Here is a 72,089-nt window from a genome sequence, read left to right on the forward strand (position 1 = left end):
GTTGTCTTGATGTTATTCTGACATTCTATGGGCATGTTTAGACACTTAGTTAGCCTATCTTGGTCGTTCAGACGCAATCTTTGGACTCACCGGTATGATAACTTAAAATAACCGAAAGAAACACATAGATACTTACATGTAATGAGCAGGGCGAGCATGTAGAGCACTATAGATAACCATCGCAGAGAATCTTAGGAACAATCGTTGTAATGTACTTATTGAAGTGAAAAAACGTGGAGATCATTGTCGATGGCATCTTCGATCCATATTTATTGCACAGTGAAACAAGTGTTTGTTCATCGCGTCGTTAGAACGTTGCGACGTTATTGGAACAAAGGTAAATAAGTCTCCTTAAAAAACAACGCACAGTGAAACAAAACTACAGTCGCTGATAGTCAGCGACATCGACATGACAAATTTGTCGTTTATTTGTTAAAAATAGGAAATTAAACGTAGCAAGTTACTTAGCTATAAGAAGTATCTCTTAAGATATGTGGCGTTCCAACTACGTGGTACAAGGCTTCCGTCGCGTCGGATCAGTAGGTAGGCCCCGTTGCCTACTACTTTGCTAATCTGATGTGGTCCTTCCCACTTAGGTCCTAACTTACTAGCGTTGATCTCTTGTGTATTCTGGAACACCTTCCTCAGGACCCAATCAACATCGACAAATGATTTTACTTGCACGTTCTTATTGGATCTCTTGCGATGACTTGCTGTTGGGCTGCCTTATGCACTAACGCTGCATCTCGCAGTTCTTCTATAGTATCCAAATTGTTGAGAAGCTCATTGCGGTTATGTTGTTCTGTCCTTAAACCATATCTAGCAGTTGGGACACTTACCTCGGATGGTGAAATAGCTTCACATCCGTAGACTAATGAGAACGGTGTTTGTCTTGTCGCGGTGCGTGGTGTCGTGCGATTTACCCATAGGATGGATGGTAATGCTTCTGCCCATTTGCCTTTCTTTGCGGTAAGTCGCTTCTTTACGGTATCAATGATTGTCTTGTTGCTAGACTCGGCTCGGCCATTAGCTTGTGGATACCTTGGCGTTGACGTCAGCAACGTAATGTTCCACTCATCGCAGAAGTGTTTTGTCTTGTGGCTAATAAACTGCGACCCATTGTCGCATATTATTTCAGATGGGACACCAAACCTGCAAATTATGTTAGTGTGTATAAAAGAAATAACTTCTTTGTCGCATACTTGTTGAAAAGAATATGCTTCTATCCATTTAGAAAAATAATCGGTTAGTGCCAACATAAAGACCTTCTGACCTGGGGCTAGAGGTAGTTTACCAACTATGTCCATTCCCCGTTTCATGAAAGGCCATGGAGTTAAAGAAGGATGTGAAATTTCACAGGGTTTATGCGTCATACATGCGTGTCGCTGATAGCTATCGCATTTGGTGACATACCTAACAGCGTCCTTTTTCATCATTGGCCAATAGTAACCCATAAGCAACTGTTGGATAGACTGCATACCTAATAGCGTCCTTTTTCATCGTTGGCCATTAGTAATTCATGTTTATGCTAAAATTTGCCTTATGACAGAATTAAAGTTAGGGACACAACAACCAGATGTTTGGACTAACAAAGCAAGAAATTAATGCGAAGGGGGAATTCAAGGAAATGACATAAGGAAATGGTGACGCGGAAAACCACAATGAAGATGGGTAAAAACCGCGGGTGGAGATGATTCCACCAATACACTATCTGTGATCGTCGTTCCAGATGAACAACAATCGTTACAATCTAGCTTTGTGATCTAAGTACAAAAGTAGTATAAATGGATGTGAATAATAAATAGCTTTTACTTGTATGCTTTTTTCTGAAATAATGTCGTTTGTTTTTTATGGCTTTTTCCGTGCTTAAATACCACAATTCTAAGCTAAGATTTTACAATGGCTAACTCGTCGGAATCTAGGGGATTCTCCTTGCTATGTCAACTTATCATATCTGCTCCCTCACTTTGTGCAACTGCTGCTGCTGGTAGCTTACTTGGTCAAGTGCGCTCAATCTCAAGTCCTTCTTTCTCAGAATGTTAGTTGCAAGCTTTGTTGACTCGGTCTCTCCGTCTTGTCTTTGCGGATGACCTTGTGTCATAATGTTAAAGTCCTTAAGTCATTGTGTCAACGTCAACATGTAAAATCAACCATAACAATTCATTTGGAGATTATTACTTAAGTTCATGAAGTTGTATACACTATTTAGAGTAGTTGTATTGTGGATCATATATAAAAGGACCGTGATCGCGTTTTGAGCTACATTTCGCTATAGGTGAGTATCCAATTGAGATTAATTAATGATATTTGAGGTTTATTAAGGTTCAGTATGATGAGCATGTAATCTTGTGACCTTGTGCTGAGTTAGCCACCTAGCGAGAGAATATTCTTGTGATAATCTGAAATCGATTTAGGTTATTGGTGGTCAAAAATTTTGAAGAATAGAAATAAAGGAAGTTGAAGGTTGAGTATTGAGAAATTAAAACACAAGAAAATGGGGTGGATAGATTTATTGAGCTTTTAGATTATAGTATGGAAGCTGATTTGAGGAAATTATGTTTTAGGGATTATGCGGAATTTGAATCTAAGTCAGTGATCATTGAGTTTGGGACCAATCAATCTCTTTGCAATATTAGAGTTTTAGCTAAGAGTTCAATTAATTTGATATCTCTAAAATTGCTTAATTTGTTGACCTCGCTTCGCAATGAACAAAAGTTTTGTGTTTCCAAATTCAAGGACGAAATTTTTTCTAAGGGTGGTAGTATGTAATGGCACATTCCTTAAACACCTATTATGAGAGGTTGACTATTATATTATTAGCTTAAATACCTTATTAAAATTATTTTCTTAAAAGTTGTGTGTAATTGACCATAATCTAATATTTACAGATTACCACAATCTTAATTAGTATCATTAATTGGAGTGATTAACTCTGTGACGGCCGACACTTCTGAAAACTAGAATCTTCAGTCTCTCATTAATGTAGAGTTTTTCTACCTATATATTAGATTTTACGGTTTCTTCACCAGGTACCCCTGTTGTATTTCAAAATTCATGGGATACCCATATTCTTTCAAAAATGCACAAGCTTACCTCAAAGACTAACGATGTTAATTTACGTTCGTCATTAACCCTAATTAACCCTTCTAACCCTAATTAAGCCATTTAACCCTAACCCTTAACCCCTAACCCCCTAACCCTGCCCTAAACCCTAACCACCACACCCCTCCTTCTACCCTCCCCCACAAGCACCCCCACCCCGCCCCCTTCCCCCACTCTCGAAGCCCCCCTCTACCATCCCTTGTAGTCCCCTCCCCCCTGGGCAGCCCCCTTAACTAAAGAGAATAGAGGTAAGGAAAGCAGGGGAGAATGGCGTGCAAGCAACGATGAAACCACGAAGCGAACTGGGCGCAAAGCTTTAGCGGGTTTCCGGCGAGGCTAGTGGTCGGTTTTGTTCCGGTGAGCACAATGGTACGGTGAGGGAGACGCGAGAGAGGAGAAACGCGAGAGGAGAGCAACAGGGGAGGAGTCAGGAGAAGAATAGGGAAGGGATGCAGTGGTTAGGTGGTTAGGGTTTAGGGTTTAGGGTGGGGTTATGTGTTAGGAGGTTAGGGTTAGAGCGCTTAATTAGGGTTAATGACAAACAAAAACTTGAAACCGTTAGTCATTAAGGGCTTTCGTGCATTTTATTGAAATGATAAAGTTAACTGGTGCATTTTTTATATAACATGGGTACCCCATGAACTTTGAAATACCACAGAGGTAACTGGTGAAAAAACCGTAGAATTTATCTCTCTTTATTTGAGAGTTTGGGGACTTTTTTTGTTTTTAGTGTAATTCAAGATGCTGATTTGCAATCAAATTTTGTGAGGGGTTGCAACAGATGCTAGTAATTCGTTCACGATCACTTGAATTAAATTCAATTCTACTTCAAAATTACAAAAGATCAACACAACCCCCTTATAGAAGGCTCCATCAGACATCAATGTAAAACGAGGGTTTCAATAAGTGTCGATCTCCTCAATGATCGTGGTTTTGTCATATTAAAATAGTATTTATTTCATTTTGATATGTATTTGTTAGTTTTGACTTTTATTGCAGATGTCGTATGACTTTGAATCAATAAATTAGTTTTAATTTGAAAAAAGATTTGATTTAGATTGAGGCATTTGTTTTGGGGTTTAAAGAAAGGAAAGCAACAACTTTGAATCCCTTATATCTCGTTTGGTAAGTCAATTTAATCATTTCCTTTACCCTTTTCTCACCCACAAACTCCTCTACACTGATTCCCCATACCTAGGGGTGATAATGAGCCTGACAAGCTCGCGAGCAGCTCGGGCTCGGCTCGGTCAAAGCTCGGTCAAAGCTCGGCTCGTTGAAGCTCGGCTCGAGCTCGGGCTCGGCTCGAGACTTAAACGAGCCGAGCCGAGCTAGGCAAAGCTCGGCTCGTAAAGCTCGTGAGCAGCTCGTTTATTATTTTATATTAAAAAAAATATTCTTATTAAAAAAATATTTTATATTAAAAAAATTTAATACTAATTTATATTTTAATTTAGATTACAAATTATATATTTTAATTTGTGATCCAACTTCACCTCTACTCCACTAGGCACTAAAGTCCCACATTGGTTAAGAAAACAAGGATCAACCTTATTTTCTTTATAAATAGCTACTATTCCTTACTTCAACTTAAAGTTTAATTTTGTATCTCCTTGGTTGGGAAACAAAAACTATACTTTATTTTCTTCATAGAGGGGATGAAGTATAATTTTAAATAGTTGATTATTTAATCCTTAAAATATTTGATAATTTTTTCTTTAAAAAACATGGAGTCCCACATTGAAATTTTAACAATGCTAGGAGGGATTCCAAGTTATAAAAGCATATGTAAACAAAACAAGGTATAATGAGTTTGTTTTCTTAACAAAACATGGAGTCCCACATTGAAATTTTAGCAATGCTAAGAGGGATTCCAAGTTATATAAGCATAAAACATAAAGTTCCACATTGAAATGGGGATAGTGAGTTTGTTTTTCTTTAACAAACCATGAAGTCCCACATTGAAATCTTAGCAATGCTAAGAGGGAAATCAAGTTATAAAAACATATGATGGGTGAGTGAACAAGCTCACCTACTTCGAGCCAAGCCGAGCTCATTAGTCGAGCCTAAACGAGCTTGCGAGCCGAGCCTAAGTGAGCTCGCGAGCCGAGCCTAAACGAGCTCGCGAGCCGAGCCTAAACGAGCTCGCGAGCCGAGCCTAAACGAGCTCGCGAGCCGAGCCTAAACGAGCTCGCGAGCCGAGCTCGAGCCCCAAATTTCCATCACGAGCCGAGCTCGAGCTCGGCTCTCCCAAGCTCGGCGAGCTCACGAGCCGAGCCGAGCCTGGGAAATTATAAACGAGCTCGAGCCGAGCCCAGTGCTATTCGGGCTCGGCTCGCTCGATAAGCACCCCTACCCATACCACCACTTACCTCCAAACTCCTCCACATCTTGACCAACCTTGACCACCCCACACCATCACCACTACTTGCCTCAAAGAGCACCACTACCTACCCACGACACCAAGCTACTGCATCTACCACCTGAAGCCACCACAATCACCACCAGCTAGCACTGAAACCACCGCAAACACCACCAACAACCACCCGCGAGCATTGAAACCATTGCACACACCACTCGCAAGTCGCAAGCACCAAAACCACCACACACACACAACCTGCACGCATCGAAACCACCGAATACATCACCCGCAAGCACCACCTAAAGCCACCAACATGCACTAACCCACAAAATCCATTCAACCCCACCACCTTAAAAACCCACCCTCACCCATTAGATAACCACCATATTCCACTCACAAAAAAAATAAAAACTCCACCACCCAAAATATCCACCACCAAGGATAGGAAACCTCTTGTTATCATTAACCAAGGCTTTAGAAGGGCAAAGTTGACTATAAAAACTTCAAAGTTTCTATGGTCGAATTTCAACCATTTAAACCTCGAATGTAATTGCTATGGAGGTGGTCGAGTTTCAGAGCAACAATGGTGTCGACGGCGTAGAGGTGGGGAGGACGAGGGGGAGGAGCAACGTCACCCAACTAGGGAGGCAAAGATGATGGAGGGATAGGAAAAAGAGGGAGAAAGGTGGAAGAGTTATATTACCAAGTTATCAACCAAACAACCTTTTTAATCAAAGGGTTTTTGTTTCTACGCCTTTCTTGATTACATTTCCTTTACCCTATGAAACCAAATGCCCCCCTAAATTAGAATATTTCTTGTTGATAAGATGCCCTATTAATTATCACTTACTACTAAATCTTGTACACTAAGGAAAAATAGGATTTTAAAGCTTGTCTAAGATTGCTATCAAGCTCTTGGCCACTGCAAATGTAAGGTATTTGTAGAATGCCAGTACCATACTTGGACTCCATCAAGTTTAAGGTAGCACATTGGTAGCAATCTGCTTCAATTAGATCTCATGAACAGGTTGAGAAAAGAATAGTCATTATAATTCAAGTTACCAAGGGTTTGGCCTTGCGTATGTGCCCCATACTATTTACAAGATCTTTGCGAGTGCAAACAGGGAACATGTTAATATCATTCAGAACTTTCAGACGCCACAGAACATAGGGAAAGCTGAGCTGATCCCGAGACGTAAAGCGAACCACTTCATTGAACCAAAGACACATGAAAAGGTTAGTTAAGGGTGAGTGTTCTCTGATGATGATGGAAGCTTCAGCTAGAGCTGCACAGAAAAAAGATTTCATGTATTAATAAGCAATCGAAAACACATCATTAGAAGCACCTATTGATATATAGCAGCCATATGAATATGTTCCACCTACACAGCACAGATATACACTAAAATCAAATGTACTCCAAAACCTTGACATGTATCATATGATCAGAGGCCTCTAATAATGTCTATTCATAGAACCAAGCAAATAAGCATCAAACCTTTCCTTCCATTAAATCTCTTATCATCAGGAAGACCATCAGTGTGGTACTGAGATAATTGCACCTCAACTTCTTCTGGGGTTGCCTTATTCTTCTTGACAACAGCTTTAGCTTCATCATATACACTACTGCGGGCACCGTGCTGGGAAATTGCAAGCACAGAGTTTGATCGCCAAAGTAGTGCTTCCAGCACTCCCAAGGGATCCCTCCTGAACTGAGACTTTGAATCAACCCATATAGAGTATTCTGCACTTGGAAATAAGCGATGGCCCAACATCTAACCAAAAATAAGAAGGAAAAACAACTGTTAACTCCAACATAAGATAGAGATCCCACAAAAATAACAGAAATGAAACTAGACGATTCTGTGTCACCAAAGTGAGAGACCAAGAACAAAACAATAACAAAAAGCTCCATAATCATGCCCAACTTTCTTCAATGATTGATCACAAGATTCTAGACCAGAGAGAAAAAGAGAAGATCAAAGCTGCATAAATTTAAGATTCTATCACCAAGGCCTTAATCCTAATTGGAGGGTCGTTCACATAGATTATCTGCCTCCTTTCCCTTTTTTTCATGTATGACTTGACCACGATTTACATTGACACATTAGATCCATTTAATCCATAGACATCTCTAATTTCAAATTGCACATGGCATTTATAATATAATATTTCCCCTTCAGAAAAGAGAGGAGAAATGAAGCAGAAAAAGATGTAAAAATGGTATAAGAATGAGTAGATGGCAATCACAAAACAATTTTATGAGGAGCTGTGGTATGTAAATTATACTAATGATTACAAGTTGACAATATAGAGGCTAAGGTTATGAGAAGCTACAGAACTCAGTGCTACCATCTAATGTGCAGATAGAAGTAGCAACAGGTTAGCACATCAAAGCAAGTTTAGAATACTCAGCACAATGGATTTGAAATACAACCCAAAGTTGTAAATTTGTCAGCCGTACAATTGATGAGTCCAAATCATTGACAGGTCAGAAGATCCATAACTTAGATCTATGTGTTTGAACATGGACTCCAAAGGCAGTATTTGCTTATCAATCTTATCCTAAATTTTGTGACAAAATAAGATCAACACAAGCAAAAAAAAGAAGAAAAAACTAGAAAGCCAAAAAAAAAAAAAAAAAAAAAAAAAGAGCCTATGAAGTGGTCGTCAACCTTTTCCTTCTTGTTTCTATTAATGAAGACACTCAAATGCTTTAACAAACAGCTGTATCACAAGCATGCAAATATTGGGCAAGGACATTGTACATACATCCACAAAGCTAGAAACATAACATGAAGAAATAATGACAGTACCTTAGGAATTTTACCATTGAGTCGCTGGTCCATGAAAGGGAGATTCCTGACAATCACAATTCGCCACTTGCCAATAAAATGATCATCACCAACTGTCCGCCCCTGCTTCTCCTGTGTTGCAAGGGTGATTTCATCCCAAAATGCCACATAGCAGACCTGAAAGCAGCACAAGCTAATAAGCACTTGGTGAAAAACAATCCTTAAAGATAGGTAGAAAAGATGCAAACCTTTCGAAGAGATGCTTTTGACATCCCGATAGGCTGATAAAGATCATCTCCACCGCCAAATGCACAAGTAGAGACGACAATATTGCAAGTGTGCAGGTATTCTTTATCCTCGTGTGAAATCTTGAATCCTCCGTTTTCACTAAAGAAACCACAATGCACCACAGGAGTTTCAGTCACCTGTACAGGAAATATCAACAGTGAGACATTGGAAAAAATTACGGGCTTGAAATTACATGCACATTTATTTAGGCTTTAGAGAGAGATATAACATAAGGAGAACCTATGTAGCACTGATACGGGTACGGGAACGGATACGGGTACGGGTACGGGGACGGAAAACGGCAAAATTAAAATTTCCGAAAACGGGTACGGCTGAGATTCGGCAAAAAAAAATGTAAATACATTTTAATGAAAAATATTAGGTTCATAAATCTTCGTTTATTTTTTATACAAAAAATTAAAAAACATACATATAAAACATATATAAACTTTCCTTTTTAGAATATTTAAAAAAAGATATTTTACCGAAAAGCATATAAGATTATGATAATTTGATTTAGCAAAAAAAAACAAAAAAAAGAAAAGAAGCAATAGAGAGAAGACAAACTGACAAAGTATAAAGACTACAACTTTTTTTTTAAAAACATTGACAGCTGTACTACACCTGTACACCAATAACACCACCCTCACCCTCTTACTTTCACGTGACATCTCAGTATCTCACATCTTCATTAGTTAAACCTTTCCCCTTCACCAGTCACCACTAACACAACCCACCACCGCCACTATCACAGTGCCACCACTGTACCCACCCAGATCTAAACCACCCCAACCCCCTGAAACAACCCGAACCACAAATCGGGCCCACCCCCTGAAAATAAAAAAGTAAACCAGAACGGAGAGGAGAACAACAGAGGGAAGAGCGAAGAAGGGTCGTCGGAGATACGCCGGAGCACAACGGAGGGAAGAGCGAGAGTCTTCTGAGTTCTCAATTTCGAAGGCCAAAAACGTACCCAGCCCCGTACCCAGATGAAGACCACCGTACCCATTAATTTGCCCCGTACCCACGTGCCCGGAATCGTTTTGGGTACGAATCCCAGGCGAATCCGTCCCGTACCCGTACCGTACCCGTACCCGGTACGGGAAACGGCGCCTGAGAGGCGTACCCGTGCTTCATAGAGGAGAACTACTAGTTAGAAAATAGTTCAATGACCTTGGAAGATAGGCTCGTCTAAGCATAAAAAATTGTTACTTTTCAGACAGGAGCTAAAAAGAAATCCCCAAAAAGATATGTATCATAGAGATGATTTAACCTTGCCAGCTACTTATACGTAGTTTTTAAAACAAATACCCCAAATAAAATGTCATTCTCACAAAACAATCCCCAATAATTTTATGGAAATTTCGTCAAACACTACCTTAAAATAACATGTGTTTTATGAGAAATTACCTTATAAGAAAAGATCTGAACAATTACCTTTTAAAGCATAAATGTTGTAGAAAGCTACCTTTGGCCGGATTTTGGTTATTGACCACCATTTCCAGTGTTGACCTTTCATTTTTTTTTGCATTTCCCTTTCCATTTCCCTTCAATTTCACCTAAAATATTAATTTCCCTTTAGAAGTTGGTGTCAAGATGCGGTAGTTTGGCAAATTTCGATAAAGATTATGTAAAAAACAAAGGGAAAAGAAAAGGTCAATGCCGGAAGACGATGGTCAATGTTCGGAAGCCAACCAAATGTAGTTTCTTATGATATTTTTGCTTTAAAAGGTAGTTTCTCATAACTTTATTTATATGGTACTTTTCGCAAAAATGAGTTTTTATAAGGTAGTTTTTGACATATTTTCTAATATTATTTTGAAAAAATTATGTTTTCAGATACAATTTATTTTGTTTATCATACTGATTGCACTCAATAAATTCTTAGTTACAACTATTTGGTATACCATACTAGTTACATGCATTGAAAAATATCAATAAGAGTCCTTGTTTCAGTTATGTTTTGTTTGTCTTATCTGCCAAGTAAATTTAACTGATAGTTTTGATTTGCTTAATTTGTTGAATAGATTTTTCTTGATATAAGAATGAGATATATCAATGATATTTGAGAAAACTCATTCTATTGAACTATGGTATTCTTCATTGTTTCGTGGAACTAAAACCACTATTTTTAGTGAACTACTTTCATCCCTTGACCCTCAAGTTGTCCCTATATATTTTGGTGTTATCATTTGTATATTTTGCAAGTCAGTTTTAACATCAACACTCTGATTCCTTCCTTATTGTCATTGTTATATATCACAACATCAAAGAAAGCACATAAAAGATGCATACTTCACACGAATTATAAATCATTATCTTTCAAAACTTAAGTATTCATACACATCAGGCCCTTGTGTCTTAAACAGCTTAAAAGACCAGTTGTAGTAATACAATTGGAGATGTTTGTTGCTTATCTATTGCTTTAGAGTACTTGGATACTATCTCTTTGGCCCTTATTGTTTGCCTAATTTGGGATTAGTAGGTATTACCTCTTTTTGTTTCATACTCTCTCTATCCCACATTACTCTGTACCAGAGAAATAAAATGCGGTCGCATTAGCGGGAACGACCGCATTGCATTTCAATTTCACGTGAGTGTGGGACTACAAAGAAAAAGGGAATAAAAAAGAAAAGGGTAGAAAAAAAAAGAATAGAGAGAAAGAGATAAGAAGTATCTCAATTCTCACGTGACTAGAGCTGCTGGCAGTCACAAAATAAAAAGATAAAGGGAAGAAAAAAGAAAAGACAGAAAGAGGAAAGAAGGAAAATCAGATAGCCAAAAGAGAGAAAGAGCATCGACGAGCACTAACCTGAAAACAAAAACCGCCAACGTCCACCTGCATCTATAGTGCCGATAGCAACTAGAGATATGTCACCGGCATCCTCTGCCATGACGGGACTGGTGAAGCAGTGGCCATCAGTTATTACCTCCCCCACGCATATTGGTTTCTTTAAAATTAGGGTTTTCATTTTAGATTTCAATTCGAAGTAATCCAATGAAAATCACTTGAGGGGTTTGTGTTGAACTAGAGTTTAAAAAGCCGCTAAGATTTAATTCAAGAAATTTAGGTCAAATTTGTGCTTTTTTCTCAGATTTCCCTCTCCATCGTGTTTTACATAAAGCGGCCAAGAGAGCATTCTAGAACGCATTAAATCTGTTACATAACCGAGTTTGATGTGAATTTCCTTGCATCGTTCTACAACAGGTTTTCTCGGAGCGACAACTCTCAAACCCATTACAAAGTTCCCATTCTAGAACGAAACAACCAAGATTATGCTCTTACCCTTTCCAATTTCATGTCCCACGTACTTATTAGACTTCTATTTCTAGACACAGCTCACTACTATTTTGATCTATTTACTTTTCAACCATGTCCCACCACGCTCTCTCCTCCAAATAAAATAATACTCAACAAATGCCTATCACATCTACTTCTTCAATAATATAACATTTAATAACCAAACAACTTATCATCGAGAATTACATGCCCTAATTATTGTAAGGAGTAACGCGGGAGGCAGGGAGTACAATCGTGAAACATAAAAAGCAAGCATTACAAAGGCTAAATCACTAAAGCTTGGAGAATGCTCTATTGGTAAAATGGTAACCTCTAAAGCAAGAAATTGAAGCTAGAGTTTGCTCCCATTATAAATAAGTATTTTCTTTTTTCGATGATATGGAGTCCAAATGTTAGCTTTTGTCATTTTGAGCACTTCATTATTCTAAAGTTCTTAGTTTTAAAAGGAGCGAATGCACTGAGGCGCGATGCGAAGGCGTACGCATCCTGTAGGCGAGGCGCACTTTTAGTGCCAAAAACCTTTAAATCATTTATAGAACATATTATGCTCAGCATAATGATTTTTCAAAAATTATAAGATGTTGTAAGTAAATATCATAAATGCCAGCTATTGTAATTCAATAAAAGAGAATGTTGCTATGGATTGATATTTAGAGGGTAAGGGTATTTTAGGGAGTCTCTTTATTAGTTAGCTTGACAAAAAAGTTAGATAGTTTGTTAAGGAAACTAGTATAAACATAGAGCAAAATAGAATGTGAAAATCATGTTGAATATTGATAGGAAAATTGGGGAGCTTTTAAGAATTCAATGAGAGAAAACAAGCCTCTCAAAGCTTCTAATTATCCTCTATATTGATGTGAATTCAGTTTATGAATCAAATCTCTATTTCTTCCTTCCGCTAATGGTTTCCAAGCTATGTTAGTTCACAGCAAATGGTATTAAAAAGAGGAGAAAAACAATGCAGTTATCGAGAATTTGCAATTCATCCAAAATGAGCTTCAACTCCCATTATTTTGTGGAAAAGATATGGATAAATGGATTTAGGAGATGGAAGATTACTAGTAGAGGCCGCCACCGTCAGACTCGAAGGCGAGGCGTTGCCATGGTTCCTGTGGGAGCACCATTCTCGACCATTCTACTGGTGGGAAGAGTTGAAGGCGCTAGTTGCACAACATTTCCGTACAAAGACAAAAAGCACGCGGCGAGGGAGGCCAAACCCGAAGAGGGTTGGAGATACGGTGGAGAGCCACACCATATTCTGAAAACTATCTCCTTCCTTAGAGAAGATTCCTGAAGTGGTGGCATCTTCAACGATCTTTTTCCAAGAAATCGAAACCCCCATCTATGAATGCGGAGAAGAAATCAAGAAATCCACCAAAATCAGATGAAGGAGAGTTCGATGGGGAGCCAAGACCAAGCGAAGGTGAAAGTCAATCTGAAGGTGCAGCGTTTTCTTTCGTTGGTTGTTTTACCGATAACGAACAAGCGGGTGTTGCTTGTGAATTTGAAGGTTTTGGGGAACAAGGCGGCTTCACTAGTGGTAGCTCCGGCAAACTCCTCACTGGAGGAAAGAGAAACATATTTGAACAAAGAGGTGTTGGATCCGGTGGTGGTCCGCGGCCGGAAATAGTAAGTTTGGTGGTGGCGCCACTTGCGGCAGAACAGGGAACGAGAAAGATTTGAGAAAGATGGAGCCAAAAGAAGTGCGTCTGGTGGTGGTCCAGGCCCCTTGGCCGGGAAACATAAGTACGAAAGAGGAACCACCACTTATGGCAGCCTAGGCAGGTCAACAGCCAACGGGTCAGGTGGTGGACCCGGATGTTTTTTTTGAGAGTAAATTCTAGCAATGGGCTAACCTCCTGTGGCGCCAGCAGGACTTGTGGTGGAGTGGTGGTCTTCAGCAAAAAAAATTGCAGAAAAAGAGGACAATAAAGAAGTGTGCGTGGGAAGTTTTGTTGATTTATGTGTTGGCTTGGAGAGAAAGCCACTTCTAGACGATGCTACTAAGGGTAATATTGTAAATGGCCTCAATATGGGAAAAGACAAGCAGGTTAGGCACATGCCTTTTTCTTTCTCTCCAAGATCCAACTTCCTTTTAGGGAGCATTTGGTCATATGATTTTGGTATCATGTATGGGTTTAGAATGAGCAAAACCCATACCTAGTGTTTGTTTAATAATTTGATAAATTTAAAACTCATACCTCAAACCAATAAGGTACGGGGTTTAGATTACCAGGGTGGTGGGTTTGGCTCATACCAATACCTCTAGGTTTTAAATAGAAGAAAGTTTTCATTTCCAAATAAAACCAAACACATGGTATTAGGTATCAAGTTCCAAACTTAACACCTTGATTTCATTCTTAATTTTGAACTCATACCACTATATCTATATGCACCAAACGCCTCAATGAAAAAGGCAAAGACTATAGTTGGGCCCCACAATTTAAAACCCACATATTTTTCGGTCCATGAGTCCAGTTTTGTGGTTGAGCTAATAAATTCTAAGCCCATTTTCCAAGCAACATATGTGAATTCAAATTTACCCTACCCCTCACTACATACATCAGCCTAACTCAATTGTTTTAATTACTCCACCCCATTCTTGAAACAAAATCCCCTTCCTCCCATGAGTCCCACCAAAAACATTATGACCCACTTAAGAAAAATGAGAAGGTGCCCAACTTTTAATACTAGCAGTTTTAAATCCAAAATTTCCTCCCACTTTTTAACCCTTCTCCCTCCACTAATCTTTAAACTCAATTCTTCAAATACCACTCGCCCACAACCTGTATACTAATCATCTCAATTCAGACACCATACATTATTCCCATAATTCTATATTTTGTCCTACAAGTCACTGAATTTCTTTTTCATGGCAAGCCAATGGCAATCACATTGACACTTGTCTATTGAGTGCTTCAAGTCTCCAACGCCAACGACAAGTGTATTTTGTTGATGCCAAGCTGCTCCACCTCTCCTCCAGGATTTTCGTTAATGAGGAGCAAAAATTTAATCACAAGCTCACTAAATTGTGTTGGGATCATTGCAACCGCAGCTAAGAGTCAAGTGGCAACTACAATCCACCTTGAGGACAAGGTGGAAGTTTGGGGGCCACTAATGCTATAAATCGATATTTAGGGGGTATCTTTATTAGTTAGCTTGAAAAATAAGTTCAATAGTTTGTTAAAGAAAGTAGTATAAATATAAAGCAAATTAGAATGTGAAAATCATGTTGAATATTGATAGGAAAATTGGGTGAGCTTTTAAGAGTTCAATGGGAGAGAACAAGCCTCTCGAAAGCTTGTAATTATCCTTTATATTGTTGTAATTTCAGTTTATGATCTAAATCTTCTATTTCTTCCTTCATCTCTACCATTAATGGTGTCCACGCTATGTTAGTTCATAGCAACTAAGAAAGGGCTTTTGCTCAAAATTGGTAAATTGAAGCCAAGTAAGTTTAAAACAAAAAATTGTCTTTTTGCAACTACTCAACTCATATCTACTATCTCATGTGTCTCTCTACTTAAATGGGCCACACAGGCAAGAAGGACATGCCTCTCCTCGCCTCGCCTGAGTTTGAGGAGGCGATTTTCTTAAACGCTTCTAGTCGCCTAGCCATCCCTTATACATAGGTAAGAATGAAACACCACCCTAATGCTGCCTTTAGGAATGAAAGTTCGATGTATGGTTTAGACTCACGCTTAGTCTAATCCAATTAGAACAAAATTTGGATTTCAACTTTCCAATCCAAATCCAAACTAATCCAACAAGAATTACTAGATTGGTTCCAATTCGAAATATCCAAAATTTTAAACACTATTCTTTTGAGGAAGTAATTTAAGCACGAGAATCATTCAATTATAGAAGTAATTCATATAATCCTATAGAAATTCAGTAATAACAACTAATAATTCATACAAACCTATTAATTTTATCACAAAAACTTAAGTCTAATCCCAAAATATACAGATATACAATATAGGTCTTATTTGTTATTTGGTCATATTAGATATTTGGAGCCGATTGCCCTTAATCCAAACCAATTCGAAAATCCAAATTTCCAAAAAAAAAAAAAAAAAAAAAAAACTCAATTTAAATCCAATCCGGATATAGTTCGAGTCCAATCTGAATTATTAATTTGGTTTGATTGGATTTCGATTCTAATCCGAATAACTTTCACCCCTAGGCCCTAGCTTGTCGAGGACCCTTACCGACTAGGCAAAGACAAAGTCTTAATGGAAGTTACGGGAGTAAGGCTCATTCTTTATCTTCTAGATAATTGATCATCCTATCTTGTTTGAAGGAGGTTACGGTTTGATGACAAACCAAAGAATAAAGAATTTCTCACAAAGCCCATGATTCCTTAATAAAGAAATTCAAAAGCAAAGTCCATGATTCTTGACTCAAGAGATTCAGAAAACAGAGGTGGTTTGGTCATGAATATATAGCAGGACTATGAAATAAAAAGGGAAAAGAGCATCACCCCATGATCAATCATAGCGTGGACAATTGTAAAATAGAACATCGTAGAATCTAAAGAAGAGAATCAATCACCTCTATAAATAGTAATAGCATGACCAAATATAAGATAGATCATCTCCTAATCTAAACAAGAGAATCAATCACATCTTAAGCAAGTATCTAATTTTTCAAATATCTTTTGGCTATAGTTCAAAATGTGTTATCATCACATACTTCTTTGCTAATCCTTTTGCCCAACACTCTCTTTCTCAATAAATGGTTCTCCTAAGTGTTCTCTCATTCCATAAAAAATACCTCCACCAACCCCTTCACATCTAACTTTTTAATAATATAATACTCCATCAGCCACACGTTAATCTTTACTCTTTCCATTTTCATTTGCCTCACATTACTATATATACTTTATCTTTGGACTTGACCCACTATTATTTCAATCTTTCTACTTTTCAAGCATAGTCCACCACTCCCTCTCCTCCAAATAAAATAATACCTCACTAACTCCTATCACATCTACCTTCTCAATAAATAACCCTCCAAATAGAAACAAAAATTGCTACCTAATTTTAACCATTAAAGTACAGGCAGATAAGCTAATAGCTACCCAAATTCTAACCAATAGCTTATTTGCCTCCATGTGGACTTGGATTGTAACTTCACATGCTCTGATGATGCAGCTGCTGGAGCATGTCTCTTCTACAAGTGGCTTGATGCTCTCTGCAAAAAGAGGGGCTCAAGTTTCGTGATAATTGAATAAGTCATAAGTCAAGCTAAGCCTATTTTGAGCTAAGCTGATTATGCTTTTAGCTTCAGTCATCCTTGCTTAATGGATTAAGTTTCCACTAACATCAACTAACTACAAGTGTATGAACTGGTATAGAGTGGCACTTAGATGCTAGCACAACACTCAGACACTTAGCATCAGCGGGTAAACCTAAGCAAAAGGCTCATTAGGGTTTAGCACTTAGAATGTTAGCCCGTTCTTCCTTACTTGCTTCTAGACGTGTGTTGGTCAATTCTGTTGCTTTGGTTCTACGGTTAGGAACTGCTCCAAAAATATTGAAAAATTGCATTTCCGAAAGCGATTATATAAAAATCTAAAGGCTCTGCTTTATCTAATGATGCTTAACCGCTTGTCGAGCAGCTTTTCATTTGCTTTTTCTTCCACTGGTCGACGTAAACTGCGATTCTGCATTCACTGTAGTGTTTTACCTTGCTTGCTTTGCTCCATGTTAGCACAAGGTTTATAACAGAAGAGGGATAACATTTAGGTGAGGGTTTCCTTCCACCCTTGGTCATAGTAACGCTAAAGTAAGCTAAGGCTTAAGTGAGCTCACTCATCAGTGTGATCCATACGTGACAAAGCTAATTAGTCTTGCTTAGTGGTTTAGCCGTTTAGGGTTGGTCTGGCCTGCAATTCCCCCCCCCCCCCACAACAAAAAAAAAAAAGTCACAGGAACAAGTTTGAAAAAGAAAGTACGAAGCAAATAAAGTGATCATTACAGATTCAAATAGGCACACCAATCTGATTAATTGAAACTAAATGCTTATGCATTGATAACAGGAACTGTTTTAATGATTTCAATCAAGTAACTTTTAATCTAGTTTTATTCATGTGAATTAAAGAAAATTTCAATCCAATACTTCAAGAGGAAAAGCTTTAAGTTGCAGGTACCAACCTTGAAACTCTTCTCCCTCTGAACTGGTGATTGGTATCCTGTAAATAAGTTAAACCTTCCAGCTTCTGTTTTCTGATGAGAAAATGTTGAATTTTCTCCTGCGTAAGGGTTGCTATCTTCTGATATATAGACCACATTCTTGACAGGAGCTTTTGAGCCTTTTACCATAGGGATATCCAGAAGCTCAAGATCATCAGCTGATAGGATTGTCAAGCAACCTGATACAACCAACAAATTTGTACTAAAGATCAGCATGCTATCAATCCACTAAAAGGACGGGATAGAGAAAATAGAACTTTGATAAATAAATATAATATACTCCAGACTAAACTATTTCATATTCCTTCTGCTGTCTGCACCCATGAGGTGTGGTCTCTCCAACAACATTCACGCCATAAGAATAAATAATTGAAAAGATTTACAAGTATGTCACAGCAAAGCGATTGCAAATCTATGATACCAAGCAAAGCATGACACAGGATGGAGCAGTAAACTAATCTCTTTTACAGATGAAAGTCTCGCCAATTCGCCAATTTACCCTCTTGTGAAGATCTACCACTGTTGGCTCAGAAAAATATCAGGAAGTTGACAGATACAAGATAGGTTGACTCCCCCTTGCTAATTAATATTTTAAGCTAATACAGCGAGCTAAAATGTAAAATTACAGCACCTACCAACAGTAAAGACACACTACCGACATACTTGAACAGAACAGTCATCAATCACTCTCTCACATCATATAATCACATGGGAAATGGAATATGACAATAATCTACATAGCACCTAACATATTAGTTAATCCTACAACATTAGAAGCCCTGTCTCTTGATAAGAGCATGTAGAGTGTTGTGTATAGCAGGGAAGAAAACATTATCTAGCAAAATTGGTCATCTCATTTTCCTTGATTATGTTTTGTAAAGGATGAGAATAGTTCTCCTAAAGGTGGAAGACATTTTCCTTTTTCAGTGAAGGAGTGCCATATTTCCTCCCCATTCCTCACCTTATGTTTTCCTCCTCTATTTCCATTTCCGTTTTTCCTTTATCTCTCACTTCTCTTCCAAGGAGCCAAACAAAGGAAATCTATAACTGTGTTTTCTTTGGAATATGCTTTTCGTAGAAAATGTTTTGCATCCAACCAATCTAATCCCTACGCTCTTCATTTAAGTATAGAAGTCAGAACCAATAAGAAACATTACAAACAATAGTCCAACTAACAACATAAGCAAATTTTAATCCCCCTAAAGTAGAAATAAACAATTAAGTTAGGTTCCGCAGTTTTAAACTTCCTCCATTCATTTGTTTTTCTACATATAGGAGGGCAGAAGAATTAAGGAAAAAAGAAGAAGGGGAAGGGGGACCACAAAATTCCATGTGCTATGTACATTGAAGAGAGCAAGGATTTAAAACTCTCCCATTCCGTTACAGAACAGATTTTGGATTTGCCGTTCCAAAATCCCATTACGAAACGCCTTAATAAAAATCACATACTTCTCGCCTTGTTGTTCGTTCCGTAACACGACCTTGTCGCGTTAGAACGCTTTTATCCCCATTACATTCGTTCTTTTCAAACATTGGCCAAAAATATTTTACGATTTAATTATATAGCTAATGAAACATGATATTCAAATAGATATAATTATATTATGTTGTAATAATGCTTCAAAAACAAAAACAACGCAAATAAGGTTAGAAGATATTAATGTGATTTTAAAAATAAAAAAAAATCACGCCGCGTCGGCCGCGAAACGTTCTATTTTCCCGTTACAAGTCGTTCCCGCGACGACATGAGCGCAACTGTGTTTTTTTTCCCGAAAGAGAGAGAAATGTTGTTTGAAAAGGAAGGGGGACCACAAGAACTTTCCAAAAGAGATGTGGCAATTAATACCAAATTTTCATAGAGAGGAAACTTCGAAATTATATATATATATATATATAATACTCTCTCCGTCCCAGAATACTCTTGACACTTATTAAGGCACGTAGTTTTAGATTATAAGTTGTTGTTTAGTTATCAATTATTATTATATTGAAAAGTAGATGTGATAAAAGTTAGTAGTGAGTAAAAGTAGTATTATTTTATTTTAAGGAGGGAATGTGGGTCATGGTTAGAGTTGGTAAGTAAAAAGAGTGGTATTATTTTATTTGGAGGAGAGAGAGTGTAGGCCAACAGTTAAAAGGTTGAATGATTAAAATAATAATGGGTCATATCTCAAAATAGAAATGTAAAAGAGTATTGAGGACAGATAAAAAAGAAAAGTGAAAAGAGTATTATGGGACCGATAAAAAAGAAAAGTGTAAAAAGTATTCTAGGACGGAGAGAGTAAAATCAAGATATTTCAACTGATTAGGAGGAAAAGACCTAAAGCGATAAGAAGTCCCCATTTAACAAAAATGTAGAGCTTGTAGGTGTTTAAAAAAGCTAGAACCAAGGTGTTAGACATACCATCACTAAAGTGAGGCCATATTGAATAGACTTTTGGTGTACAAAAGGTCGTTCTGCAGCCTTTTGTCTTCCCTGCACCTCTTAAAAAATACTTTACAAAGGTCAACACGAGTGTTTGGTACGCCCTATCATCTTCAGCTTCACGGCTCATTTTTTTCACACTTGAAGTTCGCGTTTAAAAAACCTTTGCTCCTTGTCGGTAAAGGTAAGGATACAAGTAATGGGTTCCGTATCTAAGAAAATAGCCACACTATTACTCTAACAAGTTACAATATCAACTAGAACTAAAAAGTAAAGTACAACAAGAGAAGAAGAGGATGATGAGCTACAATAGCAAGCCAGAGAAGAGCCATGAAGCTGAGCTTAAATCATAAACATCCTGTACCAGACAACAAAACACAAAACAGGTAGATCCCACTAAAATCATTGGACAAGAAAAAGACCCTTGTTGTCCACATTACAAATTGTGAATTGAACATGGTATAAGTGGAATTAAGAACTTCCATATTGCTCCATCTGAGCTTCGCCCGGTTCATATTCGATAAAAACAAATTCCATTCATATCAACAAAACAAGTAGTATATACTACGTCTAATTTGCCGTATATTGAAACATAAAACATCACTGTCTTTATATAGCTAAAAGAAATGGTGATTATATGCAGGGGAGGCTTTTAGCATGTTCAACATTGTTCCATGGAACAGGGCCCTTTAATTGTGAGGGCCCCAAAATAGAGAAAGTTCAAGTAGTAAAAAGAAAAAGTTTATCTACTTATTTGGACTACTTTTTTTTCATAATATGATTATGTTAAGTATGGATGAGCTATTACATTATTGAATTCTTCAAATACGAGATTGCACGGGGCCTCTATATAGTTCGAGACGGGCCTGATTATATGTTGATTTTCATATACTACCTTCTTACTCAAAATACTAAATTCCCCATTCAATATACAAGTTTTTTAGCTACATCTACCATCAAAAGTTGATATGAACAGAAAGTGTTTATAACATCCACGAACTTAGCAATTTGAGAGCCAAAATGCATATACAGCAGGAGCTTCGCCAGATTCAGAACAGTTCAATACATATTTTGTTTAGATCATCCAAAAAGGTACTATATTTTGTAAAAAAAAAAGTAGTACATTGGAACCAAAAACAACAGTCTCATACTATACTTATAATTAAGTTATATGTTGGGTATTCTTTTATACAACTATACTACCTTTTCTAATAAGCTAGGAAGTATTTTTTTTATGAATATACCACTAAAAGATGTTCTCAACAACAAATATTCAGAGCATACAATAGAGCCTAGTAATAGCCCAAATAAATTAAGCATTTGCAAGGATTCGTACAATCGAAAATTAACTTACGTTGTCTCACACCAGCAACAGTATGGTAGATGGGCTGGACATGATTGAAGTTAGTATGGGGTATATTGTGGTCCACATGAATATGTGTGCTCTTTGTATGCGGAACCGAGTTCCGGCTGAGTCGAGAAGCTTCGAAAAGAAGCAACGCCATTGCAGGAAGGAAAAGCAAAAGAGGCCACCATTTGGCAATCTTTCTGACGACTCGGCGAGTTAACTCGGCGTTGGATCTAATGGATACCGATTTCTTGCGCTTCCTCCGGTTTCGGTATCTCATCTTTGTAGTATATTCATCGGAATCGTCGTCGGAGACTGGAATTGTGATGCTACTGTTGCCATTGAACATTGTTTGCATCGATTTTTGAGGATGGATTTTCAAGCTTAACAAGTCTGCTATTAGCACAACAAGAATAGAAGAACTCAAAAATAAATCTTTTAATAAAAATTGCAACAAAGAACCTTGACCCTAATGTAGTAATAAACGTGAGATGGGTTGATAAAGCTTTGAGAAGAAGATGCAGGAAGCAATAGAGGAAAAGAGACGTCACACACCACTGGAGTGTAGACTTGCAGACAACTAGACGAAGGTTTGAGGAGTTCTGGATTTTTTTCGGGAAATTCGTCTAAAAGTTTCCTATAAAAAATGTTTATGTGCTAATAGTATAGGATGGAATACAATGTAAAAATTGATATGAATAATCTTTGAAGCATGGGTAATGGGGAGCTCACCTTGTGACCTCACAAGTTCGAATACCACTACCTATTTATGTTGGGATTCCCTTATATCCCCTAGTATGGGTACTTGAGCAACCGTATTCCCTTCCCATTTAACCCCCACCGAGGGGCGGATCCACGATTCCAAATGAGGGGTTGCGTAATTTTACAATACGCTCGAATTCAAGAAAATTCACTTTTTACTAACAAATTTAGTAACATATCCTTCCCAAATTTAAAATGGACCATTCATTCACTAATAATTCATTCCTTATTATTTGCACAATTACACGGCAGTAACACATTTACTAACAATCATTCAATCACAATAAACAATGTAACATGACAGTAGCACTGCTGCTGTGTTTTGCTTGAGTTAATTATAAAAAAATATTCATTCACTAATAACTCAACTATCCAGTTTCCAATTAAACCATTAACCATCACAAAAAAAAAATCTTTCAATAACAATCCATTAATGAATTCTATTAACTAATAATTCCAATATCATACCCAAATTTAGAAAGAACCACAATTTGCAATTAATTCTTTCACAACAATTAAAATTCACACATAGAACAATTAGAATTCTCTAACAATTAAAATGCACTAACAATTAATATTAACCATCACAGAAAAATAAAAGAAAAAACCTCAGATCCAGACAGTAGGCGGCAGTGGTGGTGAAAACTGGAATGCACAGGCGCGACGGCTCACAAGCCGCTCAGGTGAAGAACTGAAGGACGAAGAATGGCTTCGTGTTATGCAGTGAAGAAGAACTGCGAAGAAGTAAAAACGTGAAGAATGTCTTCATGTTATGCAGCGAGCCATAGAACGGAGAACAATAAAGACCAGTCGCTTGCCACCGCCGGTAAGAGGAATTCAAATCAAAATTAGGTTTCGACGAGATCGAGGTAGCGAGGTCCAACAGAGAGACAGAGAGTAGAGTGGAGTACAGGGTCTAAGAGAGTGAGAGAAAGAAGAATAGCGAGGAAAGGGGATTAGATTTAGGTTTTGGTTTTCATTTTTTTTTTGAAAAAAACAGGGGTAGCACGTGCTACCCCTTGTTACCACGTGGCTCCACCCCTACTTCACCATTCCTCAGCAACGTTGTATATGTATTAACCTTAACCCTCCCTCTCCTCAACAATACCCAGCTTGATCTCGAGACAATAGGCGACACTATCGGAGTTCGATGCACCAGGTTTGCATAACACTTGTAATCAGCAACAAATTCAAAAAACTAGCGGCACTCACCTCCACGTTGTTCCATTGCTCCTCATGAACAAACGAGTTCCTATACGACAACGCACCCCAAGCTAGCGCCATACAAGTCATCAATTCCTCAACATCCAACTTAGATTTCAACCAAACAAACATGCCGATGAAAGAAGTAATCGGTCCATCCACAATGTATTGTGGAATATGGAATATAGGAGTCCCCTCAAAACCTAGCCTTTTCTTTGGCGAGCTTGTACAGGAGCCCTTACTACCAAGGGGAGGCTCATGGCTCGTGTAGTCATTGTACTGGAGGTAAAGAAACCATTCTTCATGTTATATTTCATTGTTTTTTGATGTATCCTACATAGGACAAGACTGTGTTCTTACAATACATTGTGTATGGATCGATTACTTCTTTCATCGACATGTTTGTTTGGATCGCTGCATCCACCCTTGAATATGTCCAATTCTTCCTAGCCAAAACCAGGATTTAGTAGTATAAATGTCATTTGGTGCAGGCCACCAAAACATCACATCACACATGCGTCGAGCACTCAAAGGAAGCTCACGAATTAGGGTCGCATCTGCCGCTGTAAAGTGCATGTTAAGGGCCTCGGCATCCCAATATCCTTCCTCATTTATTAACTCTGAAACCTTGAGATCGGCAGGGCTCTCAAGGTTAAGAGTAGGGACAACAATCGAAGTGTCTCCAGGCAACCATGCATCATCCCATACTCGAACTTGTTCCCCATTCCCCACCCTCCACTTCAACCCTTCCGAAAGCAAAGGTTTTGCACCCCATATACTTCTCGGCACAAAGCTAGGATCAAACCCTCTACGAGGTTTTAAAAAAGTACCATGTGGATAGTATTTTGCACTCAACATATATGCACCAAAGAATTTGTGTCACACAATAACCTTCATCCCTGCTTAGCTAACAAGGCTTGATTAAAAACTCTAAGATCCTGAAAACCTATCCCCCCGTGTGACTTTAGCAAACACAATTTCTCCCAACTTAGCTAATGCATGTTACACTCCGTACCCCAAGCTCCCCACCAAAATCTTGCTGACATAAAATTAATCTTATTCAAAATCCCTTTCGGAAATGCAAACATACTCATCATATATGCGGGAATATATTGAATAACAAATTTTTAACATAACTTCTTTACCCACTCGAGATAACATTTTTTATTTTCAACCCTGCAATTTTTTCCACACTCTTTCTTTAATGACTGTGAACACCATCTTCTTAGATCTTCCAATAAAAGTCAGTAGGCCCAAATAGTTCTCATGTCTCTCCACTTCTCTAACACTAAACAAAGAAAAAATCTCCTCCTTTATACTATCTTCCACATTTTTACTAAAAGACACCTCATATTTATTGAAATTAATTTTCCGACCAGATGCTCTTTCATATGTACTAAGAATATCAGCCACAACCGAGCATTCTTGAGGCGTAGCTCTAGTAAATATGATATTTTCATCGACAAAAGATAAATGTGAGATGCGATGTGTAGTACGACATATCCGAGCTCCATGTTTCAACCCATCATATGTAGCTTTTGACATCAAAGCCGAGAAAGTTTCAGCACAAAGGAGAAATAAATACGGGAACAACAAATTTCCCTGCCGGACCCCCCCCCCTCCCTGGAATTTTGTGACACTACACCCTCCCATTCAACTTATAAGAATATGACACTATAGAGAGGCATGCCATCACCATGTTGATCCAATCTGCACAAAAACCCATCTTGAACATAACTTTTTCTAAGAATGACCACTCGACCCTATTATAAGCCTTACTCATGTCAGCTTGAAGGCCATGGTCCCTGTCTTCCCCTAATTGCTTCTTTTCATGCTGTGAAAAATCTCAAAGGCAATCATAGCATTATTTGTAATAAGTCTACCCGAAAAAAAAGCACTTTGATGCATGCAAATAAGATCCGAAAGAAATACCTTGTGTAATAACCAGGAAAAAGTATATATTATAAATATTAGTAAGGGATTAGGTTAAAGTATTATTATAAGATAAACTAGTCCCTAAGATCTTATATACATCATTTTGTCGTTTATATGATTATTTTAGGTAAAGTTATTTGTTTCCTTGGCTTTGTACATTTTCTTAAAGAAAAGTTATATGTGCATACATATATCATTTATATTAACATTACAATTTATAAAGTACTTTAATGGTCAAAGATTAATAGAAATATCAATTACTAGTTTATGAGCTTATAAATATATCTAGTAGAATTTTTAGTAAGTACCACATAAACCTAGAATGCTCCAAACTTATAAATGGTTAACCTAATGACTAAATTTATTTAGTTTTTAAAATCGTCACTAATGACTTTACCTAAGGGCGGACAATAGCTACCCATTTTAAGACAATATGCAAAATACAATGTTGGTTTGTTACAAATCGAGTAAATTTGTGACACTTGGTCATTACTAATTGGTTTTTATATAGTTATGTGATAAAATCAAGCATGCCAATCTATCATTTACGTGAAGTTGTGATACAAGTGTCAAGTTTTATAAAAAGATGACTTTGCCAGCAATACCAAGCATACATGTTTGGGCTTATTTCCTGGGTTAGGCTTACCATGGATAATCCAGCCCAATAAAGCCTTAAACCTCCAGTGGGCCCCACCTGTGATCAATGCCTTCTAGCTGGCCTATAGTTGGGATGTCCCCAGCACTATAAATACTCAACCCCCTCATCAATGAGAAGGTATTGAATTCTTACCTAACAAACCAGAGCATCTCTCTCTAGACTTCATCTCTCTAAGCTTGATTACTGACTTGAGCGTCGGAGAGGCGATCCCGGAACAACCCCCGGGGCAGTCTAACCGTTACTTTTGCAGGATTCCGGCGTACGGACTTTGAACTCAGGACATTCGAATCTGACCCGGTACTCCCTAAGCAAAGGAATCGGAACCCTTAATTTCTAGACAGAAACAGTTTGGCGCCGTCTGTGGGGAAAGTACAAAAAGTTACTTCGCCACCACTCACTCAGATTTATTCATTCAGCTACTCAGCTCAGAACGCCAATTGACAATGGCACCAACCAAAAACACTCGCGGCAAGCCAACCTCTGATCAGGTCGCTCGGCCAGAGAGAGGCCACTCGCCCGCATAATCGAGATCCCCCAATCCCCCGACCGGAGCGAGGTCATTCGCCTGCGCATAACCGGGAGGCCGAGCGGACTCCCTCACCGGCTCGGAGGTCGCCTACTGTCCAAACTCTAGACCCTCGTCAGTATCCCAGCATATCCAGCATGTGGAGCCTCAGCCGCTCTTCGCGTCTGACCTGGCCCTTATCACGGCTCAGCTCCAGGAGACATTCCAAAAGGGTATGATGGACATGATGGCCATGCTTCAGCAGAGGCAGCCACAACAAGTCGTCCTGCTCAACCAGCATGAGCCCAGGGAGCGCACGGTCGTCCGCTCTCAGAGGGACAACTCTCGTTCTAATCGAGATCCGCAGCCTAGCCGGCCACGGTCCGATGCGAGAGACCCGAGCCACCGGGAAAGAGAAAAGTCAGCACGACAGGGGTCGGCCCGTCAGCATGCGGAGACCCATGTATCTAAATCCCCAAGGGGGGTGCGGGTCGGAAACCCCAAGATGCCCGAGATTCCTTAACAACAAGAAGCGCCTCAGCCAAGGCTATGACGCTCGGGAGTTCCTCAGGAAGAAAGCAAATGACCGAGAGGGCCAAGGAGACTCGGCTCATTCTCAGCCCCTAGGCTAGCTGGAGGAGGGCTCAAGTTCCTGATCCCCTTCAGTCAGGAAATCCTAGGGACTCAACCTCCGGGTAAAATTAAAACCCCCTGATCGAGCCATTTGCGGGCCTAACCGACCCAGATGATCATATGGCTAGTTACAAGGCTCAAATGAGCGTGCAGACAAGCTGCGAGGCCACTTGGTGCCGCTTCTTCCCTACCACTCTCAAAGGTTTGGCTCTGAATTGGTTCCAAGAGCTGCCGGCGGGGGTCATCACTGACTTCGCCATATTGGAGCACCTCTTCATCCATCAGTTCGTAGCAGGAAAGAGGCAAAGAAAAACCAGCCTTCACCTCATGGGGGTGAAACAAGACAAGAACGAATCCTTGTCGGACTACATAAAGAGGTTCAATGAGGAATCTCTCAAAATAACGACCTACAGGACGCTGTAGCTTCGCTGCCCTCATGTCCGGCTCCAACCGGGTCGGCTTAGATGGTCATTGGCCGAGAATGAAGAAAACTTACTCGGAAGCCATGGCTCGGGCCCAAAGATTCATCCAAGCAACGGATATCTGCCGTTACTCGGACAGGGGTGGCAAGAAAAGGAAGGATGAAGGGAATCACGCGGGTCAGCCTAAGCATCAAAGAACGGGGGGCCGAGGGGATCGGCTCACCGATAATGGCAACGACCCCCGATTCAATAAAAACCGGAAGGAAATCTACTTTGCATCCGGAACAAAAATTGGCCCCAGGCCACGCCCATCCGGACATCATCGTCTCGGAGGATAAGAGTTTATGGTGTGACTACCACAAGGAATGTGGACACACCACCAACGACTGTCGGGAGCTCAAGAAATCCTTGAACGGTTTGGCCGACCAGGGAAACTCAACCCTACCAAAGCTCTGAGCGAGAAAAGGGAAGCAAAAGGTGGGTCAGTCGAACAGGGGGACACGGAAGGATTCAGGTGTCATCGCTGGAGGATTCGCGTCGGGAGGCCTAACCGGCCGAGCGCGCAAGGCTCACCTCCAGAACCTTAAACATCAGGTACTTGATGTTCACCCCGACGAGCTGCCCCGTCATGACATTTGGGGAACCTAGTCGGACGTTGCGTTCCGCACGACGACCCCCTGTCATGACTCAAGGTAGCAATACAAAGGTGAAGAGGTTTAGTGGATAGTGGGTCATCCGCTGATATAATCACCCTTGACTGCCTCAAAAAGCTGAAATACACTGAGCGGGATGTTACCCCCATGGCTCAGCCGCTCATAGGCTTCGGGGGCAACTCTGTCCACCCGGTCGGATCAATAAAATTACCCACTCGGATGGGTGAAAAGGGTAAGGGGAGAAGCCTACCGATCGACTTCTTGGTGGTAGACATCCCTTTGCCTTACAACATAATAATGGGGAGGCCCATGCTAAACAAGGCCAAGGCCGCCATCTCCACCTACCAGCTCCTCTTGCAGTTTGAACTGATGACGGGAAGGTAGGAAAAATTCAAGGCGACCAACAGGCCGCAAGAGAGTGCTATGTGAATAGCCTCAAAAATACCGACGTCCAAAAGGACTCGGACAACGACGTCCAAAAGGACTCGAAAAAAAGAAAATATGACGAGGGTCAGCCCTCAACGAGCCTCGGGGTGTACATAACTGAAAACCCCAAGCAATACGAGCGTCCTCAGCCAGCCGAGGATGACGAAGAAGTCGCGATCGGCCAGGACCCCGGTCGGACTGTCAGGGTAGGCAAGGCCATGGACCCCCAAACAAGGCAAGATATCATCCAAGTGCTCACGGAGTACCAAGATGTCTTTGCCTATGAGGCCACAGAAATGCCGGGGCTCGACCCGAAAATCATGTGTCATGAGCTTAACATTAAAGAGGGGTTCAGACCAATCAAGCAAAAGCTCAGACACCAAGGTCCCGAAAGAAATGCCGCGGCAGCAGCAGAAGTCAAGAAGCTGCTCGAAGCGGGTTTCATAGAAGAGTGCAATACTCGGAGTGGCTGGCCAACGTGGTCTTGGTCAAAAAGCCGAGTGGGGCATGGCGAATGTGTGTCGACTTCACCGACTTAAACAAAGCCTGCCCAAAAGACAATCACCCTCTGCCAAAGATCGATAGGCTGGTCGATTCAACGGCAGGGCACGCCCTTCTCAGCTTCATGGATGCAAATGCCGGCTATCATCAAATTCCCATGGCCGAGAAGGATAGGGTTCATACAGCATTCATCACTCCTCAGGGTGTCTACTGCTATAAAATGATGCCGTTCGGCCTTAAAAATGCCGGGGCAACATATCAGCGAACCGTCAACAAAATCTTCAGCGACCAATTGGGTCGGAACATTGAGGTATACGTTGACGATATGATAGTCAAAAGCAAGGCCCAGTCGGATCACCCTGCAGATCTGAAAGAAACGCTGAGCACCCTAAGGAAATACCGAATGATGCTCAACCCTAAAAAATGCGTCTTCGGGTTAAAGGGGGAAAGTGCCTCGGATTTCTAGTAGATGAGAGAGGTATAGAGGCCAACCCGGACAAAATCAAAGCGGTCTTAGAAATGAAATCGCCTCGGAATGTTCGGGAAGTACAGCGCCTAACCGGCTGCTTAGCGGCACTCGGTCGGTTCCTCTCCCGGTCGGCCGATAAAAGCTTGCTGTTCTTCAAGGCCCTGAAGCGAAAAGAGTTCGCATGGGATGACGAAGCCGAGCAAGCCTTCGCTGACTCAAGAATCACTTGGCATCTTTGCCCAAACTGATCTCCCCCTTGCCGGGGGAACCCCTGTTTATCTACTTGGCTGTCTCGGACTACGCTCTTAGCGCCGTTCTAATAGCCGAGCGAGAAGGAAAGCAACACCCTGTATATTTCATCAGCCATGCCTATAGGGGGGCCGAGGCAAAGTACAACGATGTTGAGAAAATGGTCTTCGCCTTGGTGATGGCGAGCCGGAAGCTCAAGCCCTATTTCCAAGCGCACCCCATCAAAGTCCTTACCGGACAACCTGTAACAGCCCGATTTTCCTGACCAGCTTACAAAGGATTAAGCACAGCGAAAGAGACTCTAGTCGAGGTAACTCGGACTATTACCATCACACTCACCGAACTATATCGGAGAGTATGGAACTCAATTCCCAACTTTATTCAAATAAATTAACTATTATAACTATGCTCTGATTCTCAGACTCTATTCCCATGAATTTCTACAGAAAATCCGGCAGAATTTCCTTTGAAAATAGGACAACGCTAAAGCGAAAAATAATATGAACCTGTTGCAAATTCAATTTATAAAATATTTCCAAATCCCAAAGCTCAACAACCTCAACGCTTTCGCGGAGCAACAACCAACAGAGAATCAGGAGCACTAGCTAACGGTTCCTAAATGAAGAAAATACATTATAGAAAATAAACGATTTAACTATTACAAGTGGAGCGTCCTCACTTCAATAACAAATATAATACTGCACCATCTCGTATCCGCTTTAGCTTGTAAAAGAATAACTCACGGCTTCAACCTGAAACATATAAGATACTGCCACCCACCAAGTGACAGGCCACAGAAATGACAAAACAACGCACACACATCAGCAAAGCTGAGTACTAACCCATAAACAAGAGTAACACATGCTTTGGTGGCTTTTACTTGAAAACGACTCAACAGTCAACATAAGTTCAACAATCACATCCATTATAGCATGCTTAGCAGCAATAATCTTGTTGAACATACATATTATATTTCTAGTTCCACATTTCATAATACATCATTAATCACATAGTAGCAAACACGCTAAGGTGACTCCTAACAATGATACGTTTCATAAATTCTCATTTGATCAACCTTTTAACTTACCACGATTCCATAGTAGGACTATGAGGTCACCAACTTTGATATAAGTAATAAACTTTACTTCCTTTAATTGATTTCTTATCAGAAATCCAAACTTATGTTTTCATACTCTATCAATCATTCCCTTATACTATCGTACATAAACCCTTATCAGGCAATAAATAACATAATAACTTTCCTTATCATCACGATTCCTTATCGGGAATTCAGTAACGAGATACGATTCCTTATCAGGAATCCACATAACAAGATATGATTCCTTGTCAGGAATCTAACGTTAGTATCACTTACCATGATATGCCTCCTTATCTAGAAACCAATATCGATATTCATATTCATATACTGAATAAACATTCACTACTTACCTGATATGATTCCTTATCGAGAATCCTATAACGAAACAACTTACCACGATACGATTCCTTATCGGGAATCCATTATCGATATAACTTTCATACTATGAGATAACATTCCTTTTAACCAGGGGGAAAGAGAACGCGGCGGAGGAGACAAAGCTTACACTCCGACAGTGGGGGTCGTCACCCAACCATTTGTTTTACTTTTGGCCAATAACCGCGACTAGTCCGGAGTACATTTTTCCGCTGATTTCATCAGCCATCCACATGTTTCACATTACCTGATATAACGCCCGATTATCGCCCCACAAAGCAATGGGCAAGTTTCCATGTGGGGCCCCCAAGGTTCACAGTCCATGGGGCACTGTTCATGTCACCTCATCAGTCGACTCAGACGAGGCTACTTTCCCCTTTCAGATTCCTTTCGATTATTGTTCATAAAACAACCAATCATTCTCGGAACTCATCCGCTAGCTTTATTAATTATAAACGATTGTTGCATAACCAACCACACTAGAAGACTTCACTCTAGAAGACTATAATCACATGCTATCGTGCTTTCTTATGAATTTCAAGGTCAGTGTAGTTATGTAACTAGATTCAACTCAATTTCAATCATAGTATACTTATGAATTACCACAACTTATAAGCAATCATATCTGGTCAATACCAACAACAATAGCAAATGGTCTCTCAGCTAGAATTAACTAACGAGAGTAACTAAACCAATTCCATACAACGCATACCTTCGCATATAGATTGTTTATACTCTTTCATACTTCCTGGTTATCAATTAACTCTTATCTCATTGTTGATAATAATCGTTATCAAAACACCATTAACAATTACAATAAGTCTCTCTCTTAGAATTAACTAAGGAGAGTTAGCATAGATTCCACAACTCGAGATTCCTGAAACAAAGGTCGATTAGACCTAATCAATTATGGGTCATGTCATCTCGTAAGTTCGATTCCAAATGTCAACCATTAATGGATCATAGTCTTACTTAGTATAGCGAGTCAACCTCCCTCCTAATTAGAAGTCAATCAAATTGAATATCTTATAAGTTAACTTTGATTAACTCAACTCTTAATCATTAACGAAGAAGTGAGTAATGTCTTACTTTATAACCAACATACGAGTACTTTACTTTTACTGAACTACTAGCTTTATTGAGTAACTATTATTAAAAGAAATAATCATCTTAACCTTTTTTTAGTAACTCTAAATAGATGTTCTAACTTTACAATAATATTAATCCGTTTATAGGATTTCTCCTTATCACATTACTCAGATATATCTACATATTAACCTCATTAATAAACTTTATGAGTCATTCACTCCTTCTAATAATCTTGATAAATTAACATTTAGCTAATTCTTTTCCTACTTTAGTTAAGTACTTCAACAAAACCAGTCATTATTAGAGTCTAGATAAGTGATTTTCAATTAATTAACTTACACCTTTATAACTTCTTAGTTGCATTACTCTTTACTTATAATAAACAATGAACTCAAACTACTACTATAAGATAATATAAATACTATTCAAAGATTAGTAACTTTCTATTATCATTAACACAAACGAAACTCATGTTACCTCTTACTTACTAATATCATTCTAACTCCATAAATAGATTGAGTCTTTTAAAACAGCTAATTCTTCTTGATACATCTACACTAAAAGTGACACCGTCCAATCTAATCAAACATGAATTAACTTAGCTAATTAGTATTATTCCTGAAATTCAAATCACACTAATTCGATTCTTTAACAAATATCACTTCAAAATTACTATGAGAATCAAAGTAAGTAGACTGCAAACACATAAGTAATTCTATCCAAACTAGTTAAGTAATGCAAGTTGATTAAGATAAGCTCTAAAGTGAAATTCCTTTGTTTAATAAAATCGAACTGCATCCTAGAACTAGAATTCACACTCTATATTATTCTTGAACTAAAACAATCTTATATCACAATCAATTCTGATCTACTCACGCAACCACTTCATTCCAAATAAGATATGTATTAAATAACAAGTTATGTGACACATCTAAAACACAATAAAGTTTCACATAATCACAATTAGAGTTACAATCACAAATCACCAACATCTAAACTGCACTATTAGAAATCATCTCACAACAATATCCACATCATCTCCTAAAATCAATTGAAGAGGATAAATATAAGTTTGTACCGATTGACAGTAGCACAAGGCAGCGGCACATCAGCCATAACCACCACCACCACCACCTACAAGGAAAGAGAACGGAGAGGAGAAGAGAGTAGCGGTGGCGCGAGCAGCACCACACAACACAACCGCCACGAAGAGGAGTGAAAAGACGCGAGCAGGGGAGCGAAAAACAGAACAGCAGCAACAACACTACAGCAACAATATCGGTGGTGAAGGAAAAAGACCACCAAGGAGTTCAGGGGAATTGCGTCGACCACCAGCCACGGCAACAACAACAACCAGTAGAGGAGAGAGAGAAACGGTGCGCGAACACCACTCCTACGAACAACAACATCACGAAGGAGAGAGAGACACGCTGCACACGACAACAACGACGAGGAGAGGCGAGGCCCCGGCGAACAAGGGCTGACGGCGCGGCAGCGAGATGCGGGTGTGAGAGAGAGACGCAAGGGAGAAGGGGTTTCACGGGGTTTTGGGGGTTTGGGTTCTCACGGGATTGGGGTTTCAATTTTTGGGGTTTGTGGTTTTACGGGGAAGAAGAAAATTTGGTTGGGGCTTTGTTTCATTAAACCGACAAGGGGGGGGGGTGTTTTGGTTTCATAAACGGATAAACATAGCAAAAGGGTTGAGTGGTTCGAGAAGGAAACCAACCTTGATTTTCCAATTTGTGAAATACCGCTCAACTAAATGCACAAACCCAAAATATAAAATAATAATAATAATAATCTCATACAATAAAATAAATAAATAAATACATAACCAACACGTCAATATAATTCAACTCTAACCCAATTAAAATAAGAGTATCCGAAACATAATTAGCTTAATGATTATAATTAGCTTTTAAATAAACGCTCATAAAAACAGAACTATTACACAACCGCTCCGGAAGCTTATTGAGAATAGAATCCACTCGAGTCGGATGAGTGATTGGGCAGACCAGTTAGCAGATTTCGGGCTCGAGTTCGAACCCCGAAGAGCCATCAAGGCCCAAGCACTCGCCGACTTCATCACTGAATGCGCAACTCGACCCCCGGTCGGTTCGCAAGAGGAGTGGGAGCTGCTTGTTGATGGATCATCCACAAAGAGTGGTTGTGGAGCCGGATTGGTCATCAAACCCCCGGTCGGAGAAAAAATTGAATATGCTGTTAAGTTTGAATTTCTCGGATCTAACAATGAAGCCGAGTATGAGGCTCTCATCCTCGGAATACAGCTATGCATCCTAGCTGGGGCAACCTCAATCATAGCCAAGTCCGACTCACAACTCATAGTGGGTCAGATTTCCGGAAACTATGAGGCCAAAGAGGACAACATGAGGATGTACTTGGCCAAAGCCCGAGCTGTCATTGCGAGGTTGTCCGGATTTCGGATTACTCACATCCCTCGCTCGGAAAATCAGCAAGCAGATGCATTGGCTCGGATGGCTAGTTCTGCTGAGGGGTCGGCCCCCAGAACCATAACTTGGGAAGTGTTGAAGGAACCTAGCATAAATGCCAAAGACAGCTCGTACTCAATCGATCCTCAAACTGGATGGGTGAAATTGTGGAGTACTTGCGAGACGGGACCTTACCCAGCGATCCTAAAGAAGCCGACCGGATTAAGCATAAGTCTGGTTGGTTCCTTTGGCATGAAAGGCAGCTCTATAAAAAGTCTTTCACTCATCCCCTCCTCAAGTGTATAACTCCCGAGGAAGGAAATTATGTCCTCCGGGAAATACACCAAGGAGCCTGCGGAAGCCATCAAGGGGGTCGAACTATAGCCGGAAAGGCACTAAGGGCCGGATACTATTGGCCTACTCTGAAAGCTGACGCCTCGGACTTAGTCCGACGGTGTCCCTCCTGCCAGATTCACTCGGACATACCGAGGGCGCCGGCCACTCCCCTCACCACCATTCAAGCAGTCCTGCCTTTCGACAAGTGGGGCATGGACCTGCTCGGACCTTTTCCCCCGGCTTCTGGGCAAAGGAAATTCCTAATTGTGGCAATTGATTATTTCACCAAGTGAACCGAAGCCGAGCCACTGGCGTCAATTACTGACAAGCAGGTTCAGTTGTTCATATGGAGGAATATCATTACCCGGTTCGGAATTCCAAGAGCCTTGGTATCAGACAATGGCCGACAATTCAACAGCGGGCCGACTCGAGAGTATTGCGCCCGGTTCGGCATTCAAACAAGGTTTTCGGCAGTCTCCCGTCCTCAGACCAACGGTCAAGCCGAGTCGGCTAATAAAATTGTCCTAAAAGGTATCAAGAAATCCCTTGATGCAGCTAAAGGGGCATGGGTAGACGATCTACCTGGAGTACTCTGGTCGGCTCGAACGACGGTAAAAGAAGCCACGGGGCACTCTCCTTTTGGCTTGGTCTATGGAAGCGAAGCTGTCCTTCCGGTCGAGGTGGGAATCCCTTCCCCTCGGATGACATTTTATGAATTCGACCAAAATGAAGAGGAAAAGCCCGTCAACTTAGACCTATTGCCAGAAACTCGAGGCAATGCTTTGCTTCAAGCCATCCGGTACAAGCAAAGAATCACGAGGCACTTCAACCGGCGAGTAAAGCCTCGGCCAATCAGTCTGGGCGACTGGGTCGTCCGAAAGGTCGAAGCCACCGGACTTTCCCATCTCAAAGGGAAGTTGGGGGCAAATTGGGACGGCCCTTACAAGGTTTGAGAAATCATCAAGCCAGGGACATTCCGACTCGAATCTCCCGAAGGGGTTCCCCTGGCTCGGCCTTGGAACCTAGACAATCTCAAAAGATTCCATGTGTAACTTCTTTTTCGTTACTTGCACTAGGGGCATGATGTAAGGCCAGCACTACCTGGTCGGTTTAACAAGCTTATCCAATTGTAACTCGGACTTAACCAGTCCATGAATCAAGTCGGGTTTCTACCCCAGAAATAAAAAGACTTAACCAGTTTATTATCTACTAATTAATGATGTAATATTGCCAGTAACGAAAAATATGCGACAAATGACAAGTTGCAAAATAGTAGTTGTATTCCAATTGATCAAAAGTTGTAAAATACAACCAAAAGTTTACAAAAACATAGGGTCGAAAGCAGAAGAGCTAAAGGGCCGACAAGGCCAAAGCTAAGAAAATAAAATCCTAAGGAAGCTAAGTAGAAGGACCGGTGGCAGGTTGCTCAGCAGCAGGTTGCTCTGATGGAGGTGGCTCGGTGCTACCAGCATCTTCTTCTTCATCATCAGAGTCGCTGTCCGAGCTCATCTCTTCAGCCATCTTGGCCTTAATCTCAGCTGCGTCGGCCTCGGACAACTCCTGGTAGCGAGACCAGATTGAATTCCAGTCGGCCTCGGGACAGGAATCAGCCAAGGCTACCTTAAGCCTAGAAAGCGCCTCGTCCTCGCCCATCTTATGGGAAGATTGGCCCACGTCGGCGCAGAAATCGGTACAGTCATCCGACTTCTGCCAGGCGTTGAACCATTCCTCCTGAGAACGAGAAACGGCGGCTTGAGCTTCCTTCAGTTGGGCCTCGGCCGCCGAGAGTTTGAGCTTGACCTCCTCCAGTTCCTTCTCGGCTTGAGCCTACTTGGTTTCGGCCGTGACCTTGGCCGCCTCAGCATTCTCCTTAGCCAAGGAGAGGTTGGCCCTCTCTTCCTTCCACTCCGTCTGCTCCTTCTGCCAGGCCTCCTCGCCCTTCCGGATCTTCTCCTCCACCTCTTCCTTACGCAGCTCGGCCAATCTTTTGTCCTCTCTGGCTCGGTATAGCTCGTCAAAATGTGACCGAGCCGCGTCCTTTAGCTCCTGGACTTCTTGTACTAAAGCGAGCCGGTCTTCGGCCACTTTAGTCATTCGGATGGAGAACTGCAAAACAAGGACCATTTAAAAGCGGCAATAAGGAGGTAAAAAGAGGAGCAAGGCCAAAAAACTTACGTCCATCCAGGAGCGAAAGAGTTCGCTCGATTCGTTTCTCCCATTCACCGCGTTGATATGATCTCGGTCGGTTTGGGTAACCAGTATTTCCAAGGCACTGGCAATCCGTTCTCTCTTGTCCGTCTTGGACATTTGAGTAAAGGGGACCGGCGCCTCGGATAAGGTCTGCTCGGTATGCGAGGTCCCCTGTGCATGGCTCGGACTGCGGACAGGTTCAAAGTCCTCCGGGTGAAGGGAGATGTGGGTGTTGTCATCCCCCGAAGCCTGGCGAGGGCTGTTCACCTCCCCGGAAGGCTCTTGCCTCGCCTTCTTGGCCGAGGCCTCCGTTTCGGCTCGGGCCTTCGCCAAGGCCTTCTCCGTCATTTCCACCCTCTCCTCAGTGCGCTCCTTGCGCTTCCTCGGCTTAGGGTTGGAAGGATCCTGCAAAACACATTAAAAGTTGGTGAGAAATTGAAAAATCTAAAGCTAAACCGGGTCGGAGGAAAAGGGTGCTCACCTTCGGCTTGGAAGGCTTGTTAATCTTGTTGGCCTTCATCTCGGCCCAAATCCGAGCCGCCTTCAGAGCAGCGGAAGTCAGTCGTTCGGCCATCTCTTGGTCGGTCTCCTTAAGGAAGGCTAGGGAGGCTTCTGCAAAAGGAAGAAGAGTTAGAACAATATGTCAAGACAAGCACAAATATAAGTCAACCGGACCCCCTCTTGCCGAATTACCCTTAGGAAAGGCCGGACTCAAGCCGAAGGCCGCCAAAAAATGGTCGTTCTTGAACAGTTTGCAGCTCGGGAGCCAGTTCCCCGCTACAAACACCTCGCCGCCATCGACTATCTTAGCCTCCAACTGAAAGTAAATAGCGGCAACGGCTTCCTCGTCGGATAGCTCAGGCACCTTGAAGTTCAAACAGTGGTTTGGCTCGGCTGACGGGGGCACGGTGGGTATGCCCCATTCCCCACCATGGTACACAAAAGCGAACCCTCGGCGGAACCCCTTCTGAGAAGTGGGGAGATCAAGGACTGTACGGTAGCCCCGCCGAGCCTGAAAGCACCACCAGCCCGGACCATGATCCCCGGCTGGCATTTCAAACAATTTGTACATATGTCGCCAAAGGGTCAGGGTCGGCTTGACACCGATGATGTTACAGATCACCTGAACCGCTAAGATGCCGCCCCAAGAATTTGGGGAGAGCTGACCCAAGCACAAGTTGTAGGCGTTCAGGATGTCTTTCTCAAATTGGGTTAGCGGGAATCTTAAGCCTAGTTCCATTGCCTTATAATAAAAGGCCGTGCAGCCGGGCGGTGGAGACAAGATGGTGTGGCTGGCATCGGGTCGGACCAGCAGATAAGGGTCCTTTATTTGGACCAGCAAATTGGGTTAGCTGACCGCACTCATGTCTGGGTTATACTCCTCGAGTAGGTTCAAGATAAGGCTCGCAGAGAGTGAGGCCTCGTCATTCTCAGAAGCCATGAACCTAGCTCAGAAGTTCATCCAGGCCTCTGATATCTGTAAAATGCACAAGGAGCCTAGCTCCAGAAAGAGAAAGCACGAGTATGCCCCTCGAGCGGATAACTCCAGAGATGTCCCTCGGAAAGAAAAAGACAAAAAAGCCTCGATTAGAAAACCACTGGAATGACCCCCGATACAACCTTAATCAAAGAGAGATCTACTTGGATATCAAAGGGAAGTATCCCCTGCCAAAGCCCAATCCCATCCGAACGTCAGCCAGCAAGCGAGATAAGAGGCTCTGGTGCGAGTTCCATCACGATTGTGGTCACACCACGCGTGAATGTCGAGAATTAAAGAGAGCACTCGACAAGCTAGCTGATGAAGGAAAATTGAACCGATATCTGAAGGATCCAAAAGAAAAGAAAGTTGAACCCGCCAGGAAAAGCAGGCTCGAAGTGACGAGACTGCGGGGTACGTTAACGTCATCGCAGGAGGGTTCGCCTCGGGTGGCTTAACCAGCCGCTCTCGCAAGAAGCACCTCTACACCTTGAAACATGGGAGTGATGCGACCTCCTCCGCCATATGCCCGACTATGACCTTCAAAGACAGCCACCGACCTATACAAACCCCGCACGATGACCCTCTGGTCGTCGAAATGAAGATAGCCAATCTACGGGTAGGTTGAGTTCTGATTGATAGTGGGAGCTCTGCGGATATCATCAGTATGGACTGTTTAAGGAAGCTGAAGAATGAAGAAAAAGATCTCACCCCTATTGACCAGCCGCTGGTAGGATTTGGGGGGCAATCAGTCCACCCCCTTGGCTCAGTAAAACTACCTACACGGATAGGAGAGACGGGGGCAGGACGGAACGTCATCATCGACTACCTAGTGGTCAATACCAGTCTCCCTTACAATGTAATTATAGGGCGACCCACACTCAACAAGGTAAAACCGCCATCTCGACGTACCAACTGCTCTTGCAATTCGAGGGGGACGACGGAAAGGTCAATAGGCTGTTTGGTGACCAAAAGTCCGCCTGGGAATGTTACGTCAACAGTCTAAAAAGCCAGAACGAGGAAGTCTCTCGCAAGAGAGAATGCCCCGAGCCAGAGGAGCCCCTCCTTGTCATGGGGCTCTAAATGGCCTATAACCCAAAGCGTTACGAGAGACCCCGACCTGCGGACCGAGACGAAGAGGTGTGTATCGATAGCGAGCGTAATTGCACGGTCCGGATAGGCAAGCAGGTCCCCGAAGGGATTAAGGCCCAAATCCTCGAGGTTCAAGGAGTTTCAATACGTCTTTACCTATACTGTTGACGAGATGCCCGAAATCAATCCCGAGCTTATGGTCCATCGGTTCAACATTCGAGAAGGCTATAGGCCAATCAAGCAGAAATTAAGGCACCAAGGGGACGAAAGGAGCGTAGCAGCCTCCGAGGAAGTGCGTCGTTGGCTTCATTCCAGAATGCCAGTATACCGAGTGGCTAGCCAACGTGGTCCTGGTTCGAAAATAAACCGGAGCCTGGAGGATGCGCGTCGATTTCACAGACCTGAACAAGGCCTGTCCTAAGGATGACTTCCCCCTACCAAAAATCGACAGGTTGGTTGACTCGACAGTCGGCCATGCCTTATTCAGCTTCATGGACGCAAATGCGGGGCATCATCAGATCCCGATGGCCGCTGAGGACCAGGTCCATACGACCTTCACCACAAGTTCAGGGGTATTGCTATAAGGTGATGCCTTTCGGCCTCAAGAATGCCGGGGCCACCTATCAGCGCTTTGTAAACAAGATGTTTGAAAACAGATCGGACGGAATGTCGAGGTCTACGTTGACGACATGATCGTCAAAAACAGAAAAGAGGAAGATCATTTCTTTGACTTGAGAGAGACTCTTTTGCCACCCTACGCGCCCACAACATGAAGCTGAACCCGAAGAAGTGTGTCTTCGGTGTGAAAGGAGGGAAGTGTCTAGGCTTCATTGTCGACGAGAGAGGGATCGAAGCTAATCCCGACAAGATACATACCATTATCGAGATGAAAAGCCCTCGAACTGTCAAAGAAGTCCAGCGCCTAACCGGCTGCATGGCCTTAGGGCGTTTTCTCTCTCGGTCGGCAACAAAAGCCTCTATTTCTTTCGAGCTCTAAAACAATCAACATTCGAATAGGATACCTCAGCAGAAGAAGCATTCCAGCAACTTAAAAACCACCTAGCAAGTCTTCCCAAGTTGGTTTCACCTTTACCAGGAGAAACACTCTTCGTGTACCTCGCAGTATCTGAGCACGCCATCAGCGCAGTCCTTGTGGCCGAGCGAGAGAAAAATCAGCATCCAGTATATTTTGTGAGCCACGCCTTCCAAGGCGCAAAATCCAAGTACCCCCCAATCAAGAAGATGATCTTCGCCTTAGTCTTGGCAACCCGGAAGCTTAAGCCTTACTTCCAGGCTCACCCTATCAAAGTTCTCACAAGCCAGCCCATACGAAAGGTAATAGAAGGAAAAAATCAGTCGAGCAGGGTTACGGACTGGGCCAACCAAATATCCGACTTCGGTATAGAGTTCGAGCCCTGGTGCGCCATAAAAGCTCAAGCCCTCGCTGATTTCATAGCAGAGTGCACCTCTCGGCTGGAGGACCTCGAAAAAGGACCCTGGAACCTCTTTGTCGATGGATCATCTTTGAAAGTAGGAAGCGCTGGGTTCCTAATCCTCGATCCACAAGCCAACAGAACTAAGTATGCAATTAAGTTCGACTTTGCCGCCTCAAATAATGAAGCCGAGTATGAGGCGCTGCTCTTGGGCATTCAATTATGCAAGGCAGCCGGCGCTCGAGAGCTCAAAGCCCACTCCGACTCCCAATTGATCGTGGGACAAGTGACATGGGAGTTCAAGGCCAAGGAGGACAGTATGCGGATGTATCTAAGGAAGGTGAAAGAAGAAATCACCAGCCTATCTCTCTTTTCCATAACTCACATCCCCCGACCGGAAAATCAGCAAGCAGACGCCTTGTCAAGACTGGCCAGTTCAGCAGAAGATATCTCGCCTCGACCTATAATGTGGGAAGTCCTGCGGGCGCTCAGCATTAACCGGGAAATAACCACTCTCGACAGAAGCCCTACTTGGATGGACAAAATCATAACCTTCATTCGAGATGGTATCCTCCCCGAAGGCGAGCTCGAGGCAGAGCGAGTTCGAAGGCGAGCATGTTGGTTCGCCTATCATGAAGGTCAATTGTATAAAAAATCGTTTACTCACCCCTCCTCCGTTGCCTTACTCCCCAGGAGGGGGAATATATCCTTCCAGAAACCCACCGAGGGTCGTGTGGAAGTCACCAAGGGGCACGGAACATTGCCGCCAAAGCACTTCGAGCAGGGTATTACTGGCCCACCATGAGGGAAGATGCCTCGGCTATGGTTCGAAAGTGCAAAGAATGTCCTTACCCCATTAAGCTGCTAGCACCTTGACCACTATCCAAGCCCCCTGCCTTTCGATATGTGGGGAATGGACCTCCTGGCCCTTTCCCTCCAGCATCAGGGCAACGGAGGTTCCTGCTGGTTGTTGTCGACTACTTCACCAAGTGGGCCGAGGCAGCGCCACTGACTTCCATCACTGATAGGCAAGTTCAACAATTCATCTGGCAACTTGATCACCCGGTTCGGGGTCCCTCGAGTACTCATATCAGACAACGGCAGACAGTTCAATAGCGGCCCCACTCGCGACTACTATTCGAGGTTTGGGATTGAGACCAGGTTTTCTGCTGTTAGTCGACCTCAGACCAACGGACAAGCTGAAGCAGCCAACAAAGTGGCCCTGAAAGGGCTCAAAACAATGCTCGAGGGGGCAAAAAGGCTCGTGGATCGATGAACTACCAGGAATCGTGTGGTCTATTAGGATGACTGTTCGAGAAGCAACGGGTCACTCCCCTTTCAACTTAGTATACAGGAGCGAAGCGGTCCTCCCTGTCGAGCTAGGAATCCCATCGCCCCGGATCACGTTTTATGATCAAGACATTAACAATGAAGAAAAGAAGATTGACCTCGACCTCCTTCCGGAAACTCGAGGAACGACCCTCCTCAAGGCCATTTCTTATAAGCTGAAGATCACCCGATTGTTCAACCGTCGAATCAAGCAGCGACCTTTTCAGGTCAACGACTGGGTGCTTCGGAAGTTCGAGTCCACTGGGCGACAACCCAGTTTGGGAAAATTACAGCCCAATTGGGAAGGGCCATATCGCGTAACCTCGATCGTCCGTCCGGGCACCTACCGCCTCGAGGACCAGGATGGCCGTCCCCTTCCTCGACCATGGAACGCGGACAACCTTTGCAAATTCTATGTCTAACCGGTTTGTCCCTCGAGCTTTGGGGGCATACCATATGAACACTACTGTAGTCATTTTGTAAGGCATTAAAAATGCATATCGATCGTTGTAAACATCGCAGAACACTTGCCTCTTTTGTCTTTTGGGCGTATATTTGCCTATATCGTGTGAATTACTTGTTATATTATGTACTTCAAGTTCACTTGGCAATCGTACAAATGAGCACAAATACAAAAGGGCCTCGAGATTACTCAGGCGCAACGGCAATCCTTAATGAAAAACAAAGAACATAAAAGCTCGAAGAGACAAACAAATAAAGCAACAAACAATCAGAATTTTTATTCCATTAATCATAGTATAAGCTATCGAAGTCGCTACAATACAAGTTAAAGGAAAAGTTTAGATTAAATAAGAAAACCTAAAAGGTACAATGTTTACCCTAGTAGGAGACATAAGAAAAACTTAAAAGAAGATAAGGAGAAAGGAGGAGCAAGAAGAGGAGAAGAGCCACCAAGAAGAGGAGAAGAGCCACCAAGTCACCCCTCGAGATTGGCGGGGGGAGGAACTTGGCCCTCGACCTGGTCCGCCTCAGCAGATCCTTCCTCTTGGGAAAGCGCCTTGACGCCGTCCTCAACTTCAGACCAGGGAAGATCGGGGGCAAGCCTCTCGAGGACCACCCGCACTTTACGGAGGGCTTCGGCCTGCCCTATCTCAGAGGCTTGAAGGGAAGCGTCCTCGAGGAAGGCCCTCCCCTCATCGGAGTCCTTCCAGTCCTGGACCACGGCCTCCCGGCACTCCCGAGCCTTGGAAATGGCCACCTCAGCACCCTTCCGAGCCTTCTCGATTCACTCCTCGGCCTTCTTGCGGTCCTTGTCCGCCTCCCTTTGCCTCCTGCTAGCAGAGTCCCTCTGCTTAAGAGCAACATCGCGGGCCTTCTCCACTTCCGCCTTCTTCTCCTCGAAGGCCTTCAGGGAGTTGGCCATCGAGTCCTGGACCTCCGAAAGCCGCATCTCGGCCAGCCTCAGTCGATTGACGAGAGTGTTCCTCTCGTCCCAAGACATCTCCCCCGAAACTGTCCCGGCAGCTATCCCGAGAACAGACCTTCGAGCCAGGGCCAACACCCTGATCGACAGCTGAAAGAAAGAAGGTATTAACAAATGAAAATTAAAAGATAAAATGACCAAGCATAAACCAGGAAAGTTACCATATCTCGGTCATGGTCGCCTTAACGGCTCGACCTCCTGGCCATCGGGCGACAGACACGCCCTTTCATCCAGCTCTGTTACTAAGTGCTCCGACGCCTTGTCAAAGTGCGCGACCATCTTGGCCCTCGAAAGGGCAGAGAAAGGCAGCCTCATGGCCTCTTCGGGCCAGGGTTTCTTCTTCGAGGCCGTTGCAACGACGACAGTGCTCAAGATAGCAAGTGCTGAAGGGGCAGGAGGGTCCTCGATCTTGACTAAGGTCGGTTCCTCGGCCTTAACCTCCTTTGGCTCCGACTTAGGAGCCAGGAAAGTAGGAAGCTGCTTCCCCCCGTCGAGGGGAGGATCAGCCTCGAGTTTCACCACAGGGGATCCCGTGGTCGTCCCCGAGGACGAAGATGAGCCCAGGCCAGCCTTTGACGCTTGGCCGCTCGAAGGGCCTCGACGGTTATCAAAGGTGTAGACATCGAGGGTCGAAGATTAACAAGGAAGGGGAGATCAGGTTTAAAGAGAGAAAAAGAGAAAGCAGAATTATGAAATCTACTGGGCTAATTGTCCGTACTTATAAGCAGTACTGACTACAATTTCCCATAAAGACATTAATTGCTCCTCTCTAATGGGCTCCCACGTCGCAAGGCCCAGAATAAGGCCTCACGCGCCCCACACGCGCACTAGTTGTCGGTCTCCTAGAAGGCCCTCAAACATCGAAGGGCATGCAAACATCGAGTGGCATATAACATCCAAGGACATAAAATAAGAGGCAAAAGGTGAGCGAAAAATGAATCTTCATTTTCATCAAGAACAAAGTACAACTTAAAAGCCACTAAGGGCTTAACTAAAAATGAATCTTCATTTCTACCAAAAGAAGCAACCTAAAATGCCTCGTAGGGCACTGTTAAAAACAAAAACAAAAAAGCTACCAAAAGCCTAAAATACAAGAAGCTAAGCAGAGCTGCTCGAGGAGTCGCTCTGCGAGGTTTCAGAAACCGCCTCGACGTCCGAAGAGTTGTCACTCGAGGCCACCCGGTCGCTCGAACTCTCCTCAGGGACCGCCTCCTCTTGAGCAATGGGCCCTCCAGAGGCTTGGGGGTTCTCGGCCTGTTGGGGCTCCCCTCCAAAGATCTCGCCGATATCGATGGCGTCGTCCACTTCGAACGTGGGGTTGGCCTCATCGCCCTCGCGAAAAGCTGCCTTAGCAGAGATATTGTACTCCGCCTCGACTGGGGACCAGCTCGCTTGGGGATACACCTTCCAGAAGGCACCCTGGAGCCTATCCACCGCCTCTCGAGCGGCCACCTCGGACGCCTCCAGGCCCATGTCCGCCGCGAACTCCAGCCCAGCCTTCGAGGTCTTCCATTCCTCAATGATCTCGTCCCGCTGGCGCAGGACATAGTTCCTTTGGTTCGTCAAGTCCTTGATCCTCTGCTCAAAGGCGGCCTTCTCCTTGGCCCAAAGTGCCCTTTCCTCCTCGAAGCCCTTATTCAGCTCCTCGATCTCCTTGGCCCGCTCCTCAGCCAACTCGGTTTTCTCCTTCAAACCCACTCGAAGCTTGCGGGAGCCAGCGGTGTGTCGATGGCTCATCACAGCCATATGGATCATGTGCTGAGAAAAAATAGCGTTAGTAATATCACAAAGATGGTAGCCTAGGGAACAAGAAAATGTCTTAACTTACGTCAATACAGGATGAGAGAAGTTGCTCGACTTCCTCCTCCTCGGTAAGGTCCCGGATCAGCCTCAGGTGTGGCTTCGAGATAAACCTCTTGACCACTGAGTCGAAAAGGAGGGCCTTCTCGAGAGTGGACTTCTGTGTGAAATCCCGAGTATCGGTCTCGGGTTCCGACGCCTTCCTCTTCTTCGAGAGGGGGAATTCTTCCTCCCGAGCTAAGGAAGCATCCTCCACCTTTGATATCTCGACCGACTTCCCTTTGGACTTTGATGTGTCCCACGTCGGTCGAGAAGTGTCCTTTGTGCCCACATCCCTCCTCTCGACCTCCCCCTGAGGAGTAACGATAGCCGACTTGGTGGGAGGATGGACCTTTGGCCTCTTTGAAGGGTCCTGAAAAGGGAAAAGAGTTAAAAAATAATAAGCACAAAACTCAATCGTTCTTATGTAGGAGTTACCTTTGGGGCTCGAGGAATCAGGGTGTCTCCCTTCGACAGCTTCATCTTGAGCTGCTTCTGGACCCTCTGATTGGCGGTCAGTCGCTTCTGCATCTCCTCGTTCAATTCCTGGCGAGCTATAACTGCAAAAATAACGAGACAAGTTAAGAGAGCCTTGAAAAGAGGGTGGTGGTCGAGTGCCTTAAACATGCAAAAGTCCCTACCCTGGGGATAGGCTGAGCTCAACCCCATCCAGGTCATCTGCGGCGGGATTCCAGAATTGAGGGACTTGCCTCTTGTCACCCCTCTCGAGGATGGTGAGACATTGGCAATAAATGGCTACCCTAGCCTCGTCCTCTAACATTCGAGGTACAGATCTGTTCAACCATAAGTTAGGGCCCTCGAGTAGAGGGACCACAAGTAAATCACATTGCTCGACTCTATACACGTACATGAACTCCGTACGAAAGAACTACTGGTTTGTAGGCATAGCACCCACAACCTTGTAAGGGTGTCGAACCTGGAAGCTCCACCAGCCTTCCCCATTCGGAGCCGAGGACATGACGACCAACTTCATCATGTTCCTCCAAAGAGCCAAGGAAGGTTGGACATCCATCATCTTGCAAATTGCCAGGAACCCAACCACCGAGCCCATGTTGTTGGGCATAAGCTTGCATAGGGCCAGACCATAAGATGATAGTACCTCGACTATAAAGGGGTGCAAAGGAAACCTCAGCCCTAGCTCGAGGTGCGCCTTATACAAAGCTATGCAACCCGTTGGTGGGGTGCAGACAGTCTCGGCAGGCTCTGGTATATGGAGGGCATAAGGGTGCTTGATGAAGTAGGAGCTCTCGAGGAACCGGAGGTTTCCCGATATGAAATGCATAAATGGATCCCGTAGGTGGAAGTGGGCTATCGCTCGAGGTAGATTCCCTGCATTCTCACTTCTACCACTCGTGCTCGCGGTGAGAGAATCAGCCTCACTGCTTCCTTCCATCACTCGAATAACCTGGTTATCGAGAAGATCATCTAAGTAACTCCTAACGGCACGGGGTCGAGCAATGGTAACAGAGTGGGGGGGTTGTTTAATTCACCCTCCCCACCAGAGAGCACGGATATACCGTCGCTCGAATATGGTAGGGAGTCGAGGACCTGGGCAGGGTCCAGGCACTCGAAGGCCGCGGACACCACCGGAATCCCTCCAATTAGGATCCCGTCGAACAATGGTTCCAGCAAGGGAGGTGGGGTCCCCGAGCTAGAAGAGGTACCCCCAGGTCCATCGATGGGGGGCTCCATCCAGAGCGGTCCATAAGGAAGAAAAGGAAAGAAATAAAGGAAGAGAGATAGTACCTTGTTAAGAAAAGACTCTCGAGGTCCGTCTGCGGCTTCAGAAGAGGCAATCGACCTTCAAGGCTCTCGAGATCGTACGAAAAAAAAGGCAGATTCTCAAAAGGATCAGAACACAAATGAGACAAAATAAAGTACTTATCCTCGTTTATATAGATTGCCTAAAAAGGGCGGATTATATTCCGACAGGCTCAGAGCCACCTCAGGACGCCACATCATTGGGCCTATCAAAAAGCCCAATAAACGCCAGCCTCCAGGTCCAGTCTCCTCTAGCCCTCCTAAGAGCTAGCTGGAATCTAGTTGGACCCATCGGAGTGCGACTACACCTTTGAAAAAACCTCTCCTAGCCGGAGCTCTAACTCCCTGGGCAATCCACGCCCAGATGGAGGCCGAAGACCTACTTCTAGGAACCCCACCCAGATCGAGTGGGGGATATCTCGGCCGCCACAATTGCTGAGATCGACACCCGTCAAGTGCTACAGTGTCATACCCCTCGAGTGAACCAGGGACGCCTGGGTAACCTCGAGCGAGGTTGCTTCCCCGAGTTATTCAGGGCCCGTCGGCCCCCGAAATAACATCGGGCGAGGATTCAGAACTTCCTCGAGTTACCTTGGGGTTCATTGACCCTAGGTAACCTCAGGCGAGGTCTCTGAACTTCCTCGAGTTACCTGGGGTTCATTGACCCTAGGTAACCTCGGGCGAGGTCTCTGAACTTCCTCGAGTTACATGGGACTTATTGGCCCCTGAGTAATCTCGAGCGAGGTCTCAAACTTCCTCGACTTACCTAGGGCTTATTGGCCCCTGAGTAATCTCGAGCGAGGTTTCAAACTTCCTCGAGTTACCTGGGGCTTATTGGCCCTTGAGTAACCTCGAGCGAGGTCTCTGAATTTCCTCGAGTTACCTGGGGCTTATTGGCCCCTCAGTAACCTCGAGCGAGGTCTCAAACATCCTCAAGTTACCTGGGGATTATTGGCCCCTGAGTAACCTCGAGCGAGGTCTTAAACTTCCTCGAGTTACCTAGGGATTATTGGCCCCTGAGTAACCTCGAGCGAGGTCTCAAACTTCCTCGAGTTACCTGGGGCTTATTGGCCCCTGAGTAATCTCGAGCGAGCTCTCAAACTTCCTCGAGTTACCTAGGGCTTATTAGCCCCTAAGTAATCTCGAGCGAGGTGTCTCAAACTTCCTCGAGTTACCTGGGGCTTATTGGTGCCTGAGTAACCTCGAGCGAGGTATCAAACTTACTCGAGTTACATGGGGCTTATTGGCCCCTCAGTAACCTCGAGCGAGGTCTCTGAACTTACTCGAGTTACATGGGGCTTATTGGCCCCTGAGTAATCTCGAGCGAGGTCTCAAACTTCCTCGAGTTACCTGGGGCTTATTGTCCCCTGGGTAACTATAACAACCCATTTTCCCGAGCTGCTAGGTAAATACACTTAAGATTCACTAATCACAATCAATGCTTAATAACCTCGAATTAAACATTTACTCGCAACGGAAACATAACCTAGAAAACGATCCTGGACTTGTGGGTTATTGGCCCACAAAACAAAATCCTTTATATAAGACTTCAATTACACCGATATCTCGACTAATATTCCCAAATATTGTATACAACGAAAATATCAATAACTATTCCTTAATTGATATCTAAAATACAAACTCAATCCATAAGCTACGACGACATCTTTATCTTGCTTCACTTCAGAATCCTGAGCTACAACACCAAACCTGCAACATGTTTGACTCTGCCACCCACCAAGTGACAGGCCACAGAAATGACAACACATCAGCAAAGCTGAGTACACACTGTGTAATAGAAAATACAAGTTTAGGTGTATTTTGAAAACTAACACATATTTAGTAACAGATAATCACACTCAACTTAGTTGATATATTTTCACAAAATCAGATCGTTTGGCATGAACGCGAGTGGAGAGGGGTACCACGCAGTACCAGCTGTCTCCAAACTATTGAGGGTCGTCACCCAGCCTTTTATTGTTATGCTTGCAAGACTTACCCGGACATGTCCTATAACGCCAGGAATTCGCCCCTCCTGGAAGGCAACAGCTAGGGACTCTACCCGCCCTAACTCGGGGTGCCTATTCATGCCTCACTTTCATATTTATAAAATAAGATATTTAATGATTCATACTTGAATCCTCAATACTCATAACATAACACCATATTCGACCTTATCTGGTCTTAACTCATATCTGAATCATTTCCTCATTATCATACCAAATCATATTTTGAGAAATATAGTATTTTCGAACGATTTCGATAATTGAACAAAATGATACTTTTATAACAATCCAATAACAATTCACAACTAACTCACAGAGATGTATCTATAATCATGGCCATTACCACAAACCATATATGATATCCAAAATTCAATATAACGCCCACGGGAGCATTTAAATATATTTTGCTGAACCCAAAGGTTACCTCAACTCTATAACAATTATACGAAACCTCCAAGCATCATAACTTGATTTCCCATATAATCTTGAATTATATACGTCTACATAGCCATTCTCCAACAACCATCTCACGATAACATCAATAATCAATAACCAAACTTAAACTAATTCCCAATTCACAAATTATCAACCTTTAACATTCTAATTTCCTTAATCCTTAATTAATATCTATAACTTGATGATATTAGCTACATCGACTTGCATCCCAATTCATAATCATAATTCCAAATTATATAACTAAACAAACTAAACATAACTCACAACTGTACCTAAATCAAGCACCTAATTGTGCTACCAACAATTATATTGAGAATATAAAGCTAGCTCGACTCGTAAATAAACCTCAATAAACTGATTTCTATGTTGCACTCAAATCCTTAACCAATATATCAATTCATTCAACATTATAATCTCCTTCATAATTCCGAATGATACTCCATTCCAAAATCATCCTCCAACAATCACCTCATAACAATAACAATAATCAACAACCAATCTTAACTATTCTAATTATCTTCTTCTAACGCAACCATTATGCTAATAAAACTGAATCCCGCAAATAGAAATCAATGAAGTCATTCCCATAACTCATAACTCGACTTCATACATATCAACTCCAACTACAATAATTATAACAGTTTCCCAATTCTAAGATTAGGACTTCCCTTGCATCATCAACAACGACTATCCAATAAGAACGATACAACAACAACAATAGGCAACAGCTTCACAACAACTCCACCACAACCACAATGACAGAACAACAATAACCCAACAACACTACTACAACAGAGCAACAACAACAATAGCAACTCCACAACAACTTCACCACGACCACCACAACAACTCAACAACAACAATAACATAACAACTCCACCTTAATCATCATAATTACTCCACAAGTCCATGTACTAAACACATTCCATTAAGAATCATAATCGTAATTATGTAGTGTATAAGTGTTGTTTAGGTCAAATAAAACATCTCTAATGAACCTTGGCATGTTATATCCATGTTACATACTCAATATACACATAATAAAATACACATCATAAGTAAATTCATTTCATAAACATGCTTTACACTAGAAAGAAACAATCACCTAATTATAGGTATGGAAATCTCTAGGGTAAAACCAAACTAAGTGTGTACCTTAACTAAGGATGCTTAAAGCCATGAAATTCCTTAATCCACTTGGTTAACTACTCCTACAGCTTCCCCTGAATGTATAAAATGCTAAAGATTAGTTTCAACAAGCTTATAGATATGAAAAACTAAGCTTAAATACACTGTTGAACTTACAGCAACTTATGTGATCTTTCAGCAAGGTTTTCTATATGAGTTTAAGGTCTAAAGATTGGAACCAAAGCTGGAATACTTTGTATGGATGTCTAGAAGAGTTATATGTAAGGAAAAATGGGTGTCCAAGAGGAAGAAATAAGAGAAAAGAGACGAAAATCCAGAACAGGCTTTTATAGTCTGTTCTGGCGGTACCCCCAGGGGAGGGAAACCTCTTCTGGGCAAGGTCGGTTTCTTGGAGTTTTTGGGTGATTCTTGCTTGAGGTGTTAGCCTAAGGTGTTGGCTTTCATGCATAAAAAGTTCTTTGAGAGATCGACACTTAAGTAGCTGCTAAGCAGCTTTCTTTGAGGATAGGTCTGAGCTGTAATTTCAGCTGGCCAGGTTTTACTATGTAAGCAATTTACCTTATTAAGCCACGTAATTCTTGGGCATAAATGACCATTTTAACCTTAAGACATCCCAAGGATGTCATATATCAAGTTTGCTTGGGTTCTGAGCTCGGATTCAATCCCAAATGGCTCTTTAACTGGAAGTTCATCGCTACCCGATAAAACAATCTCCAAACGATTTTCATAATCTTAATGTTTAAGGTTCTCAAGGAATTTCTCACTTATCTATTGGTTTCCAAAGCCTTATTAACAATAATAATGATGGTTCTTATCCTCTTTGACCTTTCTTAACCTTTAAGAAAGATAGTTCTTATCCACAGGCTTTCTTAACCACTAAGAATATTAGTGCTTATCAACAACCTTTCTTAACCACTAAGAATGTTAGTGCTTATCCACAACCTTTCTTAACCACTAAGAATGATAATGCTTATCCACAAGCTTTCTTAACCATTAAGAATGATGATGCTTATCTACAAGCTTTCTTAACCATTAAGAATGATGATGCTTATCACAAGCTTTCTTAACCATTAAGAATGATGATGCTTATCCACAAGCTTTCTTAACCATTAAGAATGATGGTCTTATCCACTTTTAGCTTTTAAATAAAGGTTCTTAAAAACAGGGCTATTACACTCTACCACCCTTAAAATAAGTTTCGTCCTCGAAACTTCAAAACAAAAACTCAAATATCAAAATCGAGGAGTAAAGAAAATGAAAGGAGCAAACTTTTCAAAATAAGATTCCAAATATCTCATTCGTAGAGATCTCGTTTGAAATTCTTTTACTTAAGCAAATCATACAATTTTCTCAAAATATACACCACCATAGAGAACACATGACACTACACCTTTACATAAAAGAATTCATCTAGGACACGCAAAAGCGCAAACAATTATATACTCAAACTTCAACATTCCTAACTCCTGATCATCAATTCTCAACCACTAATAATCCCAAATCGAGTTCAAACTATCCCAAAGATCTTTTACCCTCGCTATGTAGCCAACTAGGCATACGGTCGCAAGGTTGCTCTGATACCATTTGTAACAGCTCGTTTTCACGAGCTGCTAGGTAAATACACTTAAGATTCACTAATCACAATCAATGCTTAATAAGCCTCGAATTAAACATTTACTCGCAACGGAAACATAACCTAGAAAACGATCCTGGACTTGTGGGTTATTGGCCCACAAAACAAAATCCTTTATATAAGACTTCAATTACACCGATATCTCGACTAATATTCCCAAATATTGTATACAACGAAATATATCAGAAACTATTCCTTAATTGACTATCTAAAATACAAACTCAATCCATAAGCTACGACGACATCTTTATCTTGCTTCACTTCAGAATCCTGAGCTCACAACACCAAACCTGCAACGATGTTTGACTCTGCCACCCACCAAGTGACAGGCCACAGAAATGACAACAACATCAGCAAAGCTGAGTACACACTGTGTAATAGAAAATACAAGTTTAGGTGTATTTTGAAAACTAACACATAATTTTAGTAACAGATAATCACACTCAACTTAGTTGATATATTTTCACAAAATCAGATCGTTTGGCATGAACGCGAGTGGAGAGGGGTACCACGCAGTACCAGCTTCCTCGAGTTACCAGCTCCTGAGTAACCTGAGTAACCTCGAGCGAGGTCTTTGAACTTCCTCGAGTTACGTGAGGCTCATTGTCCCCTCGGTAACGTCAAGCGAGGTCTCTCAAACTTCCTCGAGTTACCTGGGGCTTATTGGCCACTGAGTAACCTCGAGCGAGGTCTCAAAACTTCCTCGAGCTATACAGGGCTCATGTATCCCCGAAAAGCTCCGAGCCAGGCCTTTCTATCCCTCCGTAGTAAAATAATGGCCTCGTGGTTTCCGCAAAACACATGGCATCGACTAAGGCCCCTCCCATGTATTTCGCGTGGGGCTAATGTTTGGGCCCAATCTTGGCTGGTGGGCCACTGCATGATCCAAGGTTCTAAGCTCCCCTGCCAGCATGGAAGTGCCCTAGTGGGACCCACCCGCCTTAAATTCCGTGCCTACGTGGCAGTTACAACCTTCACACATTTCAACGCCTATAAATAGTGGGCAGATCCCCATTTATTGAGGTAAGGAATTCTAGACAATCCACTTCACAAATCCCAATTAATCCATATCAGCAGACTTGATCGTCGGAGGGGTGATCCCGGATTCACCCCGGGGTAGTCTACTTCTCATCTTGTGCAGGTCTCCCAGCCGTCTCCGAGTGTCCGGCCATCTACAATCCTAATCTCGATCCATCCCACCTAATACAATTTTTTACCCGAAACAATATGTTATATAGAGATGTTATTATAAATATGAAGGTTCATGGTGGAGGAAAGATGTTAAAATAAAATGGAGGTTCGTGGTTTGTGTTGGAGAAACGAATTACATATGGAGTGACGTACATCATTGTAGGGGTGTGCAAACGGAAGTATCAGGAGAGGCTAAAGGCCTGAAAATATTATCCGGAGTGACGTACGTCCTTTTATTATAATAATATAATATAAATTACAGGGCGTTACACCTTGATTCTATTCGCCATCATTTTAGAAATCATCTTATAAAGCACAATACACAGACTAATAGGCCGAAAGTCACCTTTTGCTTAGGAGTAGGACATTTAGGAATTAACACAATACAAGTCTTGTTCAGCAGTTCAATATCAACATCCCCTTTCCACCAACTTTTGATATAAGAAACTACATCCTCCTTAATAATATACCAACATTTGTGATAAAATATAGCATGCATATCGTCAATCCCAGGAGCTTTGTTTGGGTGCATCTGAAATAACGCCTCATGAATCTCCTCCCCTATAGGTTCGGACACTAGTGCATCTTGGCCACAAAAAGATGCTTCATAACCGAGGGCATGGATGAGGAGAAAATCTCTGTGAAGTAGTCTACAATGACTTTCTCAACCTCCTCCTCCTCCTCCTTCGACCTCCATTCCCCTTCTTTGTCTTGTAATTTTTGAATGTGGTTACGGCTTCTCCATTGGCTCGCTTTATGATGAAAATAATAAGTAATCTTATGCCCATCCCACATTCATTCCTCTAGCTCTAGCGAATCGATATGATTCCTGAAAACGATTTAACTGATCATCTAACTCTAAAACAGGCTCTTTTCATTTATCAATCATTGCTCCATCGAAGATTTTATTCAGCCACATCTCTAACTCTTCTTCTTTCTTCTTAATTATTTTATTTACATTTCTAAACGTGACGTTAGCCCAACCACTCAATGTCGAGGCACACTCCTCCACTTTTGATGCAATATTCGAATTCCCCGCATCACTCCAAGTCCTCTTCACTACCTGCTAGCAGTCAAGATTTGAGAGCCACAATGCTTTGAAATGAAAGTGTTTCCTTCTCCCCCTTGTTGAATCGAATCAATCCTAAGCAAGATGTGCATGGTCTGATTTATAGATTGGAACATTTTGATCCCAACTATGCGGAAAAATGTTCCCCCAATCATCACTTGCCGTGAAACGGTTTAATCTCTCTCGAATCATCGTTCTCAGCTCATGACCCATCTTCTAAGTAAACGTGTCACCCCTACACCCCACGTCTTAAACCCCACATAATTCAACAGTTTCTCGAAAGGCATATATTTGGCTCTCACGCTTAACAGCTCCTCCATCCTTTTCTAAAGCATATAAAATAACATTGAAGTCTCCAAAAAAATGTAACCGGTCCCACTATAATACTAAGAATCTCCCTCATCATAGACCTAGTAAGATGCTTATTATTAGCCTCCAGCCATCCATATACCCCTACCATAGTCCAAAAATAGCATCATCATCATCTCGAACTTGTACAGTCACATGTGGCTCAAATATGAAACCATATGCGCGTTTCTCCACCTAAACCCAATACCTCCTGACAAACCCGTACTACTTAAACATAACCCATCAGAGAATCCACATTTTCCAGCTGTAACTTTTTATAATCAACCATGGTTTCCACCAAAAAAAACCCATGTTAGGCCGCCCCCTCCAACACCAAGATTGGAGAGTTTGAACTGTGTGCATGTCCGAGGGTTGCCTAGGCCCTGACAGTTTCAACTGAATATTTTCATTGGCCTTCATGGAATGCGTGATTACCAACCTCCGCTACTGTCAAGGGAGCAAACTCCCCATCAACACCAACATACATTTTCAGCCTTTTGCCCGAGTCATCAACCTCTCCCACCATCCTTATTTGCCTCCATCAAATTGCAGCCTCTTAACTTCCTCCTTCTTCCTCATACTCCCCCCGCTGCGGTGAAGCTTTTAACCAAGCCCCACATTATTTATCATCACCCCTACCATCAGCTCTGTCCTCCGTACAATATCGTTCGATATGCCCTATCACTCCACATACGTCGCAAAATGTTAAGCAATCGTTCATACTTAATCTTGGCCACCACCACTTGACCTTTACTATTCCTCACTTTATGTATGCGTCATAAGGGTTTCGTAATATCCATCATGATTTTCACCCTGACTGGATTGTCCCATAGTATGCCATCCGATTCAACTTCCACTACCTCCCCGATACTACTCCCAAGCTTTCGAACATGGCCTTCAGATCGGGAATCCAGTGGCAAATTGAAAATGCGAACACAAAATGGGAACCAGTCGAGTGCTATATCAGAGGGCTCCAATCCCCCATCAATCTCATTCAGCATCACACAAGATGTAGTCAAAGGTTCATGCTCTACCTTCCAACACCTTTGATTTGTCATGTCCCTTTGCGAATTGAATTACAAATAGACCATTCTCGATCGACCGAAACAAGGCATCTTTAGAGATTGCCCAAATCTGATTCATTGTGCGTTTAAATGCCTCAAAATTATTGAATCCCCTTATCATCACTATTCCTACAATTTCCATTTCAATGTTAGGGTTCACGTTATCTTTGTCAACAGTATCAAAGTCCACAATATTCTACTCATCCTTTGATTTTTAGTGTCGAACATCGTGCAATGATTTCGTCATCCATCTCGAGTAAACAAATTGAAAGAAAGTCCCCTCAATAGGGACCAAGATCTCACCAGAAGTCACAAGACTCGCTACCCGATACTTCACACTCAAACCCTAGAAATCGCATAGAGAGAGACTTTTTTTTGTTAAGACCATATTTCTTATTAAAGTGGTTTTATCTTCTCATGCTATGAAAATAATCCTAATTTAACCTTATTTGAATGAGCTTTTACCATGGACAACCTTTTGAACCGACTACCAACATCATTAAACTGACTTCCCTCCTAAATTATCATTTAGTGACTCTAACTATCAACCCCAACCCAACTGTAATGATTTATTGTAAATTATTATGTATTTTTTAGGATAGGATTTGGATGAAATGTTGTTGATTGTGATTTCTGACTGTTGGATTGTTCAAAAAGAACAAGAGGAATGAGACAGTATACATAGGGGGAAGGTAGAAAATTTGGCGTGTACCCTGATGAAGTTTGTTGGTTTTGGCTTGAAGACTTGACCATGAAATTGACTCAGTTTATTACTTGATTCTTAGGCATAACTTAAATGAGGGTTTAAGAAAGGTTTACAATGATGGTGAGGTAGGGATTTATGACCGCATTGTTGTTCAAAATAGGGCACTGGATTTGTATGTTGTGCACTATGTGAATAAGCCAAAAGTTATCATCTTGTCTTAGAAGGTTATAGCTCTATAGTAGAAACCCACCCCACCCCACCCCCACCCCACCCCACCCCTACCCACCCCTATCCACCCACAAGAAAATCAACTCCATTCCAATAGAAGAAAACACAACATCCTTCCACAAAAGAAAACACAACTATCCTTCCAATACAATAATATTTCAACTCCCATTCTAACACAAGAGAGTACACTTCCACTCAAATACCAAGAAAGGATAAAAATCTAACTCCAACGAGGGTCTTTAAAGTTAAAGTGTTGAACCCACAAAGAAAAATTTCAAGAAATCCCAAACAAAAGCCTAGATGCTGCCACCTCAGCAACTTCAGAAATACTTTCTCAACCAACCACATTTACTTCAAAAAGATAAGCCTCCACCAACTAAGCCTCCCCTGAACTTTAACCCAAACCCTACTAGTCCAAACTCAACACCATTGCTCACACTTCGAATAAAATCCCAACGTTATTGTTACTTCAGTGTCTGATGGTCATGAGCGATTAGATCCCATACCTAAGAGTCCATTAAATTTTGAAGAGATTATTTACATTAACAACTTAGAAGAAGATGAGCCAGATAATGATGATGAATATGAGCCTCTTGAGGGTGAGTTTATAGGTGGTTTGAGGGAAGTGATGGTGAAGACAGTGAATTAGAGGATGAGCAATTAGAGGATGAGTTTGAAGCTGAATTTGTTAGTGAACATGAGTCTCTCAATGATGATCTGTATGACACTAGTAATGATGAATGTTTAGAGGTAAGAAACATAGTTAAGGGGTGCAATAATGCGCTTTTAGAGATTGCTAGACAATTGCAAAAAGAAGTTGCTCAAGGTAGGCTATGGGAGCAACGCCAAGATCATGATATTGCACACAACAACAACGAGTAGTCTGCATATCCTACTAGGAAACTTCATAGTGATATGAGGACTTAGATGATGAGATCCATACACCACCCGATAGTGGTGATGAGATGTGTGAGGTAGGTAGTTTTAGGTTGTTCCAGCGGAAAGTGGGCAGATATTTGCTATAAGAAGTTATTCAAAGGTTGTTGCAAAATTTGCCATTTTATAAGGGAGAAACTTGAAGATAGGTGTGAGTAATAACAGAAGGCACCAAAGATTAAGTGTTCATTATAATAGTGGTTGTCCTTTTAAATTACATGTTTCTTGGGATTCTAGGAGAGCAACATATGTGTTAAAAATGTGTTAAGTGAGCACAAGTGTAATCGAGAAATGAAGAAGAATAGGCAACTCAAATGCACGTGGCTAGATGAGAAGCTTATTAAAGTCTTCAAAGCCATGCCTTTATAGAGATTATGAGAAGAGCCTACAAGGTTATCATCAAGAGGCATTTTGCCTAATAAAGTGAAATATTATGCTCACATTATGCTCCACGGATCCATACAAGAGCATTACCAGAAAGTGGGGAGATACATAAAAGCTTTGAAGAACTCTAAACATGAACTCATTTGGAGCTAGTAACTAATCCCATGAGCAAGAAAAGCCCACATGTTTTCAAGAGATTATATGTTTGTTTTAAGGGGCTGTAGAAGTCTGGAAGGAGGGGTGTAGAAGAGTGATATGAGTGGATGCCTATTTTTTTGAAGACATTTTTAGGTGGTCAGTTGATGAGTGTTGTGGGTAGAGATGGTAATGACCAGATGTATGAGAGCTGGAAATGGTTCTTATCCAATCTGCAAATAGGTTTGGAGCTTGACAAATTAAAGGTGCAAACATCACCATAGTGTATGATGAGCACTAGGCATGTAAGTTTTCCACTTTTGTTTTTTTATGCATTTGTGTGTTTTCTACCATTCAAACTAAGCCTGTTTTATACTGATTGCACGTCATTGTTTTATACATTAAGGCAAATATACACGTTGTTTCTACAATACTTCCTGATGCTAAACATAGTCATTATGCAAGGCACATTAAGTTCTGAAAAATTGCTAAAGCCTTCAATGAGGCAAATTTCAATGATGCTCTTGCTGAATTGGCTTCAGTTGATGAAGAAACTGCCATAGCCTTTAAGAGTTATAACCCCAAGTGTAATATTCCGAACTCTAATATGATTTTATTAGCTACTAATTATGTTTATTAGCTTAATTACACCCTAAATTTTTCCTAAATAATTATTGTTAAGATTATTTCCTAAAAATAAATGTATTTATTTTAGTTATTGCGAAAGTGATTTATATCATGATAAAGTATTTTATAACATAGTTTATGGATTTAATAAGAAAACCTTTTTACTATATGATCTTGAGTGAATGATTTGTAGTTAAGGTCCAATGTTGAAGTATAGGAGTCAAGGTTAACTTAAAAATAACTTGAAAAGAGTCAAGGTTTGACATTAGTCACCAAAGAAAACAAGGAAGAAAAGGAGAGCTGATGTTCAGCTTCCCAATCCACACACAACCGGCCACCACCTCCCCCTACTTCCCATCTTGTTCCCTACTCTAAGCTCCCCTATGGTGAACCACCACTCATCATCTTTCCACCTCCATTTTGTCTCCAAAAATCTGCTTATATATACACATAAGAACTAAGCTTTGAAATTTAGAAATCAAACCCACAAAAATTCACAAAACTCTTCTCCTCTCTCTCTCTCTCTCCTCTGTTTCGGGTTTTCCCGGCCCACATCACCACCATCTTCTAGCGTCGCGTCTCAGTCGCCGATCACTTGCGCAACACTCGCCGGCGACCCACAGCCGTCGCTACTCCCTCTCTCTCCTCTTTCCTTCGCACGTTCCTCTGCCTCGGTTCGCTGTTGCTGCTTCTGTTTTACGCCGCTGTCGAGCTCCAAAGACCGACGACCGACGCGGGTCTGCTGCCGTCGCCGCCGACCTCCCATTCGGTCGCTTGCTGGAGTTCGCCGGAGGCCCTGCCCTACCTTGTTCGTCCCTGCTCCAAGTGAGCAGAGGTACTATAGCCCCTCCCTCCTTTCATTTCCCTTCTAAAAATCTGATTTCAAGTCTTATAATGCTAACACTCTAGAATCTGTTTTCAAATGTTAAGAAATGCAAGCCCAATTACTATCCATTACTAATTAATCTAAGTTGGGCCTAAAATTTGATTTACATTAGTCAAACCAACTCTATTCCATTGTTGCATGCATACCTTTTGGACTCAAATCTGATTCTTATAATGTTAGATGAGCCACTTAGTTAAATTGTTGGGCTATTAGAGTTTAACTGAAACTGATTTCCCTAATTAAACTACCTAGTTTATTTTATTCTTTGACTTGTTGGACTAATGGAAGACTAAATTGATTTAATTATTTTTAATTAAGATACTTAGTCTAATTCTTTTAATTGGCTACTTTATTCTCATAATTAAGTTATGCTATACTAAATAATTTTAGTATAGGAAATGGTTATAAATGGTTTATGTAGATAATAATTTTCATCAATCAATGTTGATGGCATTTTAACATCAAATAATTAAGGAACTGAAATGTGAAGTGCTCGTGAGAGGCAATCTATCTTTCTTGATTTTAATGTTGTTAGAAAATGGCATACCTTATAAACGGATCAATATATTAATGAAGTTATGTTCGTGGTTTTGAATATGCTATTTATGAAAGTTGTTTGAATATTGTTGCCGGTGGTAGTTTATTGAATTGTGGGAATATGTCATACATAATATAAGATGAGAATTCTAATTAGGGATTGTAAGTTTGTTAAGGTCATTATTAATGATGATATTGGAAATAGTATGACTTCTATTTGCAATGGATATTGGGATATGCAATGTTACTATGACGTGTGCTCATGAAATTCTGATTGTGCCAATGTATGCTTGTGGTTTTCGAAATGATATGAAAGTAGGATGACATTTGTGCTATGTATGCTAGAAAGTATTTAAAGTTATGAGATATTCTTATAGATATCCGAATTGTACAAATGTATACGTTATGTTATTCTAAAACGAACTGAAAGTATAGGAAGTATGACTCTGATATGAAATACTTGCTATGTAAATGATGTTTATCAAATGATTTTGAGGCTATGTGGTATGATGATCATGATGTTATGAAAATATGATTATGATGACACTATGATGTTAATGATGTTTCATGATTATGATTACAATGATATAATGTAATTATGATATGTAAAAGGGACGAAACATGATAAAGTAAAGTGGAAGATGGTTCTTGGCAAGTATGTGGACACCAAAAGAGTCACTTATGTTGTGGCCGTCTTTCTATATGTGCTTGGGGAGATGTCCCTATATGTGATATGTGATACTTGCCAAGTTACCAATGTAAATAAGACGGAAAGATAAGGATAAAGCTTATGATATGATGCTTCTTATATGTTATGATACCATGAAGTGTGATGACTCTGATGTACGAAAATGTGATTATGAATGCAATTATGTGTTATGATTTTCACACACTATGTTATCGATGTATGAAGTGAAAGATATGTGATGACTTATGCATATAATGATCAATGACATCATGGGTGATTCTCAAAGTATATGTTTAAGAATGGTGTATGGTATGTGTAACCTTTATGTCTAGCATCTATGCATGCCCGTCTAAGTTATGTGAATGATATGCTTGGGTGTGATATATGATGTTGTGATGATACTTGTGATGCTATGATTATGTGCTACGAGTTTTATATGGCATGATAAAATATGTTATGATTTAAGATGTCCATGTATATTATGAATGATGATGTTATGACTAATGAAATATGGTCACCATGATTTATGGGTGTTGTTCGGAAATATGAATATATGCAAGTTTGTAAAAGTGGATTGTTCTGCTGGCTTGGCATTATGAACTGAACTGGAAAATGGGTAAGTTATAGGTGGAGGAATTATGTGATATACGAATGAACACGGACCAAAATGATCATATGAGAATGTTAATGCTCTGTATATTCAACGATGACGTTTTCTGATAATATTTCCGAACAATTACCAATACAATGTATGGTTATGATACCCTTCTTTATGTTAAATACATGTTCTCTTGTTATATAGAATGTGGACATTAACTAAGCTACAATATGAGGCATGATATTAATTGTAGTAAGTTATATGTATTGTTATGAGTTGCTAGGAAAACATCGAGGCAACAAAGTCTTAGAACATTATCATGTTATCTTAAATTCCTGATAAGGAGTCGATATATGAAAGTCATAATGAATTGTACTAAATACTTATAGAAAGGATTGAAGATAGTTATGTGATTCTTCCATGTTAAGTTTGACTAAAGTGTAGAAGTTTGTATCAATTAAAAGATGAATGAATGAAAGAATAAAGATGTATTAAGTTGTGCATCGATATTAACGTTGCTATGTGGTTGTAATATGGTTAGGAACGATGTGAACATGATGATGATTACATGAGAGTCGTAGACACCAAAGAATGTCTTAAGAATGTTTTATGGGTTAGTACTCAGCGTTGTGCTGATATGTGTCAAATGTTTTGTTTTGTCACTACTGTGGCCTGTCACTTGGTGGGTGGCAGTGTTACAATGATTTCAGATTGGAGTTATGGAGCACCTTTTCTAAGGTAGAAGCAGTCACGTGCTAAGAGTTCAGCTATGTTGGTTTTATGTTTCTTTTGAGGCGAGGACGTTCCACTTTGTATTAGATAATAATGAGTTAGTTTTAAACTAGTGTTGGATGAGGAATGTTGCTCATGTTTCACTTTAGCTGTACTCCGCGGAAGCGTTGAGTTAAGGATTTGGGAATATTTTAATTGTAGCAGATTTTTCAAGCATTTTTCCCATTTTGGGTTGTCCAGTTTACAAAGGAAACTCTGCCGAAATTTCTAGAGAATATTAAACTATTATTAAGGTATTTTGATCAGGAGTGGAAAATCAAAGTAATGACCACGTAAGTTAATGTTAAATGCTACCTTGTATTTTCCTCTAGGGGAAAGTACGGCGGTAACGCGCCAACTAAGTTAAGGTTTTCCGCTGCTAATCTTGATTAGTTCACTTAACAAGGATGTATGCAAAGTCGGGGCGTTAGACCAAGTGTTTTTGCAGAGCTTCCATAAGCACAAAAACAAAAGCTGACACAATAACTAGCAACCTAGCAGAGACTTTTAATGGGTATATCATTAATGCTAAGACAGAACACCTTACACACACACACACACACACGCACGCACGCACGCACGCACGCACGCACGCACGCACGCACGCAGCACGCCGCACGCACGCACGCACGCACACACACATATATATATAATAATATATATATATATATATATATATATATATATATATATATATATTCCTTTCTTTAAGCTATATCACAAATGCCCACGTATGTCAACTTTCTTAAAAAGCTTCTCTTTGACAAGTGTAAGCTTGAAAAAAGTGTGATTGTTTCTCATACCGTCGAAGTTAGTTTAGTTCTCCGAAAAAAGCTTCCTAAAAAGCTTGAAGATTCAGATTCCTTCTCTATACCCTTGAGAATGAGATACTTGGGGCCAAAAAGAGCATTGGTCGACTTGAGGCAAGTCTTAGCCTTATGCCACTCTCCATTGCAAGAAAGCTCAACTTTAAGCTCAAACCAACTAGAAGAGTGATACAATTGACGGATCATTCATTTAAGGTCCCCGTTGGAGAGTTGGAAGAGTCTTCATTCCTTGTGATTTAGCTGTGATAAAGATGGAAGAGGACTCTCAAGTACCACTCATCTTGGGAGACCTTTCTTGAAAACAACCAGGGTGCTTGTAGATATGAAGATAGATGACACGACATTGACGACCGGGGTGGAGAAGATGGAATTCTCATTTAATAAAAGCATGAAAGCCCCTATTATGGAGAAAGTGCATGCATTGTATTAATTCCCTTGAGCAAGAAATGCTAAGACTAAGGGCTTATATTAAAGCAAGGGAAACCCCTTAAAGATGTGCTTTTATGGGAGGAACAAGAGAAGGAAGGTGAAGCTCAGCAAATCAAGCAAGCTATGGAAAAAGCACCTATCTATCAACCTAATCATGCAATGTTGAGGTATTGAAAGCTTTATAAATGTGAGTTGAAACCTCTCTCCCTTTCTTTAAAATATGATTTTCTTGTAGACAATGAGACTTATCCTGTGATTTTCAATTCTACACTGAATGGTACTTCTCTTGATGAACTTATTTGTATTTTAAAACAACATCGAAGTGCCATCGGGTATACACTTGATGATCTCAAGGGTGGAAATCTTACATTTTATATGCATCAAATTCAATTGGATGATGATCAAGCCTCCTCTATTGAGCCTCAAAGAAGGCAAAATCCCACATGAAAGAGGTGGTAAAAAAAGGAAAGAACTCTTTGAGGTGGGTATAATCTATACTATCTCAGATACTAGGTGGATTAGCCCTGTTCAAGTTGTTCCTAAAAAGGGTGGAATGACCGTCATCCGAAATGCAAAAGGTTAAATTATCTCCACAAAGTTGGTAATCGGGTAGCGTATGTGTATTGATTATCGTTATCTAAACAAAGCCACATGTAAAGATCATTTTCCTCCCCCTTTTATTGACCAAATGATTGAAAGATTGGCAGGCCATGTCATTTTTGTTTCTTAGATGGTTATTCGGGGTTCTTCCAAATTCCAATTTACCCTAATAAATAAGAGAAGGCAAAATTCATATGTCCATTAGGCTCCTTCATATACCGAAGGATGTCATTGGGATTGTGTATTACTCCTTCCACCTTTCAAAGGTTTATGACTGCCATTTTTTGGATATGCTTGAATATTGACAATTGGTTTCATGGATGACTTTTTCATATTTGACGTTTTTCGATCTAACCTCCAAAAGGTTTTGGGGAGATGTCAAAAGATGAACATAGTCTTTGGTTATAAGATCTCTCAAAAAGGGATTGAGATTGATAGGACCAAAATTGAGGTATTGACAAATTACCTCCCTCAACCTCGAAGAAGCGAGTGCTATCTTTTGTTGGACATGCGGGTTTCGATCTTCCATCGCCGCTTTATCAAAGATTACTCAAAAATCTCAAAATCGCTATCTAATTTGCTTCAAAAAGATGTTGATTTTGAATTTAATGATGATTGCATGCATGCTTTTGAGACCCTAAAGAAGGCCCTAATTTCTGCTCCCATAGTGCAGGCTTCAGATTGAAGCATGCTTTTAAACTAGTGTGTGATGCTAGTGATAGCACAGTGGGAGATGAGTTAGGGAAAAAGAAAGAAGAGAGTCTACATGGTGTCTACTACTTAAGCAAAACACTTGATTTGGCTCAAAGGAGCTAAACCCCCATGGGAAAGGAGTGGTTAGCCATCGTCTTCGCTTTCGACAAGTTTTGTTCATACCTTGCATGTTCCAAAGTGGTGGTGTAGGCACATAATCGTGTCTCCCCATTTAAGGGTCCAATGATGAAACATACCCCGGTATTAGTTGGCGCTACCCAATGGAAGAGCAATCCGAAGAGCCAACCTAAAATCAACTTAAAGTGTGTTTGAAATATTGTTCTAAAGCCTAATTAATTATTCATGATAATAAATTGTATTTTAATCTCATAAAATATTTTGAGTCCATTTAAAATATTTTAAAAGCCCAATTATTTATTTATTATTTTTAATAAATATTTTTATTATTTATAATAAATATTTTAATAAATGCAAATAAGAGTATTATTTCATAAAATTCAATAACAAATAAAAATAGTAGTGTTTCGACCTCCTGCGCCTAGCTCATTTGCTAGTCTTTTTTTATTAAACGCATTTTTAAATATATTTTGACAAACAGTACTAAAACACTACTTCTACCACTAAAAGCTACCTACACCAATACCTTACCAAACACTACTATTTTTTTTAATTAGTGTTTTGATCGAGTCAAGAGACTAAAAGCTACTTAAAAAGCTTGTGTCGAACACGCCCTAATTGTATTAGCGATTTTAGGTAACCGATAGTTGGATTCGCGGTTTTACCTAAACCAAATTAAAAAAATAACATTTTACGTAAGTATTTGACGTAGACGGTACATATAAATAGTATTATGAAAAAGAATGCAACGTGGGAATTTTTTCTTTTGTTAGCATTATCTGGCGGAGAAACTTAATTATTAAATAATCCCAACTTTAGGGAGTGCTTCTCAAAATAACCAAAACTATTAATTTTTAATATATCCATCCTAATATATTTAAAAGCGTTCCTAAAAAAGGAAAGTTGACACGTGACGCTCTCCCTAAGAGTGTTTTACTTCATGTAATCTGCATACAGTAAAAAATAAGGGTTTGATCCCGCGACTTCAAGTTTATATACTAGAGTTTTGACCACTAGATCAAGTGATATTTTGTCTTTTCATCTCAAAGTATAATATTAATAAATGAAGATTTGACTTACTAGAGGTATAGTATGGGCCTAATAACTAGTTATGAACTTAAAATGGGTTAACATAGGCAAGAAAATTGATGGTTTAGATTATATTGAAAAGTCCTTCCAAAAGTTGTTGTTTTTCTTAGTTATATGTTTATTGTTATTCAAATATAGTATTGAGAGAAGGGAATATAAAGTAGAAGTAGCTTGTGCTCAAATTAAGTGGAAGAATTTGCGTAACGATCGTAATTTTGTTAATACGATTTTGTGCGCGATTAAAAACGACGGTAATTACTTCACTTATAATAGGTTGAATTAATTCTAATTTTAATTTTAAATCAAAATTACATAAGATTATTGGAATCCCTCGTATAAGGCTGCATCAAATAACGATGTTAAAAAAGGTATTTAAAAAAATTATTTCTGCTCAACGATTATAATTTTGCCTTATATTTATTTGTAACTTATATTATAAATATCTTGTAAATCTATATATATATATATCTATATAAAGCTGGGTACATAAATCCTATGTGTCACCCTCATAATTAATTCGCCAAATGTCAAATTCTCATGCCTTCTCACAATCCATATGCCACGTGTAAATTGGAGGAAATCTATTGCTTATGTGTGTTTGCATATTACTTCAAGGCGTATGCCATAATATTTAAAGCTAGGAAAGAATATTAAGTAAATCAATTACAATCCTCTTCATTAGGAAAGAGTATTATAATCATCCTTAAATCAAGCAAATAGACATATAAAAGATTTATGTACAAGAATTAAGGAAATTTGATTGGAAGATTTATTTGTTATCATCCTTAAATCATTTGCTCCATCAATACAAAAATCATAATACTACATGTATGATTTTATGTCCATCAGTCTCAAATGATCATAAAATATTGCTATACCATTTGCTGAGTTCATTGCTCCATCAATACAAAAATCATAATACGTTAATCCATTGCATCGATTAATATAACGTCACTTAAACAAAAGGGGGAAAATGGTACATTTTAAGTTATAAATGATTTGGTATCTTCAAAGTTATATAGTACATGCGGGTAGAAAGACTTTACTTTTAAAGAAAAAATAAGATTAACAACTTAATTACATAAAATTAGGGTAAAATTTTTTGGACCATGTTTTTAAAAACATTTCATTAGGCAAATATATAGATAATTTGACCAAACCAAATTTGTATGATGACCTAGAATGAAATTATGATATCTACACTATTTTTAAGGAAAGTTTAGAAAATATTTTCTCCAAGTATTGAAACAATGAAGTGTCACTATTTCAAGCAAACATTATTTTAAAAGTATGAGTAATCTATATATTTATCTAAAAGCAAAAATTATTTTAGCCACGTGAAGAGAATAGAGATTTTAAAAAAAATCTTTAACTTGAGCAAAGAAAAATGAAACTATTTCCAAAATTATATTACATCTTTAATTATTAGTTATTACCATAATATATGTTGTACGATATAACAAGGATATAACACTATTATATTACCTTTGCGAGCACTAAAAAGTTGTTCATATAACATTGTTAGTAAATGCTCCAGGATCGTTGACATTGTACAATATAACATGGATATAACATGAATTCATAAGTCATAGTTCAACACATGGGTTGCAAGCTAATTTTCGAGTATTCTAAATACAAGATCATAAAATTTAAATCACCAGCTAATATTTTTATTTTTAGCTGTAATTTTTACAATTGTTGAAATTTGAAATTCAAAATTGAAAAAGGACTTTGAATTTTTTTTTTGGAAATGATTCAGTTTTCTATCTATTTTTTTTCAAAAAATTTTTTTAAAACGAAAATCATATGTCACCATTTATTTATTTTTCACGTTTTTCAATAAAATACTATTAAAAAGCGCAATCAAATCACTACGATTTCTTGCTAAAAATTATCAGTTACATCATATTATGCATAAATCTTTTGATAACTGAAAATTATATTATATGTTTATATCGGAACAACTTGCAATACTAGATAGTATTATTATATAGTTATGAAAATCTGTAGTTAATATTCATTGTATAATATAATCCATACATCTTTAAACCATGACTGTATAATGTACGATCATAAGGCAATTTTAATTATTCTCAATAAAAGAATATTGATTGAACACAAGCTAAGTAATCATTACAACAACAAACACTTCTCCCTAAAATTGTAACTATTCAACGTACCAAGTTTTAATTATCTTAAACACAAGATTATAAAATTTAAATCACAAGTTATTAGTTTTACAATTTAGATAGAATTGTTCTAATGTAGTTCTCAAAGTCTAAAACACGGATGATATAGTCAATAACATTGATGGAAACATGTAAAAAGTATTTTATATTGCCAGTTTAAAAGTATGAGCAAAATTTTCAAATATCAAGGCCATTTTAAAAAAATCATAACTATATAACATACGGGTCATATCCACATTTAATACTCTCGATACAATCATAAAATTTAAAACACATGTCATTAATTTTAAAATTTAGATAGAATTATCTCATGAGTTCTTAAAGTCTAAAAGCATTGACTATAATCATTGAAATTGATAATAATGTGTCAAAAGTATTGAATTTTTTTTTCTTTTATGTAAGTAAATAATCATGAATTCAACCATTGATTTCCTATAGTTGACCACTCATACTTTAGAAAACCTGTATATAGGAATAGAAATTAAAATTTACTTTTTCAAACTTATATGTATGTCTCATTTTTTATATTCTTAATTTTTATATTATCATTTTTATAGATTAACGAGTTAAATACTTCCACCATGATTTTAGGAGAGATAATGTAAAACCTTAAATTTATTAAAACAAAAACTTTCCGTGCAAGTGGCACAAGTCTAAAACCGATTTTAAAATGTATTCTTAATACACGATATTATTTATAAAACTTTAAATCACGAGCTAATATTCAAACTATAATTTTACAAGACCATCCTAAAATATTAAAATTATAAAACAAAAAACTTCCTGTGCATGTTGATGTGTTTTTTGTTTCATAACGCATTTATCAATTTATATATCACAATTATAAGATTTTCAAACTCTAAAATGTTGTAACAAATATCGTGATATATAATTTCACATTTTATAATCTTTCAACTTTAAATACTTGGATTCTAATAATTATGAATTAGATAAATTGGAATAAAAACACTACTTAATAAACAAAATGCAACACATAGATAATGCAGGGACCAAATCATATCTATATAAAACCTCCCGTGCATTTTGCACGGGTTAAAAGCTAGTTCATATTAATAAGTGAAAGTACTGGGTCAGACCGTCTGACCCAATATGTTTCGTCGGACGAAGCCGCGAGAACGGCACCGCTGCTCCTTCTTCATCTTCTTCCTCCGCAGCCGCCGCGCTGCTGCTCCTTCTTCATCTTCTTCCTCCGCCACCTTTGTGTCGATGGTGGACGTTCAAGAGAGAAAGATCCGACTGGTGGCAAGCCATTGTTGTAGAGGAGAGAGAAATCGATCTCACCTTCACGGTCTAGTATTTGTGGTGGGTAGGAGCAAGATGCCATTGATGTGGAATGAAGAAGAAGGAGAAAGTGAGAGGAAAGCAGAGGTTAATGTTTATTTTTTTTTTTAATTTTAGTTATTTGTTAATTGAAAGAATAATAAAACTAAGAATCCAAGTTACTTTCATTTAAAGGTAACTTACTTTCATTTAGAGGTAATTTACATCCAACTGAAAAAAAATTAAAACCAACTGAACAAAAATTGAAACCAATTGAAAAAAATTTGAAACCAACTGAAAAAAATTGAAACCAACTAAAAAAAATTGAAACCAACTGAAAAAAAATTTAAAACCAACTGAAAGTCGTCCCACAAAAGATTATGGTCAGACGGTCTGACACAATACTTTCTAAATGAATATCTACTTAAAAAAAACAACCGCTTGGTCGTTGATGTTGACCTCTAGATGAATCTCACTTTCGAGAGTTCGTGGTTGGCGTGAACAAAATTAGACATGGAGAGAAATGAAAAAAAAGTATTGGTGACAGGAGCATCAGGTTACTTAGGCAGTAAACTCTGCCATACTTTACTCAACAATGGCTACTCAGTCCGTGCTTTTGTCCGCCATACTAGCAACCTCTCTTCTCTTCCTTCTCCTTCTTCTCCCAACTTCCAACTCTCATTCGGCGATGTAAATGACATTTCTACCCTTCACTCCGCTCTTTCCGGTTGCCACGTCATCATCCATTCTGCTGCCCTTGTTGAGCCTTGGCTTCCTCATTCCTCTTCTTTCTTCAATGTAATTATTGATCAACCTTTTTTTTTCCTTTTTTTATCTCAAAGGAAAAAAAAAAATTAATTTGTGTTGACTTTTTTTGCAGGTTAATGTTGGAGGGTTGAAAAATGTAATTCAAGCTTATAGAGATAGTAACACGGTTCAGAAGATAATTTATACGTCGTCGTTTTTCGCTCTCGGACCTACTGATGGCGGCGTCATTGCCGATGACAATCAGGTAAATGTTTGATTTATTGATTGAGCTTTGGGCAATTCAGAACTGTTCTGTACATTTTTTTGTTCTATTCATTTTTTTTTTCCGATCATCAATATAAGTAACGTATCGATTGAAACAAGTAGTATATTTAATCAATAGAGTTGTGTATTGGAACAAAAAAAAATATCACGATAATTATGCTTCCTCCGTTTTGAAATAAATTAAACGCTACTTTCTTTGTTGTGAGAGCTCTCGCAGATAAACATTTTATTTA

General features: G+C 40.6%; 2 protein-coding genes across 4 annotated transcripts in view; one reads left to right on the forward strand and one right to left on the reverse strand.

Moving 5' to 3' along the window:
* Window positions 1-6,489: 6,489 nt before the first annotated feature.
* On the reverse strand, window positions 6,490-22,472 carry LOC104898538 (hypothetical protein). 2 transcript variants are annotated; one of them, XM_010685639.4, is made up of 7 exons: window positions 22,371-22,472; window positions 21,822-22,208; window positions 18,004-18,221; window positions 8,505-8,681; window positions 8,278-8,433; window positions 6,960-7,236; window positions 6,490-6,747 (listed from the first exon to the last, which is right to left on the reverse strand). In XM_010685639.4, exons 2-7 carry the CDS (start codon window positions 22,171-22,173, stop codon window positions 6,515-6,517), a joined length of 1,413 nt encoding a protein of 470 aa, XP_010683941.1. In that variant the 5' UTR covers window positions 22,174-22,208; window positions 22,371-22,472; the 3' UTR covers window positions 6,490-6,514. The 2 variants fall into 2 exon arrangements, with proteins under 2 accessions (XP_010683941.1, XP_010683934.1); XM_010685632.4 differs by having other exon boundaries at window positions 21,822-22,464.
* Window positions 22,473-71,277: 48,805 nt separating this feature from the next.
* Window positions 71,278-72,089, forward strand: part of LOC104898527 (uncharacterized) — a 3,626-nt gene continuing 2,814 nt past the window's right edge. For both annotated transcript variants that reach the window (XM_010685621.3, XM_048644960.1), the window contains exons 1-2: window positions 71,278-71,622; window positions 71,705-71,836. In XM_010685621.3, the coding sequence (XP_010683923.1) occupies window positions 71,338-71,622; window positions 71,705-71,836 (417 nt within the window). In that variant the 5' untranslated portion in view covers window positions 71,278-71,337. The remainder of the gene's footprint in view (window positions 71,623-71,704; window positions 71,837-72,089) is intronic.

The sequence above is a fragment of the Beta vulgaris genome, chromosome 1, assembly GCF_026745355.1.
Source record: "Beta vulgaris subsp. vulgaris cultivar EL10 chromosome 1, EL10.2, whole genome shotgun sequence".
Lineage (NCBI taxonomy): Eukaryota > Viridiplantae > Streptophyta > Magnoliopsida > Caryophyllales > Amaranthaceae > Beta > Beta vulgaris.

Excerpts from the sequence above, each read along its gene's own strand:
- LOC104898538 (XM_010685639.4), bottom strand. The coding sequence starts at position 22,173 with ATGCAAACAATGTTCAATGGCAACAGTAGCATCACAATTCCAGTCTCC. Across the intron at positions 18,222-21,821 it reads TGTTGCTGGTGTGAGACAAC|GTTGCTTGACAATCCTATCA; the intron begins GTAAGTTAATTT and ends TGGTTGTATCAG. Across the intron at positions 8,682-18,003 it reads AGAGGGAGAAGAGTTTCAAG|GTGACTGAAACTCCTGTGGT; the intron begins GTTGGTACCTGC and ends TTTCCTGTACAG.